At 44.1% G+C, this 68,625-nt stretch overlaps 7 protein-coding genes and 1 non-coding gene across 8 annotated transcripts in view; 7 read left to right on the top strand and 1 right to left on the bottom strand.

Moving 5' to 3' along the window:
- LOC146619582 (olfactory receptor 10A3-like) overlaps positions 1 to 812 on the top strand; it is a 978-nt gene extending 166 nt beyond the window's left edge. Inside the window, exon 1 of the mRNA XM_085370245.1 lies at positions 1 to 812. This exon is cut by the window's left edge and continues 166 nt beyond it. Coding sequence (XP_085226371.1) covers positions 1 to 812 — 812 coding nt within the window.
- Positions 813 to 9,390: 8,578 nt separating this feature from the next.
- LOC146619581 (olfactory receptor 4B13-like) lies at positions 9,391 to 17,379 on the top strand. The gene is made up of 4 exons (XM_085370244.1): positions 9,391 to 9,609; positions 14,929 to 15,859; positions 17,158 to 17,271; positions 17,369 to 17,379. The coding sequence occupies exons 1-4, from the start codon at positions 9,391 to 9,393 to the stop codon at positions 17,377 to 17,379; spliced, it is 1,275 nt and encodes a 424-aa protein (XP_085226370.1).
- An 8,379-nt stretch (positions 17,380 to 25,758) lies between these two features.
- On the top strand, positions 25,759 to 26,700 carry LOC146619580 (olfactory receptor 11A1-like). Its single transcript, XM_085370243.1, has one exon. It carries the CDS (start codon positions 25,759 to 25,761, stop codon positions 26,698 to 26,700), a length of 942 nt encoding a protein of 313 aa, XP_085226369.1.
- A 2,719-nt stretch (positions 26,701 to 29,419) lies between these two features.
- On the bottom strand, positions 29,420 to 32,063 carry LOC146619579 (olfactory receptor 10J5-like). Its single transcript, XM_085370242.1, has 3 exons — positions 31,400 to 32,063; positions 31,166 to 31,297; positions 29,420 to 29,604 (listed from the first exon to the last, which is right to left on the bottom strand). Exons 1-3 carry the CDS (start codon positions 32,061 to 32,063, stop codon positions 29,420 to 29,422), a joined length of 981 nt encoding a protein of 326 aa, XP_085226368.1.
- A 10,779-nt stretch (positions 32,064 to 42,842) lies between these two features.
- LOC146619578 (uncharacterized) lies at positions 42,843 to 45,633 on the top strand. The gene is made up of 4 exons (XM_085371587.1): positions 42,843 to 43,086; positions 43,326 to 43,406; positions 44,568 to 44,648; positions 44,729 to 45,633. Exons 1-4 carry the CDS (start codon positions 42,843 to 42,845, stop codon positions 45,631 to 45,633), a joined length of 1,311 nt encoding a protein of 436 aa, XP_085227713.1.
- Positions 45,634 to 50,721: 5,088 nt separating this feature from the next.
- LOC146619577 (olfactory receptor-like protein DTMT) lies at positions 50,722 to 51,657 on the top strand. The gene has a single exon (XM_085371521.1). It carries the CDS (start codon positions 50,722 to 50,724, stop codon positions 51,655 to 51,657), a length of 936 nt encoding a protein of 311 aa, XP_085227647.1.
- A 9,972-nt stretch (positions 51,658 to 61,629) lies between these two features.
- Positions 61,630 to 61,702, top strand: trnak-uuu (transfer RNA lysine (anticodon UUU)). Its single transcript has one exon. It is a non-coding gene; the product is annotated as a tRNA-Lys (tRNA).
- Positions 61,703 to 65,706: 4,004 nt separating this feature from the next.
- LOC146619575 (olfactory receptor 4S1-like) lies at positions 65,707 to 66,642 on the top strand. The gene has a single exon (XM_085370752.1). It carries the CDS (start codon positions 65,707 to 65,709, stop codon positions 66,640 to 66,642), a length of 936 nt encoding a protein of 311 aa, XP_085226878.1.
- The last annotated feature ends 1,983 nt before the right edge of the window (positions 66,643 to 68,625 follow it).

The following is a 68,625-nucleotide window of genomic DNA, read 5'->3' as shown; positions in this document are numbered from 1 at the left end:
TACATGAACCTATGTACATGTTTCTGTGCAGCCTGTTTGTGAATGAGCTGTATGGTAGTACAGGGCTGTTTCCATTCCTCCTGCTTCAGATCCTCTCTGATGTTCACACTGTTTCTGCTCCTCTCTGCTTCCTGCAGGTTTTCTCTATTTACTTATATGCAAGTGTAGAGTTTAGTAACTTAGCTGCCATGTCTTATGACAGATACATGTCCATCTGTTATCCTCTTCAATATCACACACTAATGATGTCTAATAAAGTTGCCCTTCTGATAGCTGTGACCTGGATACCCCCTTTACTTGCTGTTTGTGTCACAACATGTCTGAGTGCTTCATTGCAGCTCTGTGGAAATGTCATTAACAAAGTGTACTGTAACAATCACTCCATTATCAAGCTGGGATGTCATGGCACCACAGTTAATAATCTCTATGAGCTCACTGCTGCCTCTGTCACAGTGTGTGTCCCAGTATCTGTAATCCTGTACACCTACACAAGGATCCTGAAAATCTGTTTTTCTGGATCCAAACAGACCCGACAGAAAGCCGTCAGCACCTGCACGCCTCACCTCGCTTCTCTGCTCAACTTTTCTTTTGGGGTTTCCTTTGAAATACTACAGAGCAGGTTTGATATGAGCCACGTTCCAAACATGTTACGGATATTTTTATCAGTGTACTTTCTTACATGTCAGCCCCTCTTCAATCCTGTCATGTATGGCTTGAACATGTCCAAAATACGGACCATATGTAAAAATCTGCTCTTAGGTTATGTTGGGAAGAGCAGGATATTAATCAAAATTGTTCAGATTGAGAAATAAGAGATAAACTACACTGATATGAAGAATGAGCGGTTCTACATATGATATATTGTTTATGCTTTGGAAATTTACCATTCGACAGCTGATGCAGACATGTCTAACAGTCATTGAAATCAGTCAAATAAAAATAATGGAGATGTAAAAAAATGAGGAAGTGTCTTCATTCCCAGACAGATTATTGAAAACTGTTTGAATAATGAAAGAAAAGATAATTGTTTCTGTGTTATTGCTGCTTGATGTGAACATTAACATTACGATACTTTAAACTTGGACCACAGAAACGTCACTACACTCACCTGTTCTCAGCTGCATTTGAATAAAGCACCAAATCTGCACTGTTTTACTTTTGAGCTTAAATTTCAAAACTTACATTTTAACTACTGATTTTATCTACTAGTCCTTTCTTTTTCTTTTTTTTCAATTTTAAATCATGCTTTCTATTTGTTTTGTTTTTTAATGTCTCTGTAAAGCACTTTGAATCACCTTGTTGTTGAATTGTGCTATATAAATAGACTTGCCTTGCCTTGATACACTATCTGCAAAAGACTTGAGACTGGGGCGAAGGTTCAGCTTCCAGCAGGAAAACGACCCTGAACATGAAGCCAGGGCAACAATGGGATGGTTTAAAACAAAACATATCCATGTGTTAGACTGGCCCAGTCAAAGTCCAGATCTAAATCCAATCCAGAATCTGTGGCAAGATCTGAAACTGCTGTTCACAAACACTGCCCATCTGATCTGACTGAGCTGGAGCTGTTTTGCAAAGATTGAGCAAAGATTTCAGTCTGTAGATGTGCAAAGCTGGTAGAGACAGACCCTGAAAGACTGGCAGCTGGAACTGCAGCTGGTTCTACAAAGTATTGACTCAGGGGCTGAATAATTACACACACCCCACTTTGCAGTTATTTATTTGTAAAACATGTTTGGAATCATGTATGATTTTCGTTCCACTTCTCACATGTACATTGATTCATGTTTGTGGCTGTAATGTGACAAAATGTGGGAAAAGCTGAATACTTTTGCAAGCCACTGTATAACAACCCCATTGTCACAAACTGTGGTTCGCTAAGGTTCTTTTCAACATGTTGAATATCTTTACATCATCAAGTGCCCTGAGATGGCTCATATTAGACTATATAAATAACTTCAACCTGGATTTAAATAAACTGAGTGTTTCAGCTGATCTGAGGCTTTCTGGGAGTTTGTTCCAGATATAAGGAGCATAAAAGCTGAATGCAGCTTCTCCGTGTCTGGTTCTGACTCTGGGAACTGATAAAAGACCGGATCCAGATGACCTGAGGGATCTGGAAGGTTCATACTGGGTCAGGAGGTCACTGATGTATTTTGGTCCTAAACCATTCAGAGCTTTATAGACCAGCATCAGAACTTTAAAGTCTATCCTCTGACGGACAGGCAGCCAGTGTAAGGACCTCAGAGCTGGACTGATGTGGTCCACTTTTTTGGTCTTAGTGAGGACTCGAGCAGCAGAGTTCTGAATGAGCTGTAGTTGTCTGACTGATTTTTTAGGTAGACCTGTAAAGATGCTGTTACAGTAATCAAGCCTACTAAAGATGAATGCATGGACTTTTATCTCAGCCTCTGCACCAAGCACGGATGGATGACGTATGGAATAAAACAAGTTGGAGGTGAACAGTTTCACCCCTGACTTGTTAAAATTAAATCCATTTGCTTTGAACAGATGCCTGCGTTCCCAAAAAATATTAAAGTTGTTGATAAAATGCACTGAGTGGTCAGCACATGCTGATATAAGCCATTTATTCAGTGTAAACAACCTGCTGAATCTCTCGTCTCCTCCTCTGACCGGCGGTACAGGTCCACTGATGAATACAGCTGCATTCAGAGAGTTTACAGTGTTTAATAATCCAGTAAAGTCCCGTTTCAGAACCTCCGACTGTTGTTTGGACACATCGTTTGACCCTGTATGCAGAACAATGTTTGTCACAGTTGGATATTCATCTGCAATTTGAAGAATTCTCTCCTTCAGGTTGTTGACCATATCGTTAGGAAAGCAGAGGACTTTAGTGTTCTTACCGCACATCCTTTGTACATCCTTTACGGAAGAGTCACCCACAATCAGAGTTTCAGGCCTAGCCTTTAGCTTTCCCTGTGGTCTTTTACTTTTCAACAGATTTTCAGACCTTATTTCGCTGCTTTTAGATGGATGGTTGTCTGATATAGATCCAGGGTCCTTTGATAGTGGAGCAAATCTGTTCTGCAGGTTCACATTCAGTTGTTTTGGAGGTTTGTTGTTAACCTTCCTATTCACGGTTGTCCAGTCCTGTTTCCTCCCGTATACAGGGGTAGAAGAGCTTCTCTGTCTCGTAGGAAGTGAAGGCCAGTCGGTTTCAGAGATTTCAGCTCGCTGTGCCCTGCCCGTGATACGTCCTCCCCCTTCCAGGAGACATGATTTATGTCTTGGTTTGCACCAAGACAGTCTAAGGGGGGATTATCACTTGAGGATTTATAATAATGCACAGAGTCTACTTTCTTGGTCATGTCATCTGTGCTCCTTAGCTGTGTACTAGCTTGCTCATTGCCATTGTTTTGAATCAAAGGCAAGGTTGTTTCATTTCCACACAGTCCATTTACCTCCACGTTTACTTCTAAACAATGAATTTTTGTCTCCATTACTGCAATCTTCTGCAGGAGGCTGTGGTAGTCATCTGTGGAGAGGGAAGGCATCTTGTTGCTAGTTAGCCTAGCGGTTAGCCCCTTTCCAGGCTATTGAGGCTGTTCGGTGCCCAGACGCTGTAATCAGGCTTCAGCTGTGTGTAGGCCACAGACACACGGAGCGCTGAAGGTAAGTTAACTATAAAAATGTTGCTGTTTCTGTTAAGAACACTTTAGTCCTAATGATCTATAAGTGTCCAGAAGCTATCGCAGGTAAGCTCATACGGAAAAAGGGAAAAAATCAGCATAAAAATCAACAAAAGAAGCAAAGCATTAAAGAGCAAAGAGATGAAGCGTCCACACTCACAAAAGGGCAGGAGCATTCAGCACACCAGAGACTGTCTGCTGCCCTCTCTCGACCCCTACCAGGTTGCTTACAGAGCAAATTAAACCATGTAGCATCACTATTGCTCTTCACTGAGCACTGAGCCATCTGGAGAACAGGAAGACCTACGTGAGGACTACAGCTCAGCATTTAACACCATAATCCCAGACATCTCAGCACCAAACTGGACCACCTTCAGACACCCACCCACTCCTGGATCAAAGGCATCCTTACCAACCGGCATCCATCAGCTTATGTCTACACTAATCGGGATAAATTTGAAAATCTAAATCTAAAAACATCCGTGTCCACTCTATAGTTTTCCATTTGTGCATTCGACCTGCGTCATTTCCGTCTGCCGTTTATTTACTTTCTGGCTCTTTGAAACATTGCAGCAAAATGTCGAGGAAAAGCGCTGAGTTTTTTAAATGGACTGACAATGAGGTGGACTTGTTGTTAGTAGTATTTATTTATTTATTTATTTATTGTCATTGTCAAGAACAATGAAATTGCGTTTGGGGCTTCCATACAACCCAAAAAAAGAAGAAAATAATAAATACCCCTTAAAACCCAAGTGTACATATTTAACCCAGTGTGACTCCAATGCAATAAGACAATCCTTAGCAATAATGTTCGTAGAAATTCAGACAAAGACCTGAGAAACATGACAAAATACAACAATGCAACCCATTCAATATTATTGTACTGTGAGATATGATATCAGATATGATAGTTATCTATTTAAGAAAGAGGGGGGGGGGGGGGGGGCAGGAGGGGGAAGAGAATAAAGATATGATGCACCAATGCAGACCAGTTCATTGCTATTAAGAAGTTGGATATGGTTATTGTCCGTGAGAGGGGGGCAGAGAGTTCAGGAGCCTCACAGCCTGTGGATACAGGCTGTTGGCCAGTCTGGATGTTCTGGCCTGTATAGACCTGTACCTTCTCCCTGAGGGCAGCAGATGGAAAAGGTGGCGCGCAGGGTGATGTTGGTCCCGCAGGATACTGTGCACCCTCCTCAGACAGCGAGTGGGGAAGATATTACTGATCTCTGGCAGACTTGTTCCAATAATTCTGCCAGCTTCTTTCACCACCCGCTGGAGTGCTTGCTGATCGGCCTTGGTGCAGCTGGGGAACCACACTAGAAATCCATACGTCAGAACGCTGCTGATGGCACAGTTGTAGAAGTTCAACATCAGAGATCTGGGAATGTGTGCGCTCCGCAGTCTCCTCAGGTAGTAGAGGCGCTGTTGGGCCTTCCGTACAACTGAGGTGATATGGTTGCCCCAGGACAGGTCCTCGGTCACAGTTACCCCCAAGAATTTAAAACTGCTCACCCTCTCCACCGCCTCACTGCCAATGAAGAGAGGCAGATGGTTGTTATGGCCCCTCTTCCGGAAATCTACAATGATCTCCTTGGTCTTTTTGGTGTTTAAGACCAAGTTATTGTCGTGGCACCATGACTCTAGTTGTTGCACCCCTGTCCTATAGTTTGTTGCGAGTAACACAAGGGCACAAAGTTGCTGAACAACAGCTCTGAGTAAACACTCCGTCTTCTGGAGCATGTACAAACTGATATTAATCTTTAATAGGGCTGTCAAAATTGAGAGCCAACAAAACAACTGCCGTACAATGCCTGTCATGGTCCCCGTGTCTGCCTGGCTGACTCAGGTTGGCTACATGTTTCTTGTTTACATCTACCTCTCTCACGCTTGCCGTGTCTCGCTGGGGCGGAGCTCATTGCGGGCTCCCGCCCCTGGCCCTCTCACCTGAAGTTAATCACACACGTGTTTCATTGCCTAAACTCATCCACTACTTAACCCTTTAAAGCCGGTCGGAGCAGCACGCTCCGTTTTGCGTAACTATTTTTAAATCCCTGTAAAACCTGAACCGTGTAAGCTAGCGCAATAATTTTTTTTTGCATATGAAACCGGAGGAGTTGTACTTACATCTTACGCCATCAGCTTGTCCTCGGTCACGGTTTCCTTCCACATAAAGCTTTGCAAAAACTGCATAAAAAGCGCTTGCAGGAACAAAAACATAATATTCCAGAAACACGCTTTGCCGATCCGATCAGCTGTTCATAGCACTTCCCACATTGAAACAGACGTCAGCGCGAACGATGGCATGTCCGCATTTCCTGCCCGAAACCGGAAGTGACGTCATTTTCGTGGAAATATAGTTTTTTACTTGTAGGCCTTAAAAGCCTATACTGGTGTTTTTATAGGTCATGTTTGACTTTATGCTTTTCTGAATAGTTGCTGGGATGCTTAGAACTCGAATTGCACAGCTGGAAATAGTTTATTTTGATGCACCTGATGTTTTCTTTGCAAATTTGCATCATAGGATTGTTTTTTCCTTTTTCCTGCAGTATATGTAACGGATGTATTTGTGATTTAACACAGGTGTTATTCTAGAAGGGAAACCCTCCTCAAAAACGGACGGAGCAGTGGAGCCGCCAAGGGAATGCACTGAATTAAAAACTGTATAATTAAAATATAATTTATTATACAAACAATTAAAAATGCAAAAGCAATTAAAACAACCCTGGCCAAGGGGTAACACAATAAAAATCAATAAAACACAACATTAAAAGTCCAGTGGCATCCGCCACGATATAAAAGTCACAAAGAACTAAAAAATCCAGGGAAGTGGTGTAAAAGGGAAACCCAGCGGAGTCCTCGCCTTCCTCCCTGCATTCCGCGTCCCGGTACGCTGAAGAAAGGGAGGGAGCGGCAGTCACTATTCTTTTCAAGCAGTTTTCATTCGTAAAAAGGGGATAAGTCGAAGACTTACCCCGGGTGGGCAGAGCTCTCAATTCCGCTCGCCGCTTCTTTAAAACTGCAAATCGGCACCAGCTGTCTCGCCGCCTCTGCTCTCCCGCAGTGCACAAGCTGGGCTCTTGTTGCTACTGCCGTCCGACTGTTCGCTCTGCGTCCCTAGTCGCTGGTGCTGTATTGTCCTCCCGCACTGCTGACACCAAGCTTCGCCAGCCCTTCGGCTTGCGCCGCCTGACACCGCTCACTCCTGCCCGTCGCTCAAGCCTCCCCTCAAGCCTCTCCTCTCTGTGGTCTTCCAGGCCCTCTTATTGGCCTCTGGGACCTCCCAGGTGTGATCAGGTTTATAATCGGGTAGGGGCTGTTAGGATGCCTGGGTCGTTGACGCAGGGTTTTTGAGTTTATTTTATTATTTATTATTTTCAGTCTTTGGTTTCTTGGTTCTGTCTTATAGTTTATGTCTCTGTCTTCTCTAGCTGCTCTGTCTCCCCTGTCAGCTGTCTCCCCTTGTCTAGTTCGCGTCTCTGTGTATCCTTAGTTGCTATATCCCCGTGTCCAGTCAGTGTCTGTGTCTGCCCTGGTCCCACGTCTCTGTTCCCTCTGTTGTAGTGCCTGCATGTGAGTCTGTGTCTTTTGTTCAGTCTTTGTTATGGGTTTCCTGTTTTACTTTGAAAGTCCATGTCTGATGTTAATGTATCTGGTTTCGCTTCTCCTTGTCTCGTTAGGCCTGATTTGCCCCAGCTGTGTTTCCCTCCTGTTACTCATTCCCTGATTGCTCCCTCTGTGTATTTAAGCCCTGTGTTTCTCTGTGTCCGTGTCGTGATCTACCGTTTATTTAGCTGTGTGCTTTGTCAATCCGCCGGTGTTAGTTTATTTTTGACCTTTTTCCAGTTATGTTATGTTTGAGTTCAGCATTAAAGCTGTTTTGGTTTAAGTTTCTCTCTGGAGTCTGCATCTTGGGTCCTATCCCTGTCCGCACACAGCCGTCACCTAACAGAAGATCACGACCATACTATGGACCCAGCAGACATTGAACTTCAGGAGCGACGCCGAGCAGCCTTTGCCCAGCTGGAGGAGGAACTCCGCTGGAAGCCATGGCTCACCCCTGACGTCGTGCGCATTTTCCATGGCACTCGGCTGGCTCTCGGTGGTCCCCGGAGCTGTCAGAAGTCTCCACCTGTTGCTCCGCTGGCACTCAAGATGCGGCCGCTTCAGTTGGAAGTCCTCCGCGTGGCTTCAGGCGCTCACGCTCCGGCCTCAGCGTCACCATTCTGTGCACCGGAGGCTCAGTTGCTAACGCCGCCAGCTACCTCTGCCCAAAGGAAACGGCGCTCACGTCGCCGTCATATGGACACGTCTGAGCAACCTCCGGTGGTGAGTCAAAAGGACTACACCTTCCAAACTCCACCTGAGCTGTTAAACAGTAAAGACTATGAACTTACCTCAGACACTTTCGGGATTTCTTTTCTCGACGAGGATTTGGATTGGGAGGCCAGTTTTGGTTTGAATCCTCCCGCGCTAGTTCATCACAATAAGCATTCGTCTGGGATTTTTAGTTCGAGGTCTGCTTGTTGGAGTGGGAACAAGCTAAAACCCAAGTTTGTCGAGTCTGTTTTTTCTGAGACTGTGAACACTGCTAAACCTAAGACTGTATGGACTGTTAAACATGGTGGGAAAGGGTCATCACCTATTTTTGATGAACCAGTTTTCAGTGAGCCTGCTCCTTTGCCTTCCGGTGCTCCTCCGCCCAGGGCAGCTGCGGTCCAGCCGTCTCCTGCACCTATATCAGTTCCTCGGGTGAGGGGGGCTAGGGCCCAGTTTGTCCCTGCTCCAGTTTCCAGGCCGGCTGAGGCTCCGCTAGTCTCTGCGCCCGTGCCTATTCCGCGGATGGGAGCGGCTACTGCCCAGCAGGCCCCTGCACCGGTTTCTGTCCTCGCTGGAGGCTCAGGTGAGCCCGTCCAGCAGTTTTCCGTAGGCTCGGAAGACATAGCTCAGCTTAGTGCGCATCCACCATCTCACCCACCATTACTACCATCGTTACAACAGTCAATACAACTTAAACTTCTCTCCATAGCTCAAACATTAGCTCACCTGTCAGCTCAGTCACCTGCTCAGTTCTCACCTCAGTCATTCACTCCACCGTCTGTTCCCGCTGGGGGTTCTGGAGAACCGCTTCAGCCGTCTCTTCCTGCTGGAGGGTCCGAGGGGCCTGTTCAGCCACCTGTCTCCGCTGGAGGGTCCGAGGAACCGCTTCAGCCGTCTCTTCCTGCTGGAGGGTCCGAGGGGCCCGTTCAGCCACCCGTCTCCGCTGGAGGGTCCGAGGGGCCCGTTCAGCCTCTTGCCTCGTCAGCTGGAGGACCCAGCCAGCACGTCCCAGTGTCTGCTGATGGTTCTGGCGAGGCCGTTCAGCCACCACCGGCTCCACCGCCTGGTCCAGCCTCCGAGTCTGCAGCTCCGCCTGGTCCGGCCTCCGAGTCTGCAGCTCCGCCTGGTCCGGCCTCAGCCTCTGCAGCTCCGCCTGGTCCTGCCTCAGCCTCTGCAGCTCCGCCTGGTCCTGCCTCAGCCTCTGCAGCTCCGCCTGGTCCTGCCTCAGCCTCTGCAGCTCCGCCTGGTCCATCCTCAGCCTCTGCAGCTCCGCCTGGTCCAGCCTCCGAGTGTTCAGCTTCGTCTGCTCCTGAGATCTCCCTGCTGTCTGTTCCTGCACGTCCCGCCCGGCCTGCACGTCCCGTCCGGCCTGCTCGTCCTGCACGTCCTGTCCGGCCGATGACTGGACGTCGTTGCCGTCATGGACGGCCCCCTGAACTACGCCGCCGCCAGTGCTTCCTGCCCGGCCGGCCTTCTGACCTGCTCTGCAGCCGGTGCCTCCCGCCCGGCCGGCCTCCTGACCTACTCCGTCGCCGCCGGTGTCTCCTGCCTGCCCGACCCCCTGAACTGTTTTCTGGGCTCTTGGGCCGTCAGCCTCTGGGCCGCCCCCCTGAACTGCCCGGGTTTGGACTATCGTGCTGTTAGCCTCTGGGCCGGCCCCCTGAACTTTGTGTGAACTGTTTTTCCTGGCCGCCTGCGCCTGTCGTGAGCCTGTGTTTTGTTATGTTGCTTTCTGGGCTCCGTTGTTTGCACTTTTTTTTGTTTCTGGCTCCTTGTTTGGTTTGTTTCGAGCCCTCCGTCCTGTTTCCCCCACCGCCCTCCCTGGTTGGGTTGTTTTTTGTTTTGGTGTTTCGGTTTGGGCTGTCTGGGAGCCAGCCCTTTAGGGGGGGTACTGTTAGGATGCCTGGGTCGTTGACCCAGGGTTTTTGAGTTTATTTTATTATTTATTATTTTCAGTCTTTGGTTTCTTGGTTCTGTCTTATAGTTTATGTCTCTGTCTTCTTTAGTTGCTCTGTCTCCCCTGTCAGCTGTCTCCCCTTGTCTAGTTCGCGTCTCTGTGTATCCTTAGTTGCTATATCCCCGTGTCCAGTCAGTGTCTGTGTCTGCCCTGGTCCCACGTCTCTGTTCCCTCTGTTGTAGTGCCTGCATGTGAGTCTGTGTCTTTTGTTCAGTCTTTGTTATGGGTTTCCTGTTTTACTTTGAAAGTCCATGTCTGATGTTAATGTGTCTGGTTTTGCTTCCCCTTGTCTCGTTAGGCCTGATTTGCCCCAGCTGTGTTTCCCTCCTGTTACTCATTCCCTGATTGCTCCCTCTGTGTATTTAAGCCCTGTGTTTCTCTGTGTCCGTGTCGTGATCTACCGTTTATTTAGCTGTGTGCTTTGTCAATCCGCCGGTGTTAGTTTATTTTTGACCTTTTTCCAGTTATGTTATGTTTGAGTTCAGCATTAAAGCTGTTTTGGTTTAAGTTTCTCTCTGGAGTCTGCATCTTGGGTCCTATCCCTGTCCGCACACAGCCGTCACCTAACAGGGGCGGAGTCTTTCCAGGACAAGTCACCAAATAAATACTATAAAAACATGCAGTAAAACTCATAAAAATAACCCATTGTACAATATTAAAAAGGTAAAACACAGCAAAACATGCATAGTAAAAAACCCTAAATAACTTCTCCCTTTCTACCCCGTGACATATATAAAAATTGCTGTATCTCCAAAATAAAACTATGAAGACACTCAAAATAAATTTCCTGTTGTTGTAAACTATTTTTTGCAACTTTTTTGTATTTAAAGATTTGAGGGATAAGCCTCTTAAATTTCTCCAAGTAGAAATATATGTAAAAAAAACAAAAACGATTTTCAATTTTTTTGTACTTTATTGCACTTGTTTGCAATTGATGTAGTTACTATGGACTTAATGCAGACATATTATTAGAATATGGGCTATAACAGTTGTATTGATGTATAGCAACTTGAAATGCTCCCAAAAATGGCAAAAAATATAAAGTAAGTTCTGGCAGACTTGGTTCTATGGTAGGTCTTAAAGGGTTAAGGCAGTGGCTGGAAGCATCTCGTCGCGGACTATTGAGTAACCTCGGCAGTAAGCTCCGGAGTACTAGTCTCTTGTTGCCTTTTCGTATCGCTGACCCTTTGGATTAATCACTTGTTGTCTGTAAACAGGAATTCCGTTTCTGTCAGGGTCCTGGGACTGGGCGACCCAGGACCCCTGGGCAGTCATGGACCTGTGATACTATTATGTATTTTTGGTGTTGCTTCCCCTTCTCCGTGCTTGTACATATGTGTGTGTGTGGGTGGCTGTGTGTCTGAGCGCTTGTTTATAGGCGCCGTCAGGCCTGGGGGGTGTGGCCCTGCTAGGGGACTGGCCACACCCGAAGCCACACACCTGCTGCTGATCAGGCCTCGTCGGGGGAGCTACTTAAGAGAGTCTTGGAGCGCCCACCGACGCGGGATCATTGCACGAGACTCCACGTTAGTCTTCTGTTCAGTTTAGTCTGTGAGTGTATGCCTACTGGAATTACGTGTCTTGACGGCTGCCTCTGTCATTTTCCCCTCAGGAGGAGCGTGGAACATCGGAGGGCAGCAGGCACGGGGTGTGTGTGGACACACGAGAGTGGAGAACACGGAGCACAGACTTTTTGGGAAGACACGACACGGGAGTCACGGGAGAGCACGGGGATTTACTGTTATTGTTTCCATCACTGTAAATAAACGCACTGTTTATACACAGAGTACCGCGCCTGGGTCCTCCCTCCCCACATCCCCCACGGTTTGCCACGCCAAACCGTGACAGCTTCCCTGGAACCCTTGGTGTGCGGGCTGCTGGTGTGCTGTGTTTTTGTGAAGTCCCTTGTGTGTGAAGAGCTCCTTTCCCGGATTTCCCTGTGCCCTGGATTCCCCCGCCCTCTCACTTGTATATATTTGCACCTGGTGTTGTATAGTAAACGTAACTGTATTCTAGCTTCCTCGTCTGCGCTTGAGTCCATCCCACTTCGTGACAATGCCATCTGCCATCTTAGCTGTAAAGGTCACATGACTGCATCACATGATTAAAATGCATTATCGTTTTTGAAAACCTTCGGTTTTTTGCAGTTGTAGAATGTTTAGCTGATTTAGAGTTTAGAAATGTGTTATCATAGAATGTAGAACTGTTGTAGAGACACTGCCCTTAAAGTAATAAAGGCCTCACTCTGTCGTGGACTTAGGAGTAGTGTACCCCTCCCCCACTTGAGCTGTGAAAGTAAAACAGAGAAGAGTTTATGCTGAGTGGAAATTCCCCAGAGGAAGTTTTAGGGTGGGGGTCTCAACATTGTAACTGGATACCTGTGGTCTGGAAGTGAGAGGGGTTTTATGACCTCTAGGGAGTTACCTACACCCACAGTGTTTTAACGGTCACGCACACACATCCACACGCACACTCACTCATGAGCACTCACATAGACACTAGGGAACGTGCACATGTAGGCATTCATGTGCTCGTGCACATAGACATAGACAGAGTTTGCAGCACACCGTAGGGGGTTTATGATGGGGACGTTTCTATAAAGCTGGCTGTAACTAACAAAGGGGTGAAGATTTTGGAGAGGGACATTGGCCTCGTCTTCCCTTCTAGAAGTGCATGCTTAAATGAAGAAGAGTAAATTTTAAAATTTTAGTTGTAACTTTTAGAGCTCTGCACGGTGAAGCTCCCCAGTATATCTCTGACCTGTTGAAACCTCATGCTTCATCCCGAGCACTTAGGTCTTCAGGTCAGAGGCTACTGGTGGTCCCACGTACTAGATTTAAAACACGTGGGGATCGAGCTTTTCAGGCACCGAGGCTGTGGAACTCTCTGCCGTTGTCTTTACGCTGTCTAGACTCTACTGACTCCTTTAAAAAGCAGCTGAAGACATTTTTATACAAACGGGCTTTTAATTAATTTAATTAATTTTAACTTGTATGTCGGATCTTACAGTAAAGCACTTTGTGATTTTTATCTGTGAAATGTGCTATATAAATAAATTTTACTTACTTACTTACTTAAAGATAAATGAAGATGAATAAAGATTTTGTGGCACCTGACTACTAAGTCCGGTGCCATCTCTGGATGCTCGAGGAATAAAAAGAACCGGGGTAAAACTGATTTGCCAACACAGTCCACAAGGCGACACGAAAACGGCATTTTCAAATGTCTCCACTTTGGAGAGCGTTTTCAAAAAGCTCCGTTTTCCTTGACTGAAGACGCCGTCTCAGTTTGGATGGAGAGAAAATGATGCGTTTTCAAACGAAAACGTATTAGTGTGGACATGGCCTCAGTCAGACTCGGCCCCCACCTCTCCCCCCAACAGGTCAATCTGCCTCCCCACCTACTCCACCCTCCTCCACCCATGCACACATTTTACAATGGCAAGTATATTTGTCCTTAAAAGGTTTCCCCTTTTTTTTGTTCACTCCCTCACATCCACCCTGATCAGGAATTTGCTGAGTCCTTCCATACTCTCACTGATTCATTCAACAACTGTGGTCAGAATGCAGCTACCCGTGTCCACTAACAACTTCTTAAACCCATGAAACCTTCAAACTTCCCTGAGAACAGTTAGTGATGAGACCAGGGTGCTGCAGAGGAGGTTGTTCTGGTGGTTTAAGATAAGATAAGATAAGATAAGATAACCTTTATTAGTCCCACACGTGGGAAATTTGTTTTGTCACAGCAGGAAGTGGACAGTGCAAAAGTTATGACGCAAAAATTAGAATACAATAAGAATAAATACAGTACACAGCTGTACAGAATAGAATAAAATAATATACTATATACAGTAGAATAAAATAGAATAAAAATATACAATAAGATAAAAATAGAATACGAATGCTATATACAACTGAGTAAAAATACAACGATGCCAGAAAAGATTATTGCACTTAGTGTTATTGCACATGTGTGGATGTGTGTGTTTGTTCAGTTAAAGTCTTTGTTGTGGAGTCTGACAGCAGTGGGGAGGAAAGACCTGCGAAATCTCTCCGTCCCACACCGTGGGTGCCGCAGTCTCCCACTGAAGGAGCTGCTCAGTGCTGTCACAGTCTGCTGCATGGGGTGGGAGATGTTGTCCATCAGGGATGACAGCTTAGCCGCCGTTCTCCTGTCACTCACCACCTCCACTGGGTCCAGAGGGCATCCTAGAACAGAGCTGGCCCTTCGGATCACCCTGTTCAGTCTCTTCCTGTCCCCAGCAGAGATGCTGCCGCCCCAGCAGACCACACCATAAAAGATAGCAGAAGCCACCACAGAGTCATAGAAGGTCTTCAGGAGTGGGCCCTCCACCCCAAACGACCTGAGTCTCCGCAGCAGGTACAGCCTGCTCTGCCCTTTCCTGTAGAGGGCGTCTGAGTTATGAGTCCAGTCCAGTCTATTGTTCAGATGAACACCAAGGTACCTGTAGCTGTCCACAGCCTCAATGTCCATACCTTGGATGTTCAGTGGTTGCAGTGGAGAATGCTTGTGCCTGCGGAAGTCTACCACCAGCTCCTTGGTTTTACTGGCGTTGATCTGGAGGTAGTTCAGCTGGCACCAGTTCAGTTTAGTGTCCAGGATCAGGAAGGTTTGTATTTCATGGTCTCTGCAGACGGTGCTGTTCATAAGGCCAAAGACTGACATCATTTCCCTGAACAGGTAGGCGGTCTTTGTCAGGTTTTTTCTGCTGATTTGTTGCATCAGTCAGCTCCAGCTTTAGTGACGGCTGCCTCTGCGATCAGGGAAAGTTTCAGTGAGCGTGGCAGCAGTAAGGCGAAGCTTCACAAACACACAATGGTACGTTTGTGTAGAGAATACTTTTAAGTAGATACTTTGACAGATGTGTGTAGCACAATTGTGTTCATTAACATAAAGAGAGAAACGTGTTTTTCCTGCTCTGATCATGTGATGATGGCTTATGATGAGAAACGCCTAAAATGTGAAATTGTGTGTTTGCAGGATCACAGTGAAGACACAACGCAGGGGAACAAAATACAGCTCATCATAAACTCCTCAAAGGTTTCATACTTCACACTTGCTGCTTACTTCGACACCAGTACTTTGAAATATTTCTGTTTCACGGTTGTTATGTCTTTATACTTATTGATTCTTTGCGCCAATGTCCTGCTGATTGTGGTTATCTGTGTGAACAGAAGCTTACATGAACCTATGTACATGTTTCTGTGCAGCCTGTTTGTGAATGAGCTGTATGGTAGTACAGGGCTGTTTCCGTCCCTCCTGGTTCAGATCCTCTCTGATGTTCACACTGTTTCTGCTCCTCTCTGCTTCCTGCAGATCTTCTGTCTGTACTCGTATGTCTGTGTTGAGTTTTGCATCTTAGCCGTCATGTCTTATGACAGATACCTCGCCATCTGCTGTCCTCTGCAATATCACACACGTATGACGCCTGCAACGGTTGTCTTGCTGATTGCACTTTCCTGGTTATACTCTTTTCTTACCATTCTTGCTTTGATCTTACTGATCGCTCCTCTGGAGCTCTGTGGGAACGTCATTAACAAGGTTTACTGTTTGAACTACTCCATTGTGAAACTGGCCTGCTCTGAAACCACAGCAAATAACATTTATGGTCTTTTTATCACAGCTCTCACAGTCTTTGTTCCAGTTATCTTAATCCTTTGCTCGTATGTGAGGATCCTGAAAGTCTGTTTTTCTGGATCCAAACAAACCCGACAGAAAGCCGTCAGCACCTGCACGCCTCACCTGTCCTCTCTGCTAAACTTCTCTTTTGGTGTTTGCTTTGAAGTGATCCAGAGCAGGTTCAGTCTGAGCAGTGTGCACAGCATGGTGCACATTGTTTTATCGCTGTACTTTCTAACCTGCCAGCCGCTCTTTAACCCCGTACTGTACGGACTGAACATGTCCAACATCCGCAAACGTCTGTTTGCTCACAAAAGGAGATAACTGCAGAAGCAAAATCATCATCATGTCTGCTCTGAACACTGTGGTGAATATTGTATATTATTATTATTATTGCATATTATTCCATGTAAATACAAGGCTGCCTCTGACTCGTGTAAACTCTTCTGTGCAGATTCAAACCAGCAGCCTCTGAAAGCCATCTTACTCCTCTGGTTGCTCATGAATCTTACAGCTACAGTCACATCCTAAAAGGCTGTCATGATTCAGACTCAAATACTGTGTCTGCAGCATGAATCACAATAGGTTTCTTACACAGTTATTACAGTTCTTCCGGCAGAGGCACAGTCTGCCGTCGCTTTGTTGAGAGATTCTGAGTGAAATGACACACCAGCAGCTGAGTCTTTACCTCCTCCAGCACACAGCACATTTTCAGAAACCACAAACAGAAGATTTTAGCTCATACATGCATCACAGCTGCACTTTCCATACAGCCGGACCAACGTGGAAAAATTCAGTAAAAAGGGTTAAAAGTTCATTTGACATCTCTCTGTAGGCCATCCAGGTGCTGGTTGTCTGAGGAGCTTGGAAAGAAAAGCGACTGGACTTTTCAAAGTTTATTTTGGGCCTTTGTTAGACAGTGCAGTGAAGACAGAGAGAGAGGCGAAGCCATGTGGCAAAGGGCTGTCCCGGGCTGGCCGCTCTGAGTCACATGGGGTGCTGTACAGGTGACTGGCTGTAGCTCAGGAGGTAGAGCAGGTCACCTACTAATCGCAAGGTTGGTGGTTCAATCCCCCTAGCATGTATGCCAATATCCCTGGGCAAGGTAGTAACCCGAAGTTGCTCTCCAATCCCTCCGTCCATTGTGAAAAAGGTTGTGGGTCATTACCAGCAGAGATTTGGGCTGAAACCATTGTGAGACTGACAAGATGTGAGTGGACATCAAGGCATCTGGGAAGGATCCCAGAATAAATCGGAGTTGTAAGCCCCCCTTTGTTCAAAGATGGTCATTCGTAGTGAACATAGATGACTTCTGTCAGTTCTGAGTGAGGTCGTTTATGTCCAGAAGTCCAGATGCTTTCTGTTCAAGTCCTTAAAAGTTAAACTGACCTAACACCCAACAGGATCTTGCTGTTCTGCAGGTTGTTAACCTGTAAAGTCTGAACTATGAAATAATTGCCAGAAAATTAAACTTTTTGGAAACTGCAGTTTTTAATTGAACCTTCTGACAATTTTTTTTTTCAAAAGTAGAAGACAATACATTCATAAGTTTGCATCATTTTTGCCACCTTAAACATTTCTGCTTAACAGGATCAGCTGACCATGGGGTCATTCTGCACGTGGATCATTCCAGATCCGTGGGATGGTCTATCAGTCTCAACCTGCCTCAGTTTCATGTCTGTGATGTGGAGCAGCAGGAACTTGGTGGCAGATCTGTTTTTGATCATTCACTGCAGGAAAGTTCACAAAGTGCATTCTGGGAAAACCTTCTGATTCAACTTTCTCTTTTTGAATTTTGCAGCACTTCATTAGAAATGCTTAAATCAGTTGATTTGTCAGGGGAGCAGTTAAGAGGCACTCGCTGACTTTTAGTGACCCACTTGAGGTTTAGGTCAGGGTTCACTGAAGGCCGGGTTCAGACATGGGTTCATGTTTGGCAGCGATGACGGTCCAGTGTTCTCTGAAGCGAGTGAAGTTTCTACCACACAAATGCAGCCTTTAATAAAAATGCATATTTAAAGGGTTTTGTTTTTAGTGCGAGCGACGAGTTTATGGCCGTTTTCTTCTTGTCTCAGCGTGCAGTTAATCATGTGACAGCCTGACTCTAAACCCTCAGTGGCCCTCAGGCCTGCTGTGTGTTAGGAAGCTAACGTGGCGCTGGGATCAGTGCCGTCTTGGACCGAGAGTTGACTTTTAGTTATTTCCACAAAAGATGAATTTAAGACTTTGAACAAAGTGAGAGAACTTTTCTGTTGAAGTAAACCTGCTGATGCTGTAAGAGTTACATCATCACTGTAACAGGTAGATTAAAGGTCACCTGTGCATGTAAACATTTCTGTCCCTGAGGTGTCTCCTCATTAGCCACAGTTTCCTCCAACTCCCTCTGATGCAACTATCTGTGAGTGCTTTTGACCAGAGAGACCAATCAGCCGGAGCGGACCTCAGCTCTGGTCTCAGAGGGCTGAGGACGGTAATGACCCCCCTCAGAGGACCCACCCATGATGACACACCCTGCAAACTTCATACAGACTTTCTGAAACACTGCTCCAGCTTTTTCCTGATGTTGTAGAATGTGTTGTCCATATTTATGTGGACACCAACTCTGAACTCTTAAAAAAAAAAAAAAAAAAAAAAAAAAAAAAAAGATAGGGGCAGGGATAGCTCAGTAGGTAGAGTGGTTGCCCCATGATCGGAAGGTCGGGGGTTCGATTCCCCTTAACAGCTACCCTGAGGTACCCCTGAGCAAGGTACCGTCCCTACACACTGCTCCCCGGGCGCCCAATGGCTGCCCACTGCTTCACTGAGTGAATGGGTTAAATGCAGAGAGCAATTTCCCCACGGGGCTCAATAAAGTACAATAATGTACACACTTTCTTCTTCTTCTGAACATCCACCAGCTCACTGCTGATCCACTTAGTGTTGCACTTTAGCCACATGCTAAGAAACAGAAAATAATATAAACACATTACAGAAAACTTTAGAGTCACACGTGCAGTTTTATTATGCATATTCCACACCGGTGTAAATAGGTATAAAAGTTCATAAAAGTGTTACCAACGATCCAAACATTGTCCACTCCTGCAGTTCCTGGCGTGACAGCAGTGTTCTGCTTTTTATAATGGCCTCCTTCACATCACTGTGACCTCTTTGGGCTGCATAATGAAAGTCCACAGTCAGCAACCCCGACTTCCATGCCTGGACTCAGCAATAGGCCACAGCTAGTCATGAAACAGCTTGTCATTGTTTCAACTTTGTTGTGACCAGTAGGTTACAAAAAACAAGTTATGAGAAGGTTTTCTTACATATTGCACTGCTGAAACAGAAATAGGCGGTACTGTATGTTCCCAGGTTAAACTCATTATAATCAATGATTATCCTAATCCTATGGAATCAAAATACATTGATATGCAAAAGATCTTCATTTCTTTATATTCAGCCATGTGGCCACAGCTCCGTACACAGCTTCAACAATGAAGGTGTGGTCCACTCAGCTTCCCTCAAAATGCTGTTGAAGCTTTGCAAGATCCAGGAATTAAAGATCTTGTGGACTGGACCCTCTGCCAGATCCTCCCAGCACACCCTCACTTTATGTTTAGATATTCTAATTGTACCCAGCATCCTCCCCCTCTACCTGATCCAACTTACCACCAGCTGGTGATCAGCTCTATTCCTTTCACCCGGGTGTCCAGAACACATGACTGCAGATCTGATGATTTGATGATCACAAAATTGATCATCGATCTGTTACCTAGGGTGTCCTGGTGCCATGTGCGCTTATGCACATCCCTGTGTTTGAACATGGTACAGACATACATACATCCGGCAACAATCCCCCAGCAACACAATAGAATAGCTTTTTATTGTCACTGTACATGTACAGTGAAATTTTGTGTGTTCAGCACCAACTGTGCAGCAATAAAAATATAAAAAGTAGAAAGCAGGAATGAATAAAAGACAAGGGGAGTTTATATACAACAAAAATAATATATAGAAAACAGGACGTGTGGGATCTGCTTGACCTGAGGCACCAACCAGAGGGCAGCAGGTGGTGGGCGTGGTCACCTGTGATGGCCCTGGTTTACCTGAGACAGGAGGATCAGGTGATGACCTCCAGGGGTGTCAGAGGGCAGCCAATGATGTTTCTGGCAGTGTTAATGACCCTCTGTGCAGCCTTCCTGCTCTCAGTCGTGGCCCCTGAGGAGAGCACGCTCTCCACTGAGGAGCAGTAGAAGGCCAGGAGCAGCTTCTGGCCCAGGACACAGAGGAGGTACAGCTGCCGCTGGGTCTTCTTTTCCAGGGCGATGCTGTTGTGGGTCCAGGTGAGATCAGCTGAGATGTGGATGCCCAGAACCCTGAAGGTGGAGACAGATTCCACCTGTTCTCCATTTATAATGAGAGGGGAGTGGACCCGTCTGTGTCTCCTGAGGTCCATGATGAGTTCTTTGGTTTTAGGATGTTCAGCTTCAGGTTATTCTCTGAGCACCAGCAGGACAAGTTCTCTACCTCTGTCCTATCTCATCTCCATCAGAGATGAGCCCAATCACAGTGGTGTTATTGGCATACATGATGATGACACCACTGTGATTGGGTGGTTTGGTGTACAGTCATAGGTGTACAGAGTGTGCAGTAGGGGGCTGAGAACGCAGCCCTGTGAAGCTTCCGTTGGTGAGGAATTCTTTGATCCAGGAGGGGTCTGAAGGTGGTCCAGTTTAGTCCTGAGGATGTTGGGGATTATGGTGTTGAATGCTGAGCTGTAGTCCACAAAGAGCATCATCACCAGGTGCTTCCTGTTCTCCAGATGGCTCAGCACTCTGTGACGGGTGATGGTATCCTCATGGATCAATTTGCTTTGTAACCAACCTGATAGGGGTCGAGAGAGGAAAGTAGACAGTCTCTGATGTGCTGAAACTATCCACTTAAAACACCTCATGACTACACATGTGAGGGTTATAGGTCTGTAGCCATTGAGGGTGTCTATTCCAGTCTTTTGGGGGATGGCGATGATGGTGGAGGCCTTAACCCTTTGTGGTCGGTCGGAGCGGGCACATTCTGTTTGCCAATGCCAATGTGTGATTGGGCTCATCTCCATCAGAGATGAGCCCAATCACACATTGGCATCCTCGAAAGAGGACTTAACAATGTGGTGTATGCTGTACAGTGCAGCGAGGAATGCCCAGACCTCTACATTGGAGAGACCAAACAGCCACTTCACAAGCGCATGGCACAACACAGAAGAGCCACCTCCACAGGACAAGACTCAGCAGTCCATCTGCATCTTAAGGTCAAAGGTCACTCTTTGAGGATGCCAATGTTCACATTTTGGACAGAGAGGACAGATGGTTTGAAAGAGGAGTGAAAGAAGCATCTATGTCCACTGTGAGCGACCATCTTTGAACAGAGGCGGGGTTTACGACACCAACTCTCTGCCATCTATAATCCAGTTTTGAGATCCTTCCCAGACGCCTTAACGCCCACTCACATCCTGGGCCATCTGACCTCAGGAAATCACATGATAAGGTGGGGCCAGGTTTCACAATGAACACACCCGAAACTCTGGCTGATTGTGACCCACACCCAGTTTCACACCTTGGCTCAGGCGATTAGAGGATCATCGGGGGTCCTTTTGTCCCTCTGTGGGGGGGTCACTCCTGTTAGGTGACGGCTGTGTGCGGACAGGGATAGGACCCAAGATGCAGACTCCAGAGAGAAACTTAAACCAAAACAGCTTTAATGCTGAACTCAAACATAACATAACTGGAAAAAAGGTCAAAAATAAACTAACACCGGCGGATTGACAAAACACACAGCAAAATAAACGGTAGATCGCAACATGGACACAGAGAAACACAGGGCTTAAATACACAGAGGGAGCAATCAGGGAATGAGTAACAGGAGGGAAACACAGCTGGGGCAAATCAGAACTGACGAGACCAAAGAAGCGTAACCTGAACACACTGAGATAAGACAGAGACCTTCAAAGTAAAACAGGAAACACATAACACAGACTCACATGCAGGCACTACAGAGGGAACAGAGACGTGGGAACAGGGCAGACACAAACATTGACTGAACACGGGGATATAGGAACTAAGGATACACATAGACGCGAACTAGACAAGGGTGACAGGGGAGATAGAGCAGCTAGAGAAGACAGAGACATAAACCATAAGACAGAACTCAAAGAAACCAAAAACTAGAAAGTATAAATAATATCATAAACTCAAAAACCCTGGGTCAACGACCCAGGCATCCTAACAACTCCCACTAGGTTTATATCTGGGACTCTCCACCATTTGTCCTTAGAACTGAAGAAGCTTCTCGGATGAGAGGTGAAACGTCTTCAAGCAACTTAAAGAAGTCCAGACGCTTTTCTTTGCAAGCTCCTTTGACAACGATGACCTGGATGACTGAGAACCTTCACAGACATACTCAACTCATTCCTCTACTTCCGTACCATTGATTCAGTATTGATCCATTAATGTTGGATTCTCAGGCAGCTGCTCTATTCCCATGAAAACAGAGTTTGATCTTTGGTTTCATTCTATAATACTGGACTTATTTTTCCACGAAGGTTTGAACTTTGACAGTTTAAACAAGAGAGAAAAGTGTGAAAATGTGTAGTGAGGGGTTTTACAGCCTTAAAACATCTTGTGGTGGGGCGTGGTTTGCGGTGCCGTGCGGACGCACCTGCACGGCATCCGCAATCACGCCCGCCGTGTTAAAACACGGGGACTCAGGGGTTGGTGGGTGTGTGATGTGGCGTGAATAAGGCACAGCGGGACCACGGAGCAACGTTCAGAACCAACTTTATTTTAATTCACGTCACACCACACACCCAAGATTTTGAAGATTTTGGGGTAATTATTTGAATCACACGGTGTCATCTTTTTATACTTATTTTGTGGCTTAAAGAAAAACTATGCTAAATGTAACTTCCTCTGTCTTGTTTCATTCAAGGTTATTATCGTTAACGAAAACTAGAAGTGTAAAAACATTTTCGTTAACGGAAATAAAAATAAAAACAAAAAAAGCAAAACTAACTAAAACTGTAATGAGTGTTCACAAAACTAAAATTAACTGAATTTATAGCAAAATGTGTTTAGTTTTCATTGATGTGAGCGTGTCCTGGGTGAAAATAAAGTTTCGTTTCCAGATTTTTTCTTGCTGTGTCTCATTACGCCAGCAGGTGGCAGCACGTTAGTCGACTCGTCTGTGTTGTTGCTCCGTCCTCGCGCAGAATCATGTCAGGAAAAGTCGGGAGAAAGCGCCAGAGTCCAATTTGGGATTACTTTGAATATGACTGTGTTTTGGATAAAGCAAGTGTCTTGTAGTGGAAAGAGACAAATTATGAGGGACATTTCTAAAGGGAAGAAATCCCACAAACCTTAAAGTGCGCTTGAAAAGCTCACACAAGAAGGCTAACCTAGCTTACCTTGAGAAGGGAGCACACTCAACCCTCATCCCCAGAAACAGACGCTAACCCCAGGCAAGGCAGCGTGATGCAACCCGAGACAACAGGACGGGGATATCTACATAACTGTGAGTCAAGTGCCTTCAAAAAGTTTATCAATTCACTTGAACCAAAATTACGAACACCCGGTGCTGCGAGAGTTAATAGTCTCATTGGGGCCAAGATATACATTTTATAGTTGCCTGGTATCAGTGGTTGTTCATCTGCCTTTATTTATTTATTTATTTAAAGAACCCATAGGTGGGAATGTGAGTTGTCTGTCTCTGCGTGTTAGCCCTGCGACAGACAGGCGACCTGTGCAGGGTGCAGGGTATGGTAGCTGGAATAGCAACATACCCAAGGATAAGCAGAAGAGCATGACTGATGTGATGAAACTGGGATGTTGTTACACTTAATTATTGGAAACACGACTAAAACTAAACTGAAACTAATCAAAACTAAACTGAAACTAAAGATTTTCAAAAAAATAAAAACTAAACTAGCAAACAATTGGTAAAAACTAATTAAAACTGATATAAAAATGAAAATCTGAAGGCAAAACTAAATAAAAATAAAAACTAATGAAAACTGCAAAACTATTAAAACCCTGGTTTCATTCTTGGAGGTTACATGGATGTTGGAAGTTTAAAACTCCTATATTATACATCATGATCATTGCTGCCAACAAGTCTCTGATTGTGGTTATGTAACACTGATGAAGCGCTAATGAATGAATACAGGCTAGGTATTGAGTGAAATATTAGGTTATTATTAATCAGAAGATTTAGGAATGCTACTGGAGCTGATGGGCAGTAATTAATAAATACACACAACGCTTTTGCAGGTACCGTGTATTTAACTGAAACCAAAGAAAAATAACAAGAAAAGAAAAGGAAAACTTAAATAATCACTCCTGCTGCAGCTATTCAATTAACCGAAAAACCCAGTGGGTGTCACAGGCTGGGTCTCTGACCCAGCGCTCTGAGTTCATTTTTGTATTTGTCTCATTTTGATATGTGATTAGTTTTTGTGTCATTTCCTATCTAGCTTTAGTTTAAGCTGTTATTTATTATTGTTCCCTTGGTTTTCTATGTTTTGGGTTCTTGTATTATTCATCACATATTAGGTCTGTTAAGTTGAGTTGTCATGTCTAGTTTTAGTGTTTCCCGTTTTATTCTGACAGTGTCATGTGTTCTTTGTTCATTGTATTTAGCTTTCCTCCTCCTGGTCCTGTCATTAGGTTTATGTCAGTCAGCTGTTCCCCCATGTGTCTCCACTTCCCCTGATGGCCTGGCCTGTATTTGTATAGCGCTTTACTAGTCCCTAAGGACCCCAAAGTGCTTTACACAACCAGTCATCCACCCATTCACACACACATTCACACACTGATCACCTCATGTATGTATTTAAGCCCTCTGTTTTCTGCATGTCATTGTCGGGTCGTCTGTTTATCTCACCAGAGTTACAGTTATAGTCATAGTCTTCGCCCGTTTTTCCACCATAGTCATAGTTACAGTCTTTGTCATTGTATGTTATAGTTTTTGTTTCTTAGTGGGTTTTTTGTCAGTTTGCTTTCGGTTCCTGGTTAACCCCTGCCGTCATCTAATAAAGGATCACTTTTCTGTTTAAACTTACAACTCCTCGTCTTCATCTGCTTTTGGGTCCTGTTTCCATACACATCGGCGCACCCCGCCGTGACAGTGGGGGTGCACAAAGACAACTAAGCAAATTCTTCTGGCTTATACCAAGCAATACAGATTCTCAAAAAGAGTTCCCCATAAATAACACATGTTAACATCAAAAACACTGATCCACACTGAAGTCCGTGAGTTTTATCTGAATGTCCATGAGAGATGTCCAAGCGCTGTTGTCCATAAACGGGGGGAATGGTGTGTATGATTGTGGAAATCAGTGCATTTGGTGTATTCCTACCCAACCAGTGCCGATCCTATCAGCTGTTGGCAACACTTCCTAGGTTGGAATAGACGTCAGCGTGAACTATCGTATGTCCGCTATTACCTGGCCGAAACCGGAAGTGATGTCATTTTCGCAGAAAAAATGGACAGACTCGAGCCGTGGAGACCTGGCTTGTATGTTCTCACTCTGCTAGCAACAAGTAAAGGTCTGTTCTGTTTAACTGACTGGGCTCTGAGTTGTCCGGCTAACCTCCACACCACATGCCTGCTAGACATGCTAGCTGCTCCTTCCTCGCCAGACCGCCGTTACAAGTTGTTAATCTGCTGTCATCTAAAGTGGAGCAGTGTTTGCTGCAGAACTCTGAAAACACACAAGTACACACGAGCTTATTATAAACAGTAAGTAAACCAAATTTTGATTGAAGTTTATAACTCTTTTAAAGGCCCACTGCCATATAGGAAACCTGTCACGACACATCTTTGTCCTGCAGGTCCTTTCAGGTTTCCTCTGACTCAGGCAGCCAATCAGGAGTTCTCATAATGAGATCAGTCTGCTGCTGTGACGTCTGCTGAGCTGAATGGTTTAAAAGAAGCAGGGCTTCAGTCTGAGGGTGTGTGTATGAGTGTGTATGATTTACATGCTGTTAGCCTGAGTTTCACACAGGAAGGATTTTATATGTTGAATATAATGTTTTTGATGTCAGTGACTGAATATGATTCATCTGCATTTAATGTGTTGTCTTGATGCTTGTGAATTGTGTTAATTAACATTCATATATGTAACAAAATTAGTGTTAAGACTGTTTGATGAACAATTAGAGCATCATGATAAACTTCACAGAGGGCTCATACTTCATCCTTGGTGCCTACTTTGATGCCGGGCCTACAAAATACTTGTTTTTCTTGCTTCTCTTGTCTTTATATTCTTTAATCATTTGTGCGAACCTCCTGCTGATTGTGGTTATCTGTGTGAACAGAAGCTTACATGAACCTATGTACATGTTTCTGTGCAGCCTGTTTGTGAATGAGCTGTATGGTAGCACAGGGCTGTTTCCGTCCCTCCTGGTTCAGATCCTCTCTGATGTTCACACTGTTTCTGCTCCTCTCTGCTTCCTGCAGATCTTCTCTTTGTACTCGTATGTCGTTGTGGAATTTTTGACCTTAGCCGTCATGTCTTATGACAGATATCTTGCCATCTGCTGTCCTCTGCAGTATAACATGCGAATGACATCCAGCACGGTTTCTGTGCTCATCGCTGTGTCGTGGATCTATGCTTTGTTGCTGGTTGCTGTGACAGTTTCTCTGAGCTCACCTCTGCAGCTGTGTGGGAACATCATCAACAAAGTGTACTGTGATAACTATGCCATTGTTAAACTGGCCTGTTCTGACACCACACTCAATAACATCTATGGACTGATCAGCACAGCATTCACAGCGTTTGTTCCTGTCACGTTAATCTTTTTCACCTACATGAGGATCCTGAAAGTCTGTTTTTCTGGATCCAAACAGACCCGACAGAAAGCCGTCAGCACCTGCACGCCTCACCTCGCTTCTCTGCTCAACTTCTCTTGCAGCGGCTGCTTTGAAGTATTGCAGAGCAGATTTAATATGAACAATGTACCAAATGTACTGCGTATTTTGATATCACTGTACTGGCTTATGTGTCAGCCGCTCTTTAATCCTGTGCTGTACGGGCTGAAAATGTCCAAAATTTGTGACATTTGTAAAAGTTTGCTTTATTCAAAAGTTAACACAATATTGAGTTAGATTGAAAAAGAATGAAAACAATAAATGTGTCTGGCTTTATTTATTTTATTTCTTTGTGTACTTCATTACTGCCATAAATAGGGCTCGTTCATTTTTCTGTAAAGTCTGAAGTCTATATCATATAATGTTATTTCTAACTACTACATCGTTTCTCTTAGACAGCAACAAGACCTGCAAAACACTGAAAATGCTCTGCTTTTTGGACTGAGGTTGAAGCGTCTAATCGGGAGAGGGAGATAAGGTGGCAGACAGTCAGTTGTGGGTTCTGTGCTCCTTCCTCACAGAACTGAAAGCATCCTCAGCTAAAACAAAGCACAGACACTCATAGAGGCTTTAACGCCTGGCCCATCATGGCAGCACATGCTCAGGATCAGCTGCAAACTGCAGCAGCGCCACAAGTCCCCTCACAACATTTCAATACCATTACAAATTCTTAGCATTATTGCGGTTCACCTTTTTTTCTTTTGTTTGTTTGTTTGATAATTTTTTATTTCAACATTTGTTGCCTCTTTGTCTCAGGGCAAAATTAAGAATGCAAAGGTATGAAAGGTAAATTAAACAACCCATAAAACTAAACAACAAAAAAAACAACAGTCTGCTCAGGTTGTGAATGCACATACTTCATATCATGAAAGAGGAGGTGGGCGGAGCTTATAAGTGCTGACGGACATCACAGAGTCAGAGGCTCAGACACAGCTGGCTGTCACAGCTGATCTAAGGTCAGATGTAAGACATCTTTATAGGTGAAATGCACAAATTGTTGCAGCCAGCACACCTCACTTTAGAGAACAACCTTTGTGGTTCAATGACCTTTGACCCTTATTTCACTGAGTGTAGAAATGTCTTATCTTCTGCAAAATGACAGTCAAATTGTAAATTTCAAAAACAATCTTAAAAACAATTTCTCCAGAGGAACCGGTTTACCTTCATCCAGGAGAAAGAGATGAAATGTTCAGGAATCAAACACCAGGATGATTTCATGGCTGAAAAAAACAACTTTCTCCTCAGAGCTTCTTTTGCATAAACACCCAGCAGGCCTACTGATCATTTCTATTAATATGCTTTAGCAATAACTACATTTAACTAATATACAGCTCTTCAATGCTTATTCAAGGTTTTACTTTTACTGCTGTTCATGTTATCTTAAGAGTTCAGACTGTCAGGAGCTTTTACCTGGCGTTGGCTCTCTCTGCGGAAGAGCATCACTTCCTGTTCCAACACAGTGGGGTTTTTGTGTAGTTTATCTGCGGAGCAATTTAATAAAAAAAACTTCTTATTTCATAGTAGAATCTTCACGTGCTTCATCCGAAGCACTCTCTGTGTACTCACTCGCTAATTTGTATTCGCTCACTGTGTCTTTAGATTTTGCTAGCTTAGCTTAGCTCATAACCGACTCACTAGCAGCATGGCCTCTAAAAATTCCCCGAAAAGCCTTCAGTTAATCCAAAATGCTGCAGCAAGAGTCCTGAGGGCTCCAGTATTCCTTGGAATGCTGCTGAAGATCTGCCAGAGGTGGAAGATTTTGCGGACCGGGCCCTGTGCTAGGTGTTCCCAGCTGATTCTCACTATACATGTGGGTGCTCCAAGTCTGTCCAGCGTCCTCCCTGACCACCTGATCCAATTCATCACCAGGTGGCGATCACCTCAGCCTCTCTCTTCACCCGAGTGACCAGAACATCTGACCACAGATCTGATGATATGATCATAACATCAATCATCAACCTTTGGCCTAGGATTTCCTGGTGCCACATGCACTTATCGATGCCCTTAAGTTTAAACATGGTGTTCATTATGGACTAAAACTTTGAGTTTTTGATGCCACTGAGGATGGAAAGGTAGCTGACAGAATAGAAATGCATAAGTGATGTCAGACACCAGAGACTTGGTGGAAAAACCCCCAAAACCAAACTAAACTAAATGTTAGCTTAGAACGAACCTTTTTAAGCTTCAAATCATACCAATCAATTGATGAATAACTAAATAAATAGGCTTAATCATTTCCAACACCCTGGAGGACAGCAGGGAGAATTGAGACGCTGAATGGTGCTTTGATGCGATCGTCATGAAGCATTTAAATCACCACCAATATCAATTAAACTGCTGATCAAAAGTTTAGGACCACACCTCCAAAAAAAACTGTAAACCCCCAAAAACAGAAATCAAAGATCCAAACATGAGCTCAGTGATGAGCTCCATCGTTATAGAAACCACCTCAGGTGGGATCTGCTTGTCATGCCAGTAGCGTTGGAAACCATCAGGACCATCAAGGTTACATTTGTTCTCATCACAGAATAAAACTCTCTTCCACCTTTCAACGTCCCATGTTTGGTCCAAACGGTCAGTTCTGTGGCGTTCAGGGAGACGAGGCCTTTGAAGAAGTTCTTTGTTTTTGAAGCCCTACAGCCTCAGATGCCATCTGATGGTTATGGGGCTGCAGTCTGCAGCTGTAACGGCCTAAATTTGGGTCGACATATAGGGCCTTGGGGGTTGGCTCACTTACCGGTATCCAGAGAACAGTCTGTTTATTCAACCTCACTTCTGGCCCCGGTGCCCACCTCTTAATTTTAAATACATGTAGACATTGAGGGTTCCCGGGAGGGGCCATGCTGCTACCAGATGCTATTTGGCAGAGGATTGTTAGCACCACCATTTAAATGCATTTTAGAAAAGCATGCATCAACACCACATATGAGCGGGTGGAGTGAGGTATGGGGTCTTCTCACACCCCCGTTCCCTGTTCCCTGTTGGGGGCGGGGAGCCGGGGGAAGGAGTTGGCCATCTGGTTGGGGTCTGGGATGGTGGGCCTCCTTGCTGCTGCAGGACCAGGGGGCGGTCTCAACCCCAGATTAAAGAGAAACATCTCCTGGGTCTCGGGGCAGATTGCCCTTCTGGGGGTGATGGTACCTGTTATAGAGTATGTACTGGGAGTGTGAGTGCGTGTACAGTGTTCATTTCTGTGTGTCTCCATGTTGGGTGAGAGCTGAGTATTTGTAGATGTGTGCATGAGAGTGGGTGTGGTGGAGGTGTGGTCCCGGGCGCGGCTGCAGGGGAGGAGTGGTGCAGTGAGCTCAACGGGGCGGTGCTGGAGACGCAGGTGAGAACAGCTGATGGCGTTTGGACTGATGATGGTTTCCTTCCCCTTTTATAGTGAGACGGGAGAGGAGCGGAGGGGAGGCTGGAAATCAGCTGAGACTGGAGCTGTCAGACTGTGGACTATCTTAATAAATGAAAACTAGAAATAAACGTGGCATCTGGCGACAAACAAACGTGCATGTGTGTGCGTGTGTGAAGTGCATTTCACAGTGGGAATGCATGTTTATGTTTGTGTGTGTCTGTGTCAGGGTTCCTGGGTCATTGACTCAGCATTTTAGTTCATGTTCCGTTTATTTTCCACATTCATGTTTCCCGCTTCACCGTGCCAGCCCTCTGTCTCAGAGTCAGTAATTCTGGTTCTACTTCCTATGTGTCAGCTTATGTTCAGCTGTGTACTCACCGGTCATCATCCTCATCAGTCAGAGTATTTAAGTCCTTCACCGTCTTGTCATTGATGTGATGTTGTCACTGCCATCGTTCCCGTGTGTGTTTCCAATTCAGCCAGCCATTCAATCATCCAGCCAGTCAGCGTTTGTTCATGTTCTGTTCATCCGCTCACTATAATAAACTTCTGTATCCTGCGCCGTGAGTCCTGCTTTTGGGTCATCTCCTCCTTGCATCCACACACGACCCCTGACAGCCTGTTAGTCTGTGTCTATATGTCAGGTTGGGTCTCAGACTCCACCTCTCTTAGAACATCTCAAACTAGATTTCATTAAATGTAACATTTAAACGTTCCATCTTACTTTAGTAAATAACTTTGATGTAAAAAGTTAAACCCAGCATTCTTGGCAGACTTTTTCTTTCAGTGTTGGAGAATCTAATTTTAAAAAATTGCTGAAATCTGCTTTTTTGAGTGTCTCAAAGAATTCAGTGACAAAAGGTCCACCATGTTGGTGTCGCTTTTACCAATTTTATCTGGACATCCTACATCAGGGGTGTCAAACTCCAGGCCTCAAGGGCCGGTGTCCTGCAGGTTTTAGATGTGTCCTTGATCCAACACGGCTGATTTAAATGGATAAATGACCTCCTCAACATGTCATGAAGTTCTCCAGAGGCCTGGTAATGAACTAATCATTTGATTCAGGTGTGTTGACCCAAGGTGAGATCTAAAACCTGCAGGACCCCGGCCCTCGAGGCCTGGAGTTCGACACCTGTGTCCTACATGAACACATGTGGAAGGTACCGTGTGGCTGCTTATGTGTTGCTGAATGATTAAAGGCTTTGCTGTCTCTTACAGTGTTTAAGTGGCTGAAGACTGAATGCAGCCTAACGGGAAACAACAGCCAGTGAAGAAATGTCTTTAAATATTCTCATTTGTTTAATTACATCTGCTACATGATCCAAACTTTCCAGTAGAGCAAACTTTTACAAATGTCATAAATTTTGGACATTTTCAGCCCGTACAGCACAGGATTAAAGAGCGGCTGACATATAAGCCAGTACAGTGATATCAAAATACGTAAAATGTTTGGTACAGTGTTCATATTAAATCTGCTCTGTACTATTTCAAAGCAAGCCCCAAAAGAGAAGTTGAGCAGAGAAGCGAGGTGAGGCGTGCAGGTGCTGACGGCTTTCTGTCGGGTCTGTTTGGATCCAGAAAAACAGATTTTCAGGATCCTCATGTAGGTGAAAAAGATTAACGTGAGAGGCAGAAAAATGGTGAATGCTGTGCTGATCAGTCCATAGATGTTATTGAGTGTGGTGTCAGAACAGGCCAGTTTAACAATGGCATAGTTATCACAGTACACTTTGTTGATGATGTTCCCACACAGCTGCAGAGGTGAGCTCAGAGAAACTGTCACAGCAACCAGCAACAAAGCAGAGATCCACGACACAGCGATGAGCACAGAAACCGTGCTGGATGTCATTCGTGTGTTATACTGCAGAGGACAGCAGATGGCAAGATATCTGTCATAAGACATGACGGCTAAGTTATAAAACTCCACACTTCCATAAGTGTACAGACAGAAGATCTGCAGGAAGCAGAGAGGAGCAGAAACAGTGTGAACATCAGAGAGGATCTGAACCAGGAGGGACGGAAACAGCCCTGTGCTACCATACAGCTCATTCACAAACAGGCTGCACAGAAACATGTACATAGGTTCATGTAAGCTTCTGTTCACACAGATAACCACAATCAGCAGGACATTGGCGCAAATGATTAAAGAATATAAAGACAAGAGAAGCAAGAAAAACAAGTATTTTGTAGGCCCGGCATCAAAGTAGGCACCAAGGATGAAGTATGAGCCCTCTGTGAAGTTTATCATGATGCAAAGGTCCGTCACAATCAGCTTAATGAACAATACTTACACCAAATATTTTCATATAAAAACACACATGAACTGATGAGAAATGTGTAACTGCATAACAATATTTCACAGAGCAAATGAAAGGAACCTGTCAGAGTTTTTAACTGAAAACCTTCCGAAAAGTCAAAAAGCAGTGAGTGCATCAGACCAGCTTCTTTTAAAGCCTTCAGCTCAGCAGACGCCCCCAGCAGCAGAATGACATCATCCTCTGAACCTTCCACTGGCTGCTGACTGCTATGAAATGTTAACATCAGCTTTCAAACTGGCAACATAACACGGTGTGTTTCCAATGGCATTTACAATGATCCACAGGGATGGGTGCTGTTTGTGTGTGAAGTTTTCCTATTTTAGTTAGAAGACCCAAATGCCATGCTGCAATACTACACTGCTGTGGTAGCCAACATTTCAAATGCAGGTTGTGTGGTTTGTTACTGTTACTGAAGGATACTCGCTGTAAGTGTCACAGAAATGGCTTATGTATAAAGAAGTTTAATAGATGGTTCCAGCAGTTAAAATGTTCTTGCTTGTACATTTCTGTGGACAATATTGTAAAGGTGTGTTTATCTTGTACAAGAGACATGTTTATCTTGTCACAAAGAACCAGTTTTGTTACACCGCTATTATCGCGAGGTTTGGGCGTGATAATATAGGCTGTGAGCCCACTTTTAATAATCACGCTAAGGAGTTCAGCGAGCTATCTGCAAAAGCCTGGTTAGTCTACCAGCTGTTCAAGAATGCACAGGACTGTAAAGTTATTGTTCTAGGACCTCCGAAGTGGCAGGTGGCCACGAGCCTTTGTGTTTTATGTTTGTAGTTTTCACGGCGTTCAATAAATGCAGCAAAGCGCCCGTCTTGAAGAAGCCGTGCCTGTGTTGTCATTTCGGAGTTATACTCGCCACACCAACACCAACCAGATGTTTAAATCTTCATATAAATGAGTAACAGTAGGTGGACATTAGGTAAGGCTGCACTTTTTGCAGCGATCTCGTATAGAAAACTATTCCTCGCGTATATAAAACAGGTCCGCGGCTCCGAACCGTAGTAAAGGGACCTCTGGCTGATACGTCAGGTTTGTGTCGGGCTCGTAGCTGAAAACTAGCTTTACTTTGTTGTGTGGGTCAACTTTGCTAGAGACAGAGAGAGGCGTTGAAAGGCTCCAACGGAGCTTATTGTTTCAGAGGAAACACGAACACAGCGTACAGTCGAGTCTTAATAGCTTACTTACAGCTGGGCTCGTCAGGCACTCTTCTTGGCTGCAGTGGTTATTATTATATTTACATGCTTCCAGCTCCCGTTTCTGCTCGATGACAGCTCGTACACAGACACTCGCTCACAGACACTTAATGGGTATGGCAGTCCATTCTCCCTGCAGCACGGACTACACTGCCCATAAGGCTACATGCTTTCGGGCTATGCCTGTAACACTCTGCTATTACCTTCATATTAAATAACATTAACTAGTAATGACTTCATCAGCTACTCTTAGTACCATTGATGTTAAGTTAGACTCTTTTTCTCCAATTGATCTTTCTGAGTTAACTTCAATAATTACTTCCTCCAAACCATCAACGTGTCTTTTAGACCCCATTCCTACAAAACTGCTCAAAGAAGTCCTGCCATTAATTAATTCTTCGATCTTAAATATGATCAACCTATCTCTAATGATCAGCTATGTACCACAGGCCTTCAAGCTGGCTGTAGTTAAACCTTTACTCAAAAAGCATCTCTAGACCCAGCAGTCTTAGCTAATTATAGGCCAATCTCCAACCTTCCTTTATATCAAACATCCTTGAAAGAGTAGTTGTCAAACAGCTAACAGATCATCTGCAGAGGTTTATTTGAAGAGTTTCAGTCAGGTTTCAGAGCTCATCACAGCACAGAAACAGCTTTAGTGAAGGTTACAAATGATCTTCTTATGGCCTCTGACAGTGGACTCATCTCTGTGCTTGTCCTGCTAGACCTCAGTGCAGCGTTCGATACTGTCGACCATAATATCCTATTAGAGCGATTAGAACATGCTGTAGGTATTACAGGTACTGCACTGCAGTGGTTTGTATCATATCTATCTAATAGACTCCAGTTTGTTCATGTAAATGGAGAGTCCTCTTCACACACTGAGGTTAATTATGGAGTTCCACAGGGTTCAGTGCTAGGACCAATTCTGTTTACATTATACATGCTTCCCTTAGGCAGCATCATTAGAAGACATAGCATACATTTACACTGCTATGCAGATGACACCCAGCTCTATCTGTCCATGAAGCCAGATAACACACACCAATGAGTTACACTGCAGGAATGTCTTAAAGACATAAAGACCTGGATGGCCGCTAACTTTCTGCTTCTTAATTCAGATCAAACTGAGGTTATTGTACTCGGCCCTGAAAATCTTAGAAATATGGTATCTAAGCAGATTCTTACTCTGGATGGCATTACCTTGGCCTCCAGTAACACTGTGAGGAACCTTGGAGTCATGTTTGACCAGGACATGTCCTTCAACGCACATATTAAACAAATATGTAAGACTGCTTTCTTCCATTTGTGCAACATCTCTAAAGTTAGAAATATCCTGTCTCAGAGTGACGCTGAAAAACTAGTTCATGCATTTATTACTTCCAGGCTGGACGACTGTAATTCATTATTATCAGGAAGTCCTAAAAACTCCCTGAAAAGCCTTCAGCTAATCCAAAATGCTGCAGCAAGAGTCCTGACAGGGACTAGAAAGAGAGAGCAGATTTCTCCTGTTTTGGCTTCCTGTTAAATCCAGAATTCAAAATCCTGCTCCTCACATACAAGGTCTTAAATAATCAGGCCCCATCTTATCTTAATGACCTTGTAGTACCATATCACCCTATTAGAGCACTTCGCTCTCGCTCTGCAGGCCTACTTGTGTTAGGATGCCTGGGTTGTTGACCCAGGGTTTTGAGTTTATTATATTATTTGTCATTTCTAGTCTTCGGTTTCTTTGTTAGAGTTCTGTCTTATGGTTCACGTCTCTGTTCCCTCTGTTGCAGTGCCTGTGAGTCTGTGTCTTTAAGTTCAGTCTGTGTTATGTTTCCTGTTTTACTTTGGAGGTGCATGTCTTATGTTAATGTATCTTCCCCTGTTTCGTTAGGCCTGATTTGCCCCAGCTGTGTTTCCCTCCTGTTGCCCGTTCCCTGATTGCTCCTCTGTGTATTTAAGCCCTGTGTTTCAGTTTGTCTATGTTGTGATCTACCCTTATCTTGCTGTGTGTTTTGTTTGCGTAGGTTTACCTTGGAGTCTTAGTCTTGCTGCCCTCATGCTGTGTGGATCTCACTGTGAGTTTAGTTTAGTTTAGTTTAGTTTGCTTTTGTATAACTTTCCCCTGCCAGCAAATAAAGCTGAGTTCTTTGTGTTTAAACGTGCCTAATTTTGGGTTCAACTCCTGTCTGCCACACAGCGATTCATGACAGAACGATGCGACCAGAACATGGACCCTGCAGACTCTTCAGCCTTTGAGTTTAACGCTGAGATGGATCAGATGATTAAGCTTCTTGACCGCATTGCCCAGGCCAAGGATTTGAGAACAATGGCGGTTGGGCTAAGCGCAGTAGACGCTGTCATTCGGAGCAACCCTCGGCTAAATCTGTTTTCTACGGCCACTGTGCTGGGCAGCTCCATAGCTGCCTGGAGGGAGCAAGTCAGGGCTGGCGAGCTTGCTCTCTCTATTTCCACCTCCACTTCTTTACCGCTGCCCCAGGACAACACACACTCTCCACCTGCCTCAACGCTGTCACAGACTTCGTCTCCTTCCTCCCGTCAGTCGGGACCTTGTTCGCCTGTCCGTTCACCTGCCTTTTTCCTGGCGGCTATGTGGTCGGAGGAGGAGGTGGTCTCCATTTCTCCACCGGTTCCCTCTTCCAGAAGGAAATGTCGCCCTTGCCATCGCCACTCCTCTCCCCAGTCCTCTGTTCTGCAACCTGGTCCTGCTGGAGGGTCCGAGGGGCCCGTCCGGCCTTCATCTGTTGTTCCCGCTGGGGGTTCTGGAGAACCGCACCAGCCTTTGTTTGCCTTCCGAGGGGCCCGTCCAGCAACCTGCTTCCGCTGCAGAATCCGGGTTCCTTCCATATCCATCATTCGTAGATAAGGACTAGCATTATCTAGTATCCACCCTCGACACAATTATTCGAGACCACTCTCTAAGTCGACTCACGGTTCTGACTGCTTCTAAATGGCTTATCATCTCCGATGAAGTTCAGTGGCCTCGCACTCTGCTCTCGGACGATTTGTGGGGTTATTATTATAGAAGATTATTTTCCCCTAATCAGTCTTTTAATTCATCAACTCCCCCCAAGCTGCTGCTGTCACTTCTGTTCATTCAGAAATCAGCTCAGTTTTTATCGGTACCTTATCTGAAGTAATTAATAAGCTAAGCACCCCCTCTCCATCTTCTACTCAAAGACAAGCTCACGCAAGCTTTACGAGCCGTCAAGCGTTACCTGAAATCCAGTGTAGAATGGGAATATGTTTCAGTAAACAGGTAAATAAACAAAACCTCTGTCAGTGTCCAAATACATATGGACCTAACTGTATATGTCAAATCACAGCAGTATTCAAAGTGGCCTAAATGTGTATTGAAAGTGTTTTTCCATTCACTTTCTCTAAACTTTGCTAAGTGAAGCAGAGAGGAGCGGAAACAGCCCTGTACTACCATACAGCTCATTCACAAACAGGCTGCACAGAAACATGTACATAGGTTCATGTAAGCTTCTGTTCTGATCGACTTGTATAAAGATCGAAGTATCTGATAGGGCTGTTTCTGAGTGAGCACCGAGTGTGAGATATAAAACCTGGGAAGTTTGTTTTGGTTCTCACATAACATAACTCTGGATAAACGAACAGGCAGAAAATGTTCACCTCTGACAGAACTGTAGCATGTAAGGGTCACGGCAGGGTGGATCGGTGTGTTTGCGGAGCAGACCCAAAAGCAGACACGGTAAACAGAGAAAGCTTAGGTACAACAAAAGCAGGCTGTTTATTTGGCTGACAGGAAAAAACAAAGGCAAGACAAACTGGGACAAAACTAAACTGTGAACACTAAGACTAACTATGAAAACTATGACAGGAAAAACCCAGAGACATGCCATGACACAAAGGAAAACAGACGACCCGACCCTGAACAGAGGGAGACAGAGGACTTAAATACACAGGATGGTAATGAGGGAAGTGGAAACACCTGGGGAAAAACAGCTGACACAAATAATCATAATGCCACAGGGGAAGCAAAACTAAACACAATGAACATGGAAACAAGACTTTCAAAGTAAAACAGGAAAAATGGAGAGACATGAACTGGGAAACGCAAGCTTGACACAAGAGACAGCGAGAGGGAGTGAGAGATTCATTCATTTTTCACAATAAAACAACAAATCAAAGGAACAATAAACAAGTAGTGGGTAGGAGTGTGTTTGCCATCAAATACCCAGAACAATTCAAAACAGTTACTTGATAATACGACAGAGTGCAAGCACATAAAAATGATACCAATAGATTCAAGATGAATTTTAAAACAGATGAAGAGAAGTATTTCTTACAGATTCTTAACAAGTTGATTCTTACACTCATGCGCCTTAACGGTAATATTATTAATATAATTACAGTTCCATACTTAGATTGCCATAGATTAGATATAACAGACACACAAACAAATGTGAATATTGCATCATCATTATCATCACAGTCATGGAGTTGTTTGCTGGTAAAATCCTCAGGTCTTCATTACACCTCGTATTAAAGTATACAATAGGTACATGTGTTTTAGTATCAGTTTTCAGGCCCCTCTTCTGTGGAACCAGCTTCCAGTTTGGATTCAGGAGACAGACACTATCTCTACTTTCAAGATTAGGCTTCAAACTTTCCTTTTTGCTAAAGCATATAGTTAGGGCTGGACCAGGTGACCCTGAATCCTCCCTTAGTTATGCTGCAATAGACGTAGGCTGCCGGGGGATTCCCATGATGCACTGGGTGTTTCTTCTTCACTCACTATGTGTTAACAGACCTCTCTGCATTGAATCATATCTGTTATTAATCTCTGTCTCTCTTCCACAGCATGTCTTTATCCCGTCTTCCTTCTCTCACCCCAACCAATCACAGCAGATGGCCCCGCCCCTCCCTGAGCCTGGTTCTGCCGGAGGTTTCTTCCTGTTAAAAGGGAGTTTTTCCTTCCCACTGTCGCATACACACACACAGACAAACAAATTGAGTTCATGCCTCAATGTGTATATTATTTTCTGTTTCTTAGCATGTGGCTAAAGTGCAACACTAAATGGATCAGCAGTGAGCTGGTGGATGTTCAGAGTTGGTGTCCACATAAATATGGACAACACATTCTACAACATCAGGAAAAAGCTGGAGCAGTGTTTCAGAAAGTCTGTATGAAGTTTGCAGGGTGTGTCTTCATGGGTTGGGTCCTCTGAGGGGGGTCATTACCGTCCTCAGCCCTCTGAGACCAGAGCTGAGGTCCGCTCCGGCTGATTGGTCTCTCTGGTCAAAAGCACTCACAGATAGTTGCATCAGAGGGAGTTGGAGGAAACTGTGGCTAATGAGGAGACACCTCAGGGACAGAAATGTTTACATGCACAGGTGACCTTTAATCTACCTGTTACAGTGATGATGTAACTCTTACAGCATCAGCAGGTTTACTTCAACAGAAAAGTTCTCTCACTTTGTTCAAAGTCTTAAATTCATCTTTTGTGGAAATAACTAAAAGTCAACTCTCGATCCAAGACGGCACTGATCCCAGCGCCACGTTAGCTTCCTGTAACATGTTTCACGTTAGTGTCAGAGAAGTGTTAGCCAGAAAAACCTAAAGCTGACGCAGCAGGCAGTGTTTGTGTTCATATATCAGATGTTTTATTCATGTGGAATCAGAGTGACTCTTCAAAGTTCTTGTAGCCATGGAGACCGTGGTTTCTGCTGGTCACTGAGTAATTCGGTGTGACAGCAGCTTGCTGCACAATGCTTTCAGGCCACACCACCATCGCTTCCTTTCTTCTGGCTGTGGTCACGGTGCGTCAGCTGATGCTGCAGCGAGCATTAATGCAGTAACTTTACTGAAAGTTCAGCTTTTCACTGATAGGTGGAAGAAGATGTAAGAAAGAGTGGAGGTTAAGGTTTTCTGAGGTTAAGGCTATTAAAATGTAATATTCTGATTCATTTTAAAGATTTTCTTTTTTGGATCCAAACTTTATCCACGTTCTGTTTGACGCTGGTGCGTTTAACATTTTTTTCTTATTATGCCTTCCCTGTCCAGCACTGTAGCAATCAAAACTGTTGTCTGAAGGCCAAGAAAAATGCCCAACAGGTTTACTTTCCCAAGTGGACCTTTTCCTATACTTGATTGTCATAGTTGATTCACTCTTTATTATTTATTTTTATTTTATTATTACAATCAGAAAGAATAAACTAGAGGAGAAGAGGGACAAAGAGAAAAGACACTGAAAATCTTATTCACCACCTGCTGAGAAAAAAACACAAGCAAAAAGCAGAGTAGGGAAACTACAACAACTAGCATAAGCACAGGTAACAGCAAATAATAAATACTGAATCGTACTGAGCAGCACACAAGACTGACAATGCATGATATGTTTGGAGGCAGCAGCCAGCCAAGAGAGTGTGTGTCTGTGAATACCTTTTTGTCCACCTGTGTGTGTGAGAGCGCTTGTATCCATAAGGTTTCTCCATGTAAATGTCTAATAGTAGGTGTGGGGAGTCATAGCCCTGCCCCCAGGGACATGAAGCAGGCATGGAAGAGATCCAGGCCCCAGACATCTAGAGGCCGTCCAGAGTGCGGGAGCCCACGGAGGACCACCAGAGCGCCAGCAAAGCCACCCTCCTTGAAAGAGCTGTGAACAGTTCCAGATGAGGGGTCACCCAGCAGCCACGGCGCAGAAGCCACGGGGGGCTGCTGGGTGAAATGCCCGCAGGCTCTGCCTGCAGCCAGCTGTGCCAGAGAGGACTGAGCCCCAGGCCCTGAAGGGGCCCGACCGAGTCACAGGCGCCAGGCCCCTCCAAGCAGCCACCAGGAATGAGCTGTTACATACCTGAGGGCCCAGCACCGGACACCAAAAACCACCAACGCACCGACGCCTGAGGACATCAGCCACTGGCAGGGAGTGTGATGGGGGGAGATAGGCTTCCACACTTTGGAGGGCCGGAGATGTTCACAGAGAGGTGGAGTCTAAGACAAAAACATAACATATAAACACAGACAAACAGGCACACACAGACACAAACGCGCATTCCCACCCTCATGCACACATATACAAGCAAAGAAGCCAGCATCCCGGATCCAGACCAGATGGCCAACTACTCCTCCCAGCCCCCTGCCCCCGATGGCGAACAGAGAACGGAGTTATGAAGACCCCATACCTCTCTCTGCCTGTTCATATGTGGTCTTGCTGCGTGCTGCATTTAAAACAGGTGGCCTCTCCTGCACCTCAGTGACATGCCTGCACTCCAAGGTCCTGCATGCCTGGGGGGTTTGATGGAGTGGGAAGAGGGAGGCAGTTGGGGGCAGTTTAATAACACACTTTAATAAATGACAGTTTTAACCTAATTAAAAAACAAATACGTTGATTTATTGAAATAAGTAAACCAGTTAAAGAAAAACAGGAAAATGTAAGATAATAACAAAAAAAATCACATGTAGTGAATAAATCTACAGGCTAACACGTGATAAATCAAGTTTGTTTATAAATAATCTGTATTTACAACAACAACGTGGATTTTTAAAATAAAAAATGTTTTAATCATGTAAATTTCCTGCACCTGTCACAGACGTCCACATGACGATCCAGTCAAAGCTGCCCAAGATGTTGAACTTCATGTTGTGTCACGGTTGGACATCTAAAATTTGGATGCAGTTTGGACGTCGTACAGATCTCCTGAACTGGTCATGTACCGAACACGATGGTCTGCACGTTTATCCGCCGTCTAGTGTTTGGTGGGGGGAGGAACTTCTCTGTGGACGGCGCCGTCTGCAGTTCTTCTTTCTCTGCTTTTCTGCTTCTTGGACTACCTGCCTCCTTCAGGGTTTCACTCATTGCTCCACAATTCGTGGCAGCAGTTCCTAAAGTTGCTCTAGCTGATTATACCTCTGATACCTGAAAACTAAAACTTCTAACAGTCATGTTTCTGTATTGTATAATGTGCCTTTCATGGCATCAAGGAGGTTTGTAACGTATAGATCTTGTATGTTGTTATCTCCTTCGTATAAAACGTCTTATTGCCCATAAAAGAGGAAGTTCACTCAGGCCCTAAAACTTCTCCTTTTTCTGAGGTCATATTATAATTATTGACAGTGTTATGTTATAAGGCCTGTGCCAGTAAAACAGCAGGAAGCACAGATACAGGCCTTTGCCATCGGGAGGGATCGATTTCCACCCATGTAGCCTTTTTTTCTTTGTCCTTGCATGTGAAGCTGGGAGTTTTGGGGAGTCCAGTCCTGAAACTGAGCCATCACGTCGTGGGTGTATCACCCGCTCTGCTGTATAGTTGACCCACATCCTGATTCCCAGGGTGCGGCTTTAATGAGGTCCCACCTATGGAGCGTTTGTTTGTGCGGGATCCGATGACGACCTTCAGTCAACCTGCTGGATCGTACATCAGAGAAGCATTATAGTTACACCTGGGCCTATCAGGGCCTCCTCCACTCACCTGAGCAGCTTTCTTTTTTGGCTTTAACTGACTTATTCTGATTTTGTTCTCATGTTGTGTTTTATTTAAATGATATTTCTCCTTCGTGTTGTTGGTTTGATGTTTCAGTAACAACCTGTAAAAACTGTACTTGTAACCGCACACGCTGCGGAGACCGTCGTGCACCACTGAGGAAGAGGAGGAGGAGGAGGAGGAGATGAGGGTCTGACATCATTCTGCTGATCACAAACAGCTGCAAACTGTAAGTGTGTGTGTGTGTGTGTGTGTGTGTGTGTGTGTGTGTGTGTGTGCCCTGTCATCTGACACCTGTGAGGCTGCAATGAGGTCACATTTTCAGTACAGTCAAAAACATGAAATGCAGACTAACACACACACACACACGTGGGTGGGGCACCGGGTGGGCGTGGTCCAGGTGTTTTATTAGCTGCTGTGAGAGGTGAACTCAGAGAAAAGGCAGAAGGCGAGAAACACGACAAGGTGAGTTTCTTTAAAACCTTTAAACCAGGAAAAAACGAGTGACTATTTTTACTAATTTGTATAAAATGCATTTTCAAACACTAGACGACAAACACAGGACACCAAAGCATGTTTGTAACATTTCAAAACGAATTAATGACACAAAACCAGACTTAACTAAATAATATTTAACACGAAAACAGTTTACTGTACTTAAATATAGACATAATATAATTTGATAACACGGACAGATTTTAGGCAGATCGTACTGAATAAAACCCTCTTTGAACAGATTTGAAAAGACAGAAAGTTTCCAGAAGATAAAATCTTATTTTAAAAGTGACCCGAGGACTCCAGGGCACTGTTTTTTCAAATAAAAATGAAGATGTATTCTTTATTTTCGTGGCAAATGTACAAGCCCTCATCGGTGAGTTAACCAGAGTTCATGGAAGCTCCTGACCTCCGTCGCTGGCTGACCGTCCTTTAACTCCCCGATGAAATGCTCACATCCTTCCAGGAAACTCTAACACAGCTTCAGAGCCCTGCACAAACTGACATCAGCAGCAGGAGGAAGTTCAAGCATCTCCTTTTTCTCTGCAGACCATGGTGACCTTTCTTCTTCATGCCCTGCTGGCGGTGATGTTCCTTCCGGTTGTCATGTTAACAAATGGGACCCAGTCCCCTGTCCTCACCTTTGACCCAGCAGCTGTCAGTGACCAGGATGCTTATTGCCAGATGCTCCTTCAGTCCAGCGTCCCCGAGCAGCAGATCCCCTGGTTTTGTGTCTGCACTCGGTGCCAGAACACCAGAGGGCCCAAAGGAAACCGCGGAGACGAAGGGCTGCCAGGTAACCTGGATCTATATCATGACATTACAGACCACACAGAACATTTTTACATTATTTTATTTCCATCAGACCGAAAATAAATAAAGAAAAACATGATGAATATGAGAAGCTTACAGATTGTGTATCAGTCTGCACACATGCTTAAATTAACATGATTTACCTCGGCCTCTGTTGGACAGTGAATGAACTGCAGCTATTGTTGCTTTGTCGGTTAATCAGTCTGTTGCTCTCCCCGTCAGGTATTCCTGGTAGTGCTGGGGAAAGAGGCATGTCTGGGTTCAGAGGTCCTCCAGGTTTCGTGGGCAGCCAAGGAGCCAAAGGTTACTGATGGGGAATGCTGTGAAGCAGGCTCAGTAGTCCCAATATTTCCATTTTTCCTTCTTTAAGAGTCTCTGTCAGGTAGAAAAAAACAAATTTTGCAAGATGTGGCTCACTGATTGGACACTGATTCTTTTCACCAAAGCAATCTTTGTACCTGGCCAAGCATCTCATTCCTATGATTGGAAATCTAAATGGGATTTAAAAAAACATTTTATGTGAAGGAATGTCAAACTACTTTACACTGTGAGCCACAAACAGGACGATTTGAATTTCAGAATCAGAATCCCTCACGAAATTATGTTATGTTAAATTATGTTTCAGTGCTCCCGAGAAGAGAAGCTTTCCTTTGTCTCAGTTTAGAGAAGTTTAACTCCACATTTAATCTGTAATTTATGTTAATTTTCTTAATATGGGAACAATAAGTTTAATTTAAACTGTATGTTTTTCTACAGGACAAAGACGTGGCCATAGTAAATGACTGTTAGCACGACTGTTTGGGCTTAAATTATAATAAATAAATGTTCCAGAAAGAGTTCTGATAGCTCATTCTCCACACTGTCCTGTTATTATATAAATAATAATTTCTCTAGTAGATCATGAAAAATCAGGAACTCTTCTGTCATTTAATTGTTTATCTATTACGTTGTATCACCTGAACAGCCATTATTATTATTATTATTTACTTTATTTTAATCTATTTGAACAGTTTTTCCCAAAATACCTACAGCCAATCAAAAACACCACTTCAAATTTGAATCTTTTATAGCATTTACCACGAGAGCAAAAAGAAACACAAATTCCTGGTTTAGCTCTTAAATATTCCTGCATGCTGACTGTGTTAGTCGCCCCGAAAGCTGCTGTGAGAGGCTGAAGTTAAATTATTGGATGATAGATGATCAGTTCCTGTTACGAGCAGTGGAAACTATAAAAGGTTTGAAGCTGCTCCTGTTTCTGCATCATTGACTGTCTTCTCTTTATGAACTTGTCTGAAAAATACTTAATTTAACCACTAGGGGCCGCTGTAGTAAAAAGAAATGTGTGTTATCTTCTTAGTGCCCTAAACTGCTTGGACTCTACTTGTGATTTTCTGTTTTGCTATAACTAAATGTTTACCATGGTGTGAGTCACCTGACTTCATCTGTTTTGTGTTCAAACTTTAGGACAAAAAGGCCATGATGGGGATAAGGGCGACTGGGGACCTCAGGGGCCTGCAGGACTCAGAGGACTGCAGGGCTTCAAAGGTGAGTGATGAGGCAGTCATCGGGTGCTTCACCCATCGAGCCTCAGAACACCTCCTTATCCTATTTTTCTTGGTCTGCAGGTGAAAAAGGGGAGCAAGGTTTTGTGGGTCTTCAGGGGGATCCGGGTCCTAGAGGAGATGATGGTGTCTGTCCTGATAATTGCAAGTCCATCCCTGGAACTCAGGGACCAACTGGTTTGATAGGCCCTGCAGGATCCAGAGGTCTACCTGGCACCCCGGGGATGCCGGGTCCCAAAGGTGTCATGGGTGAGATGGGAGAGTTTGGGCCCCCTGGTGTTCCTGGCTCTGTGGGTGAGAAAGGAGAGCTGGGGCCACAGGGGGAGTGCAGATGTATAGATGGAGCCAATGGACATAAAGGCGAAAAAGGAGATACAGGAGTCAAAGGTGATGTGGGACCAATGGGCACCGTGGGCCAAAGAGGGCCCCAGGGGATAAAGGGAGACATGGGGCACATAGGGATGATGGGTCCTCCAGGTCCCTGCATGCCCGCCATCCAGTCGGCCTTTGCTGCAGGCCTGACGACCAGCTTTCCCTCACCTAACACCCCCGTGGTTTTCTCCTATGTTTTCTACAATATCCAGCAGAATTACAACCCCAGCACCGGCATCTACATCGCCCCCATCAATGGCACCTATGTCTTCAGCTATCACGTCACCGTCTTTGACAAAGTCCTGAAAATCGGCCTCTTTCGTAACTTCATGCCAGTTATTAAAACCACAGAGGCCAGCCAGTTAGCGACCACCTCACAGTCAGTTGTCCTTCACCTGCTGAGGGGAGATTGGGTGTGGATTCAGGTGAAGGATATGGTAACCAACGGCATGTATGTCAGCAATGAGGCCAGCAGTGTTTTCTCTGGCTTCTTGCTGCACCCAGATTCATGTGATTTGGCTTTACTCAGATCCCCCATGCCCCTCAAGAAGGTTCCCGATGATGGATACACCTGGGGCGGCACCCCCCAACCCTGATCAAGTTACACTCATGTTACACAAGGCAAAAATATTTCCCACCAATCAGACCGACACAAACATAGTGTAACCACAGACGACGTGCTTGAACATCAAATGCTCCGTCAGGTTTTTGCACTTTGTGAACCATCCTTTAGCAACCTTATGTTTTAGACCAATAGGGTGACTTGTGGTGTTGTGGTCTCATTAATTTTGGAGCTTTTCTGTTTTCTTTGTATTTCTAGAAATTACAGATGGTATCTGATGGTGAAGCTTCTCTCCGAGCCTCTGCTGTAATAACATCCTGTATTGTTGGCGTGTCCTCGTTTCCTCCATGGTTTCAGTAGCGCTGGAGTATTTATCTCCCCTCTTATCTCTCTGTCTTTGTCTGTAAACTGGTGTGAGCTCCAAACTCTGAGATTTACAGGCAACGAGTTACCTGATGATCCCCTGACACCGACCCAACTGGGCAGGGTCTCCCAAAACAGCTCCGCTCTGCTCCAGACAATAAAACCGAGACAACACGAATCTCTGTCGCGCCCTGATGACTCAGCCAGAGCTGTTCTCTGTTTTCCAACAGGTCATGCATCAGAAACATCAGCTCTGAAGCATCTTCACATGCAAAGATTTCTGTGAGACGCACTGCTCATTAACAGCTCAGGATCTTAAAATTCCCAGAGGAAAAAACTTGTATTTTAATATTGGAACACTTGCATTGCAGGATGATTGACTTAAAACTTGAAGATGTTAAAGTGAAAGCTAAGGGGATTTGGGAGCTCATGTTGCTGTCTTCAGATAACATTACACAGTTTCTCTCTCAGAGTTTATTGATCAGTGCTAACTGGCGTTGAGTCTTTTAAAAGAAAAGCTTGTATCGCTGTGTGTTATTAGGTCCAGGTGTTGGTGTCATCAGGTTCCTCACACAAAGCTAAGAATAAATAAACTGGGAGCTCAATATATAAAACACAGTTTATTTAATAAATACATTAATTTCAGAACATACATGTAAAAAAGCCTCCCGCATCCAAACCCAACAGGAAATCAGCCATTTTGAATTCCATTTTGGCATCTTTGCTAATAAAGTTTTCTTAATTGAACTTTTATTTAACAGGAAGTCAATTAAAATTTAAATATTTCTCTGCATATTTCTGTCCATCAAGATACATTTTAACAAACTCCTGCTTGAGTTGTAACAGATCAGTTTTCAGAAGACTATGAAGAGTCTGATGTGCCGACCTCTTCATGCTGTGATGGAGGTGTGTCATGGGAACTGTGGCAAATTTTGATATTTAGATATGAAATTTTAAGTTGCTGTGTATAATAAATTGTTCAGTTGACCCCATTGCATGCGAGTCCCAGCCTGAGCACAGCTACCCGCCAGTATTCAGTTACAGTCACAGTGCCACCTAGTGGCAACAGGGTCATTGCCATATCATCCAGTGTATGTAGCAGCCAATGAGCCCCAACCCTGCCTACAGGAAGTGCCTGAAACACATGCAGCATGCTGACGGTCACTGCAGCTGTAACGTTTCGCTGTTCTTTTCATCTCTATTCAAACAAAACAGTTTCAAGAGCTTCATTCTTGTGGTCCACATTAGAAAATAAATCATTAGCAGGTGGGGTGATTCTAGTTCACGCTGAAATAAAAATCAAATATTAGAGATGTTGTGGGTTTTGGTTTGTGATTGTCCTCTGTATGAATACTTGTGTGTTGTTAAATTTAAAAATCCTCTATTAAAATAAGAAAGAAAGGAATCTGTCATTTCATGTCTGAATGAAAACTAACTGCACATTCAACAAGAACAATGTCAGATGTCAGAGCTGGACTCCAGATGAGTCCACCCGAGCTGTCTGTTGTGTCTCTACAAAGTAAACCTCGACTAAAATTAATTCACATTCACGAAGAAACAGTGTCTGAAGGCTGAGCACATGTTAAGCATGTGTGATGCTTCAGCTGGCTGCCTGCCTCAGTAAGAAAGTTGCTTGTATTTTTCCACCAACAACACGTTGGTTCAGGCTTCATTCATTTCTGTTCAACATCGACTGCCAGGGTTGGCATTGTTGGCTGCACAGCAGTGTTTAATTTTCAACAGATTATGTTCGTCTGTGATGATGCGACTCTGACACAGTGACAATCAGTGATGGGAATAACAGCGTTACTAACGGCGTTGCTTTTTTCAGTAACGAGTAATCTAACTAATTTCTATTTCTATCATTACAACCCCGTTACCGTTACTAACAAGAAAATGCGGTCGCGTTACTATTTTTCAACAAACAGGCGGTTGAAGCTGTCTTCAGCTTACCGCAGGTTATATTAGTTGCACGGAAGTAGCTGTAAGTAATCTGGGCGCTACAGCGGCAATCACTTTCTGGCTGACAATCACTTTTTGGCACAACACCTGGAGCTCAGGGGGCAAAACAATCGCACCAGTGCTGCTGTTTGACTGAGGAAGAATAAAGTAGCCGTGGTAAGGCAAGGCAAGGCAAGGCAAATTTATTTGTACAGCACAATTCAACAACAAGGTGATTCAAAGTGCTTTACAGAGACATTAGAAACAAAAACAATTAAAAAGCATGATTTAAAATTGATTAAAACAAGCAAACAAACAAACAAACAAATTAACAAATAAACAAACAAACAAACAAACAAAACAGTATATAAAATCAAAACAGATAAAATCAGAACAGTAGATAAAATCAGTAGTTAATGTAAGTTTTGAAATTTAAGCTTAAAAGTGTGGATTTGGGGGGGCGCTAGCGAGCCGGCAATGGAGTAGGACGTGTTTCTGAAGGCTCCCGCTGACCGAATTTCAGAAATAGTTCTTTTTTTTCAACCTACGAAGCCTCATTTTATAACACAGGGGAAGCTAACAGTTTTATACACTGTATTAAAGCTTCATTCGAGACAAAATGGCATCTAACCTAAGGAAATACAAGTACACCGGAGGAACAGCGGCTAGGCCCGGCACATCCTCGGGCGAGGATACCAATGGTAGCCCAAGGGCGGCGCCCGGCTCAGCGACCATTGAGGAACGGGCTCAGCGGAGCGATAGGCGCCTTGTGGACACTGATGCCCTGAAATTGGAGCTTCTTCAATCCATCAAAGACGATATCAGCGTGGCATTAAAAGAAGAACTCAGGAATGCACTGAAAGAAGATTTTGATAACATTAGGGCTGACGTGCAAGAAGTGAGAAATGAGATTGCTAACAATATGGCGGCAGCGCGCGCTGAAATGGATGGAGTTAAGGCCACGGTGAAAGAAGTGGAGGACGGGCTGTCAATGTGGAGCGATGAGGTGGTCACCTTGCAATCTACAGTGAAGACTTTGAGGAAGGAGCTATCTGACCTGAAGGATAAATGCGATGACATGGAAGGCAGGATGCGGAGATCTAATATCCGTATCATAGGGGTCCCGGAGGGCCCGGATTCGAGCTCCACCACGGCCGTATCCGCGCTACTCCGTGAAGCACTGGGTATGGAAAAAGATGTTATTGTCGACCACTCACACAGGAGTCTGGCCCCGAGAAGGCCGGGTGGTAACCCGCGGGCCATCATAGCCAAGCTTCATTACTACCAGGATTGTGTGGAGATCCTACGCCGTGCCAGGAAGAATTTCTTTGTTTCCGATGTCATTGCTGTGTATCCTGGTGGTGTGGATCAGTGAATTGATGTCTTGTTCACTCTTGGCATACAACAGGGTTCAGGTGATGCAACTTGTGGGCTGTCCTCTTCCTTAGAGACAGGGTAAGGTGTTCCTTCATTTGAGAGGGAATCAGAGTACTTGTCCACATTTAATGAAGCCAGTTGTGGTGGTTGCTAGTAATCTTATACTGATTCCTTCCTGGAATCTGCAAGAATAAACTCTAAATACTTAATTTTTACTATAAAAGTTTTTGGGCCCCAGTTGAACAGTTGGCTGCCCAGAATTTAACAATACTGTTTTTCTATTATTGGGCATGTTCATGAGGGGAGGGCGTGGCGTCAGCAGATTTCTCTCTCCACCTGTCCGTCCTTTTGTCAGGTGTAGAAGAGCAGCTTCCCGTGTGGATCACAGACACCTTCACACTGCTCTGTGAAGCTGATGTTTGTTGTCCCTCTTACAGGATGACTGCTGCTGTCATTTGACTTGCTCTTGTTGATGAGGAATCTGTGCTGATGACCTGGAGTTGTTTTTCTCACTCACTCTCACTCTCTGTTTGACTGTTTCACAGTTAAGGGTGTAACAGAGTCTGCCTCAGTGAGAGCAGACTGACAGAGCCTCAGACGGTTTCTGCTGTTTATTAAATGAGTTGCTGAGTCCAGCTTCATTGCACAGATGTAAAGTGCTTCTTTTCCTCATGCTGCAAGCTTATGATGTTTAAAGAAACTCATCTGTATACTGTTGATTGTCTTAATTAATGACTTTTTATGTTGAGAGGTAAAGACAGAAATGCTGTGTGCAGTTTTAATTGCTGATTCCCTGTTTTGCAACCCGACAGTTGAAATAGAAAGAACTTTGTATATAAATTACTCATAGGATTAAAAGTAGTTTTTTTCCCTTTGAAATCACAGCAATTAAATAAGTTTTTTCTGCAGATGTTAAAATGATAATTGTGTATTCCACCTCAGCTGGATCTTTTTGTTTGTTTGTTTGATTAGAAAAAGAAAACATTAAAAACTGAGATTAGGTCCTCATGTGCTTTAAGTTTCTATGCCTGATGGTAAGGTGGCACCTGAGATCATGTCTTCTCTTTGTCGAGCCTTTTTTCTTTATGTAAGAGCTTCTTTAAGCGTCTAAAGCAGATCTGAATGAAAATGTCAGAAAACATGAAGAACGGAGGTTAAATGTTGATCTCTTTTATGTCACTGTGGTTCACTTTTGTACAGGATGAGCTCCTCAATGTGAACTCTGTTTAGTCTTTCTGAAGTGAAACAAGTACAAGTTCCCATCCTTCACTGTGCGATTCATTGAGTTTTGTTTTCCTTGCCTCCCTTAAGATTGAATTTATGTTTTTCTATGGTTACTCTGTTTAAAGAATAGTTTTGAACTGAATACAGACTCGGTGCAGCTTGTGTTTAAACTCTGACATGATGAAGAGTTGATGATCCTTTAGCAGCTCGTTACAGGATGGAGAATAACTTTGAAATTGTGTTTGTGCTTCAGGGTCTGAACGACTCGCTGACAAACCGTCAGATCTACTTTGCCTTCGCTCTGATGTCGTACCTCTTCACCGTGTCTGTAAACCTGACCCTCATCATCACCATCAGCCTGGATAAAACGCTCCACGAGCCGATCTACATCTTCTTGTGCAGCCTTTGTTTTAATGAGATCTGTGGAGCTTCGAGTTTCTACCCAAAGCTGCTTCATGACCTTCTGACCAACTCTTATGTCATCACGTACACGGCCTGTTTGGGGCAGATGTTTGTCACTTATAGTTATATTTTCTCTGAGTGTACCAGTCTCACTGTCATGGCGTATGACCGCTACATCGCCATCTGCAAACCACTGCAGTACCGGATGCTGATGACAGCTCAGAAGGTAGCCCAGCTTCTGATGCTCACCTGGTGCTTCTCAGTTTTTGAAACGGCCGTGGGCACCGTCCTGACCGCCAGGCTGCTGCTCTGCGGACGCCACATCCCCAAGATATTCTGCACTAACTGGGAGGTGGTCAAACTGTCATGCTCTGACTCGACCCTCAACAATATCTATGCGTTCATGTTGATATTTTCACACCTGTCACAGACTGCACTAATCATGGTGTCGTACGTCCACCTGATACGAGCTGCCATCAGATCTCAAGCCGACCGCAGGAAATTCATGCAGACGTGTCTGCCACACCTCATTACACTGCTGGTCTTCACCACCTCACTGATGTTTGATACCATGTACTCTCGTTACAGCGGCGGCAGTACAATGAAGGCCCTGCAGAATGCATTAGCTGCTCAGTTCCTGGTGGTCCCACCCCTCGTCAATCCCATCATCTATGGCTTGAACCTGCAGCAGATCAGGTCCAGGATGGTCCACAGGTTCACCCACCGGACTGGGACATTCAGGAAAAACTAAGCCATGTTAATGAAATCAAACATGAAGAAAACATAGGAAGATGAAGTTATTTTCTAATCTTCTGTTCAAGTCAACCAAAATATGTGGATAGAATTCAGTTAAAACTAATAAAGTCCAATCCTAAAATGTCACTTTTGGTTCTTAGTACTTTAAGTTAAAGTTTATGTTTCATTGTTTTAGTGTCCTGTGCTCGAAGGGTCAAAGAATTATCACTCTGTTCCTTTCATTTGTTTAAAGGAATCTGTGTAAAGATTGGTTAGATTCTAGTAAATGCTAAAACTCCTTGTTACTTCCCACCTTTAAACCGTTGTACTCACACCGGCTGCAATGAAACTGGATGAAAAAATGTTATGAAATCCACATGAAAAGCACCATCCCAGCCACGTTGGGCACCCTGCAGCACACACACTTTTAGTGTCACTGCTGCCCTTCATACTGCCGTCACTAGAGGGCAGCGACACTTATGTATGAACGCTGCTCATCAACTTCTCTTCAGTATCCAGTACTGTGATACCACACAGACTAACTCTGGATACTGTAGCTCCTATGAAAACCTCAAATCAGAAGTACCTGACTCCGTGGTATAATTCTCAGACACGTAGCCTAAAGCAGATGACTCGTAAGCTGGAGAGTCACAAATTTAGAGGATCATCATTTAGCCTGGAGAAATAGTTTGCTGCTTTATAAGAAAGCCCTCCGCAAAGCCAGAACATCTTACTATTCATCACTGATTGAAGTAAATAAGAACAACCCCAGGTTTCTCTTCAGCTCTGTAGCCAGGCTGACAAACAGTCAGAGCTCTGTTGAGCCAACCATCCCTTTAACGTTAACTAGTAATGACTTCATGAACTTCTTCACAAATAACATTTTTATCATTAGAGAAAAAATTACCAGTAATCATCCCACAGATGTAACATTATAACATTATATTATTATACCTTTAGGTTTAGATAAATTCTGTACTTTGTCTGGATGTCGATGTATATATGATCAAAGGAGCTTGCAAAGAAAGAAATATGATATGTTATGTCAAGCGGCCAGCGGGAGCCTAAGGATTTGGCTTTTAGTGACCCAAACAAGCACTAGGCTGTATGTGTGGATCTGTTTGCAGGGGGTTTGGCAGTCACCATGTTCGATCTGGTGTAATTGCTCATTGTGTTTTTTGGTTTGGGCTTCAGCCAGATATGTTTATCTTACTTATCACTGTTTGTTTTGTTTTTTTTAATTTATTTCTTTTTTCTTTTTTTTTTCCCCTCTTTTCTTCCTCCCCTCTCTTTCCTCTTCTCCTATGCGTGTCGTGCATTTGGAGCCTTCATATCTTACTATTTGAACAGAGATGAGTACAGCGCGATCATTTAGTGATCGGGTGGTAAATTTTGTAAGCTGGAATGTAAAATCACTCAACCATCCGGTCAAGCGGAAAAAAGTTATTACTCATTTACAACGACTTAGAACGGATATAGCGTTTCTCCAGGAAACACATCTGCATACCTCTGATCATCTTCGAATCAAGTCTGGATGGGTGGGCCAGATATATCACTCTAAATTTAACTCAAAAGCTCGGGGGACAGCAATATTGATAAGCAAAACTTTACCATTTATAGCCACAATGGTAGATGAGCACCCTGCAGGCCGTTTTGTTATAGTTGTAGGACATTTATATGGTTTCCCCTTGATTTTAGTGAATGTCTATGCCCCTAACTGGGACGATCATAGTTTTTTCGCTAACGTCTTTGCACGGCTTCCCAACATGGCAACACATAATATCATTTTTGGTGGGGACCTAAATTGCTCATTATCTGCTAGGGACCGCAGCTCGCACAAAAGCACCCCCGTTTCAAAATCGGCACGCGTTATACAGCGTTTTCTTCATAACTACGGGTTATCTGATGTATGGAGATTTCGTAACCCAAATTCAAGTCAATATTCTTTCTTCTCTAATGTCCATAAAACGTATACCCATATAGACTATTTCTTTCTGGACAAAAAACTCCTCCCTTTGGTGACAGACTGTGATTACAAGGCCATGGTAATCTCAGATCATTCACCTGTTGTTCTTTCAATGCGTATTCCCAATGCCTACTCTAATTATCGGCCATGGAGGTTCAACCCAGTATTGTTAGCAGACGAAGAGTTTGTTAATTATTTTAGGTCTCAAATAGACTTCTTTCTTGCTATCAATCAAACTCCAGAGATATCACCATCAACTGTCTGGGAATCCCTAAAAGCATATCTGAGAGGCCAGATAATCTCATTTTGTGCGAACAGAAAGAGGAGGGATACTGAGCAACTCTCTCAACTAGCTGACAAAATTACCGAACTAGACGCTGTATATAGCCATTCCCCTGATCCGGCATTATATAAACGTAGGCTGAAATTACAAACTGAATATAATCTTATATCTACAAAACAGGCTGAGTGTCTAATTTCGAAGTTGCGTAGCTACTCGTATGAACATGGAGAAAAAACAGGCAAGCTGCTAGCTCATCAGCTACGACAAAGAACAGCCAATCAAGCTATCCCTGAGATCCGGAATGACCAGGGAAGAAGGTGCACGGATAACCAAGGTATAAATAATAGTTTTCTTAAATACTACCAGACTTTATACAGCTCCCCCCCCCCCCCCCCCCCCAGCTAAGGATCACCTGGCTCTAGAAAATTTCTTTGAGAAACTTGATATCCCCTCCTTAGGTGACGACGCGGCTGCTGCTTTGGAGGAGCCCATCTCTGATGCTGAAATTGAAATGGCCATACGGAGTATGCAGTCTGGAAAATCACCTGGCCCCGACGGGTATCCTTCCGATTTTTTTAAGAAGTTTTCTAACCAATTGAATCCATTGTTAAAATCGACTTTTGAAGAATCTTTCCTCTCACAATCCCTGCCTCCAACAATGCATCAGGCAGTGATCGCCCTAATTCTAAAAAAGGATAAGGATCATTTAGATTGTGGCTCATACCGTCCAATATCTCTGCTGAACACCGACACCAAAATCCTTGCTAAGGTGTTGGCCCGCCGCTTAGAGAAACACCTGCCCTCCATTATCTCACCTGATCAGACAGGCTTTATCAAAAACAGGTACTCGTTTTTCAATATTAGACGTTTGTTAAATATAATCTATAGCCATGTCGAAGGTAATGTATTGGAAACTGTTATTTCACTTGATGCTGAGAAAGCGTTTGATTGGGTGAGATGGGACTTTCTTTTCCATACGCTTGAAAAATTTGGCTTCGGGAGCAATTTTGTATCCTGGATAAAAGTATTGTACTGTGACCCTGTAGCGGCCATTCGGACCAACAATAGTCTGTCCCCCTTTTTTCAGCTTCAGCGTGGCACACGACAGGGGTGCCCTTTGTCACCTCTCCTTTTCGCCATCGCAATTGAACCGCTAGCTATTGCTCTAAGACACTGTGTTGGGGTTGAGGGAATACGTCGTGGGGATATCGAGCATAAAGTCTCTCTTTATGCCGACGACATGCTCTTGTTTATTTCCAACCCTTCAAATAGCCTCCCTAAACTTTTAGATGTACTTAAGGAATTCGGGACAATTTCCGGGTATAAGGTGAATTTCGGGAAAAGTGAGGCAATGCCTTTAGGTACAATAACCGGGGAACTTTCGTCTATTTTAGCACCTTTCAAGCTCAGCTATAACAAGTTCAAATACTTGGGCATTTGGATTACGCAGAATCATAGAGACTTGTATAAAACTAATTATCTTCCTTTACTGTCTAAACTAAAGGAGGATTTTGGAAAGTGGGAGTCCTTGCCTCTTTCGCTGGGTGGTAGATTAAATATCATTAAGATGACCATATTTCCTAAATTTCTGTATCTTTTTCAGTGTCTTCCAATTTTCTTAACCAAGTCATTTTTTCATAATCTAAATAGTCAAATCTCCTCCTTCATCTGGAACAAAAAACCAGCTAGGCTGAAACAGAGTGTATTACAAAGACCGCGGAGCGCAGGAGGCTTAGCACTCCCAAATTTTTTGTTTTATTACTGGGCAGCTAATATAAGAGCATTATTGTACTGGATAAAAGACCATGATGATTCATCGTCATCATGGGTAACACTGGAGCGGCTATCGGTGAGTCAATCCTCCCTGATGTCTTTGCTGTGTGCCAGATTACCTCTGGCAGGACCGATCTCCAGCTTCACCGCGAATCCTCTTGTTGTCCACTCCCTGAAATTATGGTATCAGCTCAGACGACACTTTAAACAGACCGGACTCTCTCTTAATGCGCCACCGCATAGGCATTGCATGTTCTCCCCATCCTTAACGGACAAGGCATTCAACACATGGACAAAACTTGGAATAACATCAATGACTGCTCTTTTCACGGACAATATCTTCTCCTCATTTGAACAGCTGGTGAACAAGTTCAAGATTCCTCGGTCACACTTTTTCAGGTATCTACAACTCAGGAATTTTGTTGCTTCTAATACTGACTGCTTTCCATCCTGTTCACCTCCATCCCTTCTGGATGATATTTTTGATTTTAAACCAAATGCTAAGCGGGTTATAAGTGACGTTTATGAGCTGTTGAGTAATTTTGGGCTGTCCACATTGCAATCACTTAGGGAACGATGGGGAAGCGAGCTTGGCCAACAGATTACAGATGAGACTTGGCATAAGATAATCAATAGAATTTTCTCGTCATCTATTTGCCTTAAGCATGTGGTGATTCAGTTCAAAGTTGTTCACCGTCTCCATTGGTCTAAAACTAGACTGAGCAAAATCAAGGATGGGTTTGACCCCACATGTGACCGGTGCAAACAAGAGCCTGCTTCCCTGTTTCACATGTTCTGGGCATGTCCAAAACTGGGTAGCTTTTGGAAAAGCATATTTGAAACCATGTCCAACATATTTGGTGTTCCAATTGCACCCTGCCCATTTATAGCAATTTTTGGGTGATGCCTTGTGATGCCGGTCATTCCAAATCACGCTCTGATCTCCTGGCCTTCTGCACTCTTTTGGCCCGTAGAATGATATTATTGAAATGGAAAGAGCCACTTCCACCTGTATATGGGCAATGGGTTAAGGATGTCATGTACTATACTCAGTTGGAAAAGATCCGCTACACTGTGAAGGGTTCAGTTCGGAGGTTATATGACATATGGCGACCTTTTCTTACTTATTTTGAAAGATTAAGCCCGGATGCTATTGTTTAATGTAAGTACGAGTGGGGTTTTTCCTTTTCTTCTTTTTTTTCTCCCTTGCTGTTGTTCATTCATTTATTTTAGTATTTACTTTGTGTCTGTAATTTTATCTTATTTTATTTTATTTCTTCTGTCCTCTCTGGCTGGGTTCTAGTTACGCTGTTCTGGATGGGTGGGGGGGGGGCACGATTGTTTGTTAATATTGCCATAATTGTTGTTGGAAGCAATTCTTTATTCAATAAAAAGACCTTGATCAAAAGTGTGGATTTGGTGCTTTATTCAAATGCAGCTGAGAACAGGTGAGTCTTCAACCTGGATTTAAATAAACTGAGTGTTTCAGCTGATCTGAGGCTTTCTGGGAGTTTGTTCCAGATATAAGGAGCATAAAAGCTGAATGCAGCTTCTCCGTGTCTGGTTCTGACTCTGGGAACTGATAAAAGACCGGATCCAGATGACCTGAGGGATCTGGAAGGTTCATACTGAGTCAGGAGGTCACTGATGTATTTTGGTCCTAAACCATTCAGAGCTTTATAGACCAGCATCAGGACTTTAAAGTCTATCCTCTGACGGACAGGCAGCCAGTGTAAAGACCTCAGAGCTGGACTGATGTGGTCCACTTTTTTGGTCTTAGTGAGGACTCGAGCAGCAGAGTTCTGAATGAGCTGTAGTTGTCTGACTGATTTTTTAGGTAGACCTGTAAAGATGCTGTTACAGTAATCAAGCCTACTAAAGATGAATGCATGGACTAGTTTTTCCAGGTCCTGTTGAGACATCAGATCTTTTATCCTTGAAATATTCCTTGAAACATTAAGCCAATCACATGACCAAGATGACAAAGCAACAAGGTGATATATACCAGTTTATAAACTGTGTTGATAGGCCACATAAAACCAGTCATGATAAACAATATATACGTGGCGTTTTTTCCTCAATAGTTTCACGTTTACTGTCTAAGGACAGCGCAGCGAGACCTCTCTGCTTATGAGCAAAAAATAAAAAAACGAAACAAAAAACAGCCCGTTCGTGTTGGTGGAAAAATGCACCATGTCGACCAATCAAAAAATGTTATGGCAACATGACATTTGGTTGTTTAGTAAGAGGGGGAAGTTTTAGGAGTGACGGAGAGAGAGAGAGAGAGAGAGAGAGAGAGAGAGTTTTGAGATGTGAGAGATTTGTGACGTTTAGCGTGTTTGGAGTGTGTAGTTAATTGTGTTGTCTTGTGTAGTTAGTGTGTTGTCTTGTGTAGTTAGTAGAGATGGGCCGATCCGATATTACGTATCGGTATCGGTCCGATACTGACCTAAATTACTGGATCGGATATCGGAGAAAAATAAAAAATGTAATCCGATCCATTAAATATCACGAAAGCACCTCACAAAACTTGCAACACGCCGTAACTCACCTCAGAACGTTAGCACGTCGGAGCAGTATGCATCACGTGATAGAGCGGCTGTGGCATGCGGGACCTGTCGGTGGTCTGGATAGCATGTGGAGCTTCGCTAGCAACCCGGCATTTCATCTCCGACAAAGTTATCCCGAGAGAAGTAAAGCAAGTGTGTAAGTCCATCTCTGAATGTTTGTAAAGCATTCCTGCGTTAAGCTTAACAAACGACTGCCTCTTCTTGCTGCTACTTCAATCATGAAACTGCTTAACGATCAGCTGATCGGCTTTTCTGTCGGGAGTCCGTCTCTCTTGTTTGCTTTTGGCCCACTTTGCACCAGAAAGAGGAAACCAGTGGCTGAACAACAGCAGCACGTTTAAGCTTGATCAGCTGTTGTTAGAATTTATTTAATATTACTTTCTACTCGAGGATCTTTTTCTACGTAGCTGACGCTGGTAACTGTGCAGGGGCGGATCTAGCAAAGTTTAGCCAGGGGGGCCGATAGGGCATTAACAGGGAAAAGGGGGCACAAAGACATACTTTTCTTTCTTATTCTCATTTAAAATGTCGAGCTTTTAATAAATAATTATCTGACAGCCAAAGTTTTAATTTGATGCAAAATGAATAGAAGTCCATTACTGTATATAGTGACTATTAACTCTAATATATATACCCTAGTAAGCTATAGTACTTTTTCCTTTGTGAAGGTACCATCTGTGCAGTCTGCAATTTTGTTGAAGAAAGATGTTGAATCTATTTAATATTTCTTGAAAAATAATTGATTTCTGTGCATTTTTTTTTTCACACTGCATCAAATTAAGGTTGATTACGTCGATTAAGCATCATGAGGTGGAGCGTGAGGGGTGGTTCCCTATTTTTTATTTATTTATTTTTGTTGTTACTGGGAGTTGGAACCCTATTAGTTAGGTTGCTTAATATATATGCTAAGTACTCTTTAAAATACCAGAATAGGGAGGATGGTGTAGGTTTAAGTTTATTAGATTGATCAGTATTGCTGAACTATGAAATATTTTTTTTGGATACAGGTATAACAGAATAGCTTTAGTGTAGTTGTTGTTTTAAACTTGAGTATGAACTTATACAAAATGCAGCAAGATATTTAAAAAACAGTTTTGTTGATTAAAAAACACTATATCGGATTCATATCGGTATCGGCAGATATCCAAATTTATGATATCGGTATCGGTATCGGACATAAAAAAGTGGTATCGTGCCATCTCTAGTAGTTAGTGTGTAGTGTTGTGGATAGTTCTGTGTTGTGTGTCAGAACAATGAGGCGACTGCTGTCTCCAGGTAGAAACAGGAGTGACACACCTGCTGCTGTTAGACCTGCAGGTATCAGGCTGTGATCTTTCCTTTATAGTCGACAGAAATATTTGCAGTGGCACAAATAATTTGTGGCATCTTATTGAAGAACAGCTGATGGTTCTGTAAACTGTTTGAAATGGTTATTTAAAAAAAGGGTAAAATGTAAACTTGTGCATAGGATTTTAAAATTGACAATTTATATTTGCATTTAAAGTTATTAAATATGATTCAATAAATGTTTGTGGTTGTTACAGTAAAATTGTTACTTTTTGTACTTGGATTGTATGTTTTTTGTCCAATTTTAGATCAATTGTGTTAACACAGTATGTCAAACTGAAAACATAACTGTAAATTCAGACATGTGAGGTTGTGCTGAAAACAATGATACCAAACAAGGCAAAGTAAACAGTTTTTAAAGGTGAGATGTAGAGGAAACATCAAAAGTGGTTAAAAATGGCCAATTATACCCTGGACCCCCAGACGGTTACATATAAGTCAATAGTTACTTTAAAGTAATTAAATACTTTTAGAATCTTATAACTCAGTTACTAACTCAGTTACATTTTTGAAGAAGTAACTATAACTATAATTAATTACTTTTTCAAAGTAACTTGCCCAACACTTCTAACAAACAGTGTTGGTCAAGTTACTTAAAAAAAGTAACCAGTAATTAATTACTGATTACTTCCTGTTGAGGTTTAAATTTTTATCTTAAATGTTTATATGCTGATTATATTGCTTAATATGAGAAAGGCCTAACTCTGAGTACACTGTGCCAAAAAGTGCTGTCAGGAAACTGCATGCTTTTGCAGCTAGAATGAAGTGAAAGTGCCACCTGAAAAAAGTAATCGGATTACAGTAACGCGTTACAAGTAATTTTTGTAACTTTCAAGGTTTCCACAGCTGATATTGTCTTAAAATGCCTTCTTCCACTTCCACAAGTGTAACTGTTAGTCCATCAGCCGAACACATGATAGTGGCTCCTACTTTAATGAGCAGGTCCCTGCCCATCAGATTCACAGGCACGTGAGGAGACACCACATATCTGTGTTTCAAAGTCTGTTTTCCCAGCTCTGCCAGGGCTGGGTCGGTTACTGGCAGAGTCATTGGAACCCCAGAGAAACCCACCACACTCACCATGTGATTGGAAAGTATTGCGCTGCTTGGTCTTTGTCTCAGCGTTGAGTAAGTCGCTCTAGTGTCCTCCAGAAAGGTCATTTCTGTGCCTTCCACGGTCATCGACAACATAGGATCTGCCATTCCCATGCTGTCAGGTCTCTGTGGGTCCCGTCAGTACTGCTCCTCCCCCCAGCCCCAGTCGGCCACTGGATACTGAGCCACCGGCGCCATGCCTGGGTTTGGAGCTTGATATCCCATTCTTTGGGCTCCACGTGCCTGGGTTGGATAATATTGCTCTTGTTGTATCACTTTACGACACTGTCGAGCCCAGTGTCCTTGTTCTCCACACCTGTAACACATGTTTGGGTCCAGCATAGGTCCTCCCCAGACCACGACCCCTTGATTCTCCCCTTCCGTATCCACCACGCTCTCTCTGCGATATTCCGGCCCCCCAATTCCCCACGGGTCGTCCTTGCCTTGGTCCATTGGCGGGCCATCGGTCATCGGGATACAGATTTGGGTTCAGATCTGGCCAGTCAGGCCCAAGATCGCCCTGAGGCTTTGCCACCAGCATTTTCTTAGCTCCCTCCTTACTTTCTTTTTTCTTTTCGTTTACTTTGTTTTTGGCCTCCACCAGTTGCAGTTTCAGCAGCTGCCCCTGCGCCTCCTCTAACTCCTTTTTCTTGTTCATCAAGTGGAGGTGGAATTTGAAGAAGGTCCTCCTCCAGAAGCTCCCAGGCCTCGCCCATAATACCATTGGCTTACCTAGGGCTTGGTAGGTTGGGTGATCACACGTCATAATACAGCCTAGCGATGTTTCCCCTAGAATCAAATCCTTCCCTTGGCTCTTGTCTGAAATGACGATTTAATAATATCTAACTGCAAATCCTCACCAGTACTTACAGTAAAATGAGAGTACAAGAGATCACGTTTTTACAGAAAAGAAAGACAATATGTGGCCCAGAGGACAAAGACGTGAGTCTTGTTGCCTGGGTAGCTCAGATGGAAAAGCATCAGACTTTTAATCTGAGGGTCCAGGGTTCAAGTCCCTGTCCAGGTGTCTCCTTTGGATCATTCGCCTCGTCCTGCTCCAGCTGAAGTCTGTGTATCACATGTCTCTCCCATTTTGTGGAATTTGCGACCGCAAAGTCTGGGTTCTTTTCAAAGATCGACTGTCTCTCCTCTCTTCCTCCCACAAAAATCCTTCCAGAGCGATGCTTCCTGGGGGCCAGGTAAACATCAGACTTTGCTGAGGTGCCTTCAGCCCCCAGGGTTAACGCTACTCGTGGTTTCCGTCGCTTCGCTGCTGACATCTTAATCTCTTCCTCCAACCTCTCTATCCCTTCTTCTACTATCCTCTCCTCTAGTTCCTTCACCTTCTCCTTTAGCTTTGTCATGGCTTCCCGGTTGGTGTGCACTTTTCCTACAACCGCCCCCTGCCACTGGTTTTCCTTAAGGTCAACGATGTTTGGCCTCTGACAGGCCTTTTGCCTCACCTTGACTGTCAAGCTCCAGTCCAGGCGTATCCTCCTCTATGGTCCATGAATCCTGGGCTGCCACTTTCTGGCTGACACGTTCTGCTGTTGCCTGGTCTGCACTCTTAGAAGCCTCAGGTTGAGCTTCGTTCAGAGCTCCTTCTGGGCTGAAGTGTAAAAGAGGAAGCAAGGTCACACTCTGTGTTGTGATGCTGCCTTTTGATGTCCCAGCTACTAGTTGGGACGTGGACACCCCTGAAGTCTCTGCTGCTGGTTGGGACTGGGTCACCTGTGGTGTAGCTGCCACTGATTGAGGCTGAGTCACCCCTGGTGTAACTGCCATTGGTTGTGGATGAGTCCCCCCTGCGGTGGCTCCCTCTGCTTGCCGGGTGGGAGTCGGTTGCCTGCTGTCATCCTAAAAATCCACAATTCCTCCCTTCACTGTTCCTGTTCTTCCTTCCGGTCCCCACAGAGTGCCACTCTCCAGAGTCAAAATTGGAAAAGTGTATATATATGAAAAACAAATAAAAAAAACACCCAGCACGCCCCTGCGGGCGGTTTATCCTTCAAGCTCGGGTCCTCTACCAGAGGCCTGGGAGCTTGAGGGTCCTGTGCAGTATCTTAGCTGTTCCCAGGACTGTGCTCTTCTGGACAGAGATCTCCGATGTTGTTCCCGGGATCTGCTGGAGCCACTCGCCTAGCTTGGGAGTCACCGCACCTAGTGCACTGAACGGTCAGGCTCCAGAATACCTGTCTGATTGACTGCAGCCGTATATACCTACTGGTGGTGGTCAGAGGGCCCGGTGGCGCCAGTGTCCGGCAGCCTCGCCTCTGTCAGTGCGCCCCAGGGTGGCTGTGGCTACAATGTAGCTTGCCATCACCAGTGTGTGAATGTGTGCGTGAATGGGTGGATGACTGGATATGTAAAGCGCTTTGGGGTCCTTAGGGACTAGTAAAGCGCTATATAAATACAGGCCATTTACCATAGAGCTCTAAGATCAAATGTTCTCTCGCTCCTGGTCACTTCTAAGTCGAGGCTGGTTCACAGAGGAGATCAGGCATTTGCAGTTGTGGCGCCGAAAATGTGGAATGATTTACGATCGTGGCTCAAGAGTTAGCAGTTTGTCTTGTAATCGGAAGGTTGCCGGTTCGAAACCCGGGTCGGACAGTCTCAGTCGTTGTGTCCTTGGGGAAGACATTTCACCCGTTGCCTACTGGTGGTGGTCAGAGGGTCCGGTGGCGCCAGTGTCCGGCAGCCTCGCCTCTGTCAGTGCGCCCCAGGGTGGCTGTGGCTACAATGTAGCTGCCATCACGTGTGTGTGAATGTGTGGATGACTTGATGTGTAAAGCACTTAGGCACTAAGTAAAGCGCTATACAAATACAGGCCATTTACCTCTCCACATTAGAAAGGCCCCGAGCGTCAGTCTTTTCAAACCCCATCTTAAGACAAATTTACTCTCACTGGCTTTCAACACCGCATGAGAGTTACCTATCTATCCAACTAGTCATCACTTACCAGGTATTTTTGATTGATGTTAGTTGTTATTTGTTACTGTGTAATTATTATTATTTTTTAATCTTTGTACAGCACTTTGGTCAACATTTCGTTGTTATTAAATGTGCTGTATAAATAAAGTAAAATAGTGCTCCGATTCTTGGTATTTCTCCAGCTTCTCGTGTTCCTTCTTTCTGATGTTGCTGTCATTGGGAACCGCTACCTCTATCACTATGGCCATCTTCTTCTGTTTCTCTACCACCACGATGTCTCACACTATTTGTATTCCGTACTCGGCACAGATGTTTCTGTATACTATGCCGGCCACTTGGTTATGGTAGCTAGCAGGCAATGTATTATGTATGCATTGCCTGCAGGGTACCTAATCACGGGCAGGGCGTAGGTGTTGCTAGTCCTCATGACTTGCCTGACCCTCTGCAGGTACTTGGTGGTTGCAGCTTTTCTAGCAGCTTCTTCATGGTTCCCATTTGCCTGTGGGAGCCCCAGCTACTTGTAGCTGTCCTCTATGTCTGCAATGTTGCCTTCTAAGTGTTTCTAGTAGTTTGATTCCCTCAGTTCTGACTACCTTCCCTCACTTTTTTATCATTTCCGATATCATTGCTGTGTATCCTGGTGGTGTGGATCAGTGAATTGATGTCTTGTTCACTCTTGGCATACAACAGGGTTCAGGTGATGCAACTTGTGGGCTGTCCTCTTCCTTAGAGACAGGGTAAGGTGTTCCTTCATTTGAGAGGGAATCAGAGTACTTGTCCACATTTAATGAAGCCAGTTGTGGTGGTTGCTAGTAATCTTATACTGATTCCTTCCTGGAATCTGCAAGAATAAACTCTAAATACTTAATTTTTACTATAAAAGTTTTTGGGCCCCAGTTGAACAGTTGGCTGCCCAGAATTTAACAATACTGTTTTTCTATTATTGGGCATGTTCATGAGGGGAGGGCGTGGCGTCAGCAGATTTCTCTCTCCACCTGTCCGTCCTTTTGTCAGGTGTAGAAGAGCAGCTTCCCGTGTGGATCACAGACACCTTCACACTGCTCTGTGAAGCTGATGTTTGTTGTCCCTCTTACAGGATGACTGCTGCTGTCATTTGACTTGCTCTTGTTGATGAGGAATCTGTGCTGATGACCTGGAGTTGTTTTTCTCACTCACTCTCACTCTCTGTTTGACTGTTTCACAGTTAAGGGTGTAACAGAGTCTGCCTCAGTGAGAGCAGACTGACAGAGCCTCAGACGGTTTCTGCTGTTTATTAAATGAGTTGCTGAGTCCAGCTTCATTGCACAGATGTAAAGTGCTTCTTTTCCTCATGCTGCAAGCTTATGATGTTTAAAGAAACTCATCTGTTTACTGTTGATTGTCTTAATTAATGACTTTTTATGTTGAGAGGTAAAGACAGAAATGCTGTGTGCAGTTTTAATTGCTGATTCCCTGTTTTGCAACCCGACAGTTGAAATAGAAAGAACTTTGTATATAAATTACTCATAGGATTAAAAGTAGTTTTTTTCCCTTTGAAATCACAGCAATTAAATAAGTTTTTTCTGCAGATGTTAAAATGATAATTGTGTATTCCACCTCAGCTGGATCTTTTTGTTTGTTTGTTTGATTAGAAAAAGAAAACATTAAAAACTGAGATTAGGTCCTCATGTGCTTTAAGTTTCTATGCCTGATGGTAAGGTGGCACCTGAGATCATGTCTTCTCTTTGTCGAGCCTTTTTTCTTTATGTAAGAGCTTCTTTAAGCGTCTAAAGCAGATCTGAATGAAAATGTCAGAAAACATGAAGAACGGAGGTTAAATGTTGATCTCTTTTATGTCACTGTGGTTCACTTTTGTACAGGATGAGCTCCTCAATGTGAACTCTGTTTAGTCTTTCTGAAGTGAAACAAGTACAAGTTCCCATCCTTCACTGTGCGATTCATTGAGTTTTGTTTTCCTTGCCTCCCTTAAGATTGAATTTATGTTTTTCTATGGTTACTCTGTTTAAAGAATAGTTTTGAACTGAATACAGACTCGGTGCAGCTTGTGTTTAAACTCTGACATGATGAAGAGTTGATGATCCTTTAGCAGCTCGTTACAGGATGGAGAATAACTTTGAAATTGTGTTTGTGCTTCAGGGTCTGAACGACTCGCTGACAAACCGTCAGATCTACTTTGCCTTCGCTCTGATGTCGTACCTCTTCACCGTGTCTGTAAACCTGACCCTCATCATCACCATCAGCCTGGATAAAACGCTCCACGAGCCGATCTACATCTTCTTGTGCAGCCTTTGTTTTAATGAGATCTGTGGAGCTTCGAGTTTCTACCCAAAGCTGCTTCATGACCTTCTGACCAACTCTTATGTCATCACGTACACGGCCTGTTTGGGGCAGATGTTTGTCACTTATAGTTATATTTTCTCTGAGTTTACCAGTCTCACTGTCATGGCGTATGACCGCTACATCGCCATCTGCAAACCACTGCAGTACCGGATGCTGATGACAGCTCAGAAGGTAGCCCAGCTTCTGATGCTCACCTGGTGCTTCTCAGTTTTTGAAACGGCCGTGGGCACCGTCCTGACCGCCAGGCTGCCGCTCTGCGGACGCCACATCCCCAAGATATTCTGCACTAACTGGGAGGTGGTCAAACTGTCATGCTCTGACTCGACCCTCAACAATATCTATGCGTTCATGTTGATATTTTCACACCTGTCACAGACTGCACTAATCATGGTGTCGTACGTCCACCTGATACGAGCTGCCATCAGATCTCAAGCCGACCGCAGGAAATTCATGCAGACGTGTCTGCCACACCTCATTACACTGCTGGTCTTCACCACCTCACTGATGTTTGATACCATGTACTCTCGTTACAGCGGCGGCAGTACAATGAAGGCCCTGCAGAATGCATTAGCTGCTCAGTTCCTGGTGGTCCCACCCCTCGTCAATCCCATCATCTATGGCTTGAACCTGCAGCAGATCAGGTCCAGGATGGTCCACAGGTTCACCCACCGGACTGGGACATTCAGGAAAAACTAAGCCATGTTAATGAAATCAAACATGAAGAAAACATAGGAAGATGAAGTTATTTTCTAATCTTCTGTTCAAGTCAACCAAAATATGTGGATAGAATTCAGTTAAAACTAATAAAGTCCAATCCTAAAATGTCACTTTTGGTTCTTAGTACTTTAAGTTAAAGTTTATGTTTCATTGTTTTAGTGTCCTGTGCTCGAAGGGTCAAAGAATTATCACTCTGTTCCTTTCATTTGTTTAAAGGAATCTGTGTAAAGATTGGTTAGATTCTAGTAAATGCTAAAACTCCTTGTTACTTCCCACCTTTAAACCGTTGTACTCACACCGGCTGCAATGAAACTGGATGAAAAAATGTTATGAAATCCACATGAAAAGCACCATCCCAGCCACGTTGGGCACCCTGCAGCACACACACTTTTAGTGTCACTGCTGCCCTTCATACTGCCGTCACTAGAGGGCAGCGACACTTATGTATGAACGCTGCTCATCAACTTCTCTTCAGTATCCAGTACTGTGATACCACACAGACTAACTCTGGATACTGTAGCTCCTATGAAAACCTCAAATCAGAAGTACCTGACTCCGTGGTATAATTCTCAGACACGTAGCCTAAAGCAGATGACTCGTAAGCTGGAGAGTCACAAATTTAGAGGATCATCATTTAGCCTGGAGAAATAGTTTGCTGCTTTATAAGAAAGCCCTCCGCAAAGCCAGAACATCTTACTATTCATCACTGATTGAAGAAAATAAGAACAACCCCAGGTTTCTCTTCAGCTCTGTAGCCAGGCTGACAAACAGTCAGAGCTCTGTTGAGCCAACCATCCCTTTAACATTAACTAGTAATGACTTCATGAACTTCTTCACAAATAACATTTTTATCATTAGAGGAAAAATTACCAGTAATCATCCCACAGATGTAATATTATCTACAGCTACTCTTAGTACCATTGATGTTAAGTTAGACTCTTTTTCTCCAATTGATCTTTCTGAGTTAGCTTCAATAATTACTTCCTCCAAACCATCAACGTGTCTTTTAGACCCCATTCCTACAAAACTGCTCAAAGAAGTCCTGCCATTAATTAATGCTTCGATCTTAAATATGATCAACCTATCTCTAATGATTGGCTATATATATAAAGTGGAACCCTGACTTACGAACACCCCATTTAACAAAAAATTCATGTCCAAAAGTCTCCTTCTATTTCAGTCACATAGTTATAAGTGCACTCACTGGAAATATCTGCCGATAAGTTCCACTTTGTTCTTACTGTTTGCTGCGGTGATGACCTCACATGCTTTTATGACGGTCCTGCCGTATCACGAGTCCTGGGAGCACTAGGCATGTTTTTCTCCATGGTCGTGTCCAAATTCATGGGCTGCTTCCTCCTGAGGCCGCATTTGTAGACCGATTACGTCACAGCGACGCGCCGAAGGCTGTCCAAATTCGTAGACTCCTCCGAATGCAGCCGACAAATGCGTCCTCATTTTCCCCGAATTTGAAGGATGGGTCGGGTGTGTCCTTCGTGGCCCACCATATCCCAGAATTCATAGCGCGGCCCAGCCAAACTCCAGTTTCCAACGATGGCGGCCGCTACTAAGTTTTAAAATTACTCTTACTAATCTTTCTGGGTCACAAAATAAACTTTTAACATATTTTCAGGCGAGAAAGTAGCTGTGTAAACATCAAATATCTGCTCGGTTTATCAAGATATCGCATATTTGCAAAAGTGCTTCGACGTTTTCGGAGACGTCTGTTACCCACCAGCTTGATAGCTAGCCGGGAGCTCGAGGGTCACTGGAGCCGCCGAGAACGGCACAACTCCCGGCACATCATGTTCAGATCATCGCGGACTTTCACTACTCAGGTTAAACGTGATGTATAACTCACTTAGACAACCTAAAAATGTTATTGTTGGGCTTTTTTCAGTGTTTTATTTGTTCGTGAGTAAATCGGTTTGGCTGAGATTAAAGTTATTAGATTCGATAAAA

The sequence above is a fragment of the Diplotaxodon limnothrissa genome, linkage group LG14 (assembly GCF_057381915.1).
Source record: "Diplotaxodon limnothrissa isolate DT_005_m linkage group LG14, D_limnothrissa_male_GT1.1, whole genome shotgun sequence".
Taxonomy (NCBI): Eukaryota; Metazoa; Chordata; class Actinopteri; order Cichliformes; family Cichlidae; genus Diplotaxodon; species Diplotaxodon limnothrissa.
Note: the sequence above shows the minus strand (reverse complement) of the source record. Positions and strands in the feature narration are given on the sequence as shown.

Coding starts and splice junctions, on each gene's coding strand:
- LOC146619579 (XM_085370242.1), bottom strand. CDS start 32,063: ATGATAAACTTCACAGAGGGCTCATACTTCATCCTTGGTGCCTACTTT. Junction 31,298..31,399: donor CATGAGGATCCTGAAAATCT/GTTTTTCTGGAT, acceptor GCTTTGAAATAG/TACAGAGCAGATTTAATATG. Junction 29,605..31,165: donor GTCCAAAATTTATGACATTT/GTAAAAGTTTGC, acceptor ACTCTATAACAG/GTACCATCACCCCCAGAAGG.
- LOC146619578 (XM_085371587.1), top strand. CDS start 42,843: ATGGTGACCTTTCTTCTTCATGCCCTGCTGGCGGTGATGTTCCTTCCG. Junction 43,087..43,325: donor CGGAGACGAAGGGCTGCCAG/GTAACCTGGATC, acceptor TCTCCCCGTCAG/GTATTCCTGGTAGTGCTGGG. Junction 44,649..44,728: donor AGGACTGCAGGGCTTCAAAG/GTGAGTGATGAG, acceptor CTTGGTCTGCAG/GTGAAAAAGGGGAGCAAGGT.
- LOC146619580 (XM_085370243.1), top strand. CDS start 25,759: ATGATAAACTTCACAGAGGGCTCATACTTCATCCTTGGTGCCTACTTT.
- LOC146619581 (XM_085370244.1), top strand. CDS start 9,391: ATGGACGGCCCCCTGAACTACGCCGCCGCCAGTGCTTCCTGCCCGGCC. Junction 9,610..14,928: donor CGGGTTTGGACTATCGTGCT/GTTAGCCTCTGG, acceptor GTGTGTTTGCAG/GATCACAGTGAAGACACAAC. Junction 15,860..17,157: donor ACTGAACATGTCCAACATCC/GCAAACGTCTGT, acceptor TCTGCTTAACAG/GATCAGCTGACCATGGGGTC.
- LOC146619575 (XM_085370752.1), top strand. CDS start 65,707: ATGGAGAATAACTTTGAAATTGTGTTTGTGCTTCAGGGTCTGAACGAC.
- LOC146619577 (XM_085371521.1), top strand. CDS start 50,722: ATGGAGAATAACTTTGAAATTGTGTTTGTGCTTCAGGGTCTGAACGAC.